Below are 72,089 nucleotides of genomic sequence, written 5' to 3' on the forward strand. Positions count from 1 at the left end.
TCTGCTACAATGCTGTATTGTTCTACTTTTGGTCTTCCTCAGAATTTAATTTTCCCCACTGTCATGTGTTTTTATGCTGGTAACATTCCCAAATTATGTATCCATGAGATGATACATAGAAATCATATCTGGGAACCGGTACGTAAACAAAACAAAATATATCACCTAATGAGGTGTGGCAGGTGAAACAGTTGTATTTACAAAGTGCAACCTAAAAAAAGTCTACATGAGTTACATTCAACAAGTTTGATATTAATTTAACCATTTATGAGCCTCTTATATACTTAGTGAGAAGTTTGAACAAAACAACTGATATATTGTAGAAATATGGTTCGTGCACATACGTCTTAAAATCAAGAGTAAAGTTACACACAAAAGTTACTTAACGAATTACGGGAAATGTGGACTGCTTTGGGACAATGCAGGTACAACAGATAGGGACAGAAATTATGCCTTTCAACAAGCCAGCTACGGGCCCATCGAAGAGTTGCAAGGGTTTTTAACGTATGATGAGCATGGTACTCTTTTTACACGAGGTTTTGTATTCTAATTGTACATTCCTCTGAACAAAACGGATGTCAAACGTTGGTGAACCTTTGACTTTCAGTTAAAGGAAGACCAAAGGTGACCATATTTCTATTCATGGGTAACATACAGAAATGTACAACATGGTCTTGCTACCAAGGGTCATGCATAAGAAACACACTAGACACACTGTTTCCCTGTGTTTGATTCCGTAAGCTATAACTATTAACAATCTCATATCTTTTTGACAATTACATTACGTGTTTTACGTTCGTGATGGACAGGATTTAAAAAAAAATGTTCTTGAAAGAATAGATGTGAACAAAATAAATGTGACAGTCGAATAGCAGGAAAACTATGTAGCAGTCTCACACAAAACAAACCATTCTGAAATTTTGACATTTTAAGCATTTAGTCAAATATTGAACTCGTAGTTTACTCGGTCAAAACGTGGTAGAAATTAAGAAAATTTTGTCAAGTTTCTCCAAAATCTATTTTTGACGTATTTTGAGTATATTTGTCAATATTTTGCTAAAAAATCACAAAATAGATGTAGTTTTCTTCCATGTCTATTCCTTGACTATGAATCAATCAAATGAAGGTCATCACTCAAGAAATATTACGGTCGCCATCATGAGCTGATTGGCCATTATGACAAAATTGTGTCAGAAAGCATCTCTGATATTCTTCCTCAGTCGTAATAACCTTCCATCATTAACGAACTGAACAACAAAATAACACGACGGGTGTCGTATACGGTGCAAGTAATGCTTATCCTTCCGGAGCACCTGATTTCACTTCCGGTTTTTATTGAACTTCGTATTGTTTCTTATTTATTATTTATAACTGATGATGTAAATTTCCTTTAGTTTTGTGAGTCTTTGTTTACTCCTTAGTTTTGATTATTATTGTCTTGACTCGTCGCACTTTTTTTTCTTAAAAGAACAGAATTTGTTTTTGGGGTCAAAAAGTCACTTACTGAAAGCAAGTTTTAAAATACAGTTCTTTATAAGAACCAGGCAGAGTGCCATATACATGTGATATATGGTGGGTTCCAGATTTATCTATAAATGGCCTAGTAACAGCAATAAATGAATACTGCTCAAAAAAAATAATGAGTGGTTGCCATGGTAACGGACACACTATTTTTTGTTTGTTAAGCGTGGAAAATTTTTTCAAAAATCAGCTAAATCATCACGATTCAGAGCCTGATTATGAAAACAATAATGCATTTTTCATTAATGTTCATATGTAACATTGATACAACTTGGGTTAAGCTTCATTTTAGTGAAGATTGCATGTCAACCAAATTTGTAATTTTTTTGAAATTATCAAATTTTCTCTGGTGTTTTTCAGAAAAATGCAAATGTGTACAGAATAGTTAACACTGTAGTTATGAAGTTTGGATACTACTTTACCAAATAAAATAGAAAAATACGTGGGATTTTCTTTAGTTTTATCACCATAGCAACCGATGTTTTCCTTGGAACGGAATTTTTATTTGCAGATTATTGCAGTTTCGGAGCTTAAAAATGTCCTTAATTGTTTTATAACCGATAAAAAATACATGAAAGCTAACGCAAACTTTAAATTACTATCTCCAAGTGTTGTTGACTTCAATTGTTACCACGGAAACACATATTATCCATAGAAACATCCACTCAAAAACTGCATAAATAGAAATTTATGTAAAAAATACATAAATAGAGGGTGTTTATTTTCAAATTGGAATATGAGTTCATTCTTTGCTTCACTCACAGTCTTGTCTGGGTTTTTTTCTTCAGATTGTTCAATAAATGTAATATATAATGTAACATTGGGGTTGTGGGGTTTGGAAAAAGGGGGAGGGGATATGTTGATTTTTTTAAATGTTACATACAAGTAGATACTTGAAAAGATAATTGCGTTGGTCGGACTTTGTTCCGAGTTCATCATCTGATAATCAATTTTTGAAAGATAACAGATGATGAACTTCATGGGATTGCATTAGTCGGGCCAACCTGGCTTATGGTAACACACGATAGATATGGCCCTAACAATTGTAAGAGAGTTCTTAAATTCTTATGGCACACACCCGTCTGAGATGTTATTCCACCAGCATAAATCACAAATTTTACCTGTAACATCATATTAAGCTGTACAAACCAATAATAGAATCATTTGGTCAGAGGATTTCTAAACTGAAACTGAAGTGTGATGGACGGACGGAAAGACGGACAGGCAAATAAACACATTTTAAGTTGGTGGTAACTTAAAAAGTAATAATAGTCAATTGGTGATCGCTAATATCAGAAGTCCAGTATAATGGAATCCTCTTAATATATACATGTAGCTATTAACATATCATTACTAACTCCTTTGTTGTACTACTATCCCGCAATTGGAATTCAGGATCTCCGAATTAGACAAATAGAATGCATCTGCTAAGTTGGAATTGTGATGGTTCCGGTAAAAGAATGATGCTATTACCGGCAAAATTATCAAATCAAAATTATCAAGCAAAATAATTGTATCAATTATGAATCATTCCTTACTCTGCGTCGTTCTAGATATATATCATAAGTTCAAGATTCCGATAACATTATATTTTCTTTTGTGTGTGTGTGTGTGTGTATGTGTGTATGTGTGTGGGTGTGTGTGTGTGTGTGTGTGTTGCGGGAGGGGGGTTCAGCTGAAGCACACTTCTTATCCTTCTGAAATTCCCCTCCCTTCCTTTAAGATAGTAAACGTGTAAAAAGGTATCATTGTTTTGCTATTCTCGACGTTTTTTTAACCTTTACATGAATTACGCCCCTATTTTCTGTCTCTGTCTCTGTAACCTTTATAAAAGACTGTGCATTAATCCCGAGGTTTGGAATTAAATCACTAAGCTGAGAATGTCTGCATTAATACAAGATTAATAACAGTAATGATTTGAAGACAAATTCCACACATGGTCTTATTCAATTAACTGCAACACTAGAAACAGCGCAGTACATACCAATCTTATTTGTCTTTGTAATTATCAATGCTTTCTAGTCTCAACAAGTTGTAATCATTCATGAATACAAGACTTTAATGTCCCATGTTAAATAAAAGAATAAATTTCCAATGTCCCATGCATTGTACACATTTGATCGATTCAAGGTACAAGGGAAAAACTGAAGTAAACACTTTTATGGCCGCGCAGCAATTTGTAGGGGGGTTTAACCCTTGTCCGTCAGTACATTAGTCGTCACAAAGTTGGTTTCCATTTTCTATTTTTGTTTGCCTCAATCAAATCTTATGAAACATGTATACACAATGCTTATTACCACAAAACAGAAATCAAGTTTGAATTTTGTTGGTGTCACTGTTAACTGTATAATTTGCCTTAAATGGCCTGGTTAACTAAAGAACATTTCTAAAAGTGACCATTTGATCTTAGGAGAACCTTTCTGGAGCCCTTTTTTTTTGTCATACATACAATATTATATTTTTCGACTTTCATGTAGATGTTTTGTTTTTTTTTTTTATCTTTTCTGTTAATTTAAAAAAGAAGATGTGATATAATTGTTAATGAGATAACTCTCTACAAGAGACCAACATGACACAGAAATTAACAACTATAGGTTAGCATACGTCCTTCAAAAATGAGCAAAGGCCATGTTGCATATTCATCCGTTAAAGGTCCCGAAATGACAATGTAAAACAATTCAAACAAGAAAAACTAACGGTCAAACTTTGGTGTTGGGTTTATATCTATTGACATAACCTTTAGTTTTAGTTTTTCATGAATTTTTGATATGACATTGAGAAGTTATTGAAATTTATTCTTTGAAAAGCGACGGGCGTAACATGCGCTCATGGTGCAGCTGTTTATTTTTATTTTATGGAATTACACCACTTTCAAATTCTAGGATCAACCCCTAAAGGTATGAGTACATTTAAACTGTGCAGTATATATGAGGTAGTTAATGTACACCTTAGCATTACATTATCCGGATTGTAGCACAGTAATAACAAAGAGATTTTACCTTTGTTATGTGTGAAGTGTTCTTAAAAGACCATGACTTTATATGTTTTCGTTTGGTCTGTCAATCCATCTGTCTGTCTTTGTCATTTCAGTTTCAGTTTGGAAATGCTTAAACCGAATGTTTTTATTATCGGTTTGTTAGCTTATATTTATATGTGAGATTTTAAGTTGGGTCTCTTGCTGTTTGAAATTTGTGAGAGTTATTGCGCTAGGACAATTAGAATTTTGCCAAAATTTCTTATTTTTTTCCCCTTTGTAAAGGACATTATATTGTCGGAGCAATACTTTCAAATATTCAACGGACCTTCACAAAAGCTAGAATGTGCTATTGCAATCCCGATGAAGTCCATCATCTGTTATTAACATTTCATAAATAATTATAGATTACCAGATTGAAACCAAATGTTGTAGGAAAAAGTAATATAACAAATATACGGAACACTGAGGATAATTCTAAACAGATAGTCTCTAAGCAAATGGCAAAATCAAAAGCTCAAACACATCAAACGAATGGATAAAAACTGTCATATATTACTGACTTGGTACGGGCATTTTCTTATGTAGAAAATGGTATATTAAACCTGGTTTTATAGCTAAACCTCCTAATTTTTCTTATAAGGATTTATGAAATATTCAAACAAAAACTACCCAACCTCCACTCCTCCCCCAAAATGCCACAGTGTATATATTCAAATTTGTTGAGTCTTCTCAAGGAGCAAAGGCAGGACTGAGAGTTAAACAGATTAAAGCATGCAGCTCTGAAGCTAAAACCAAGTTATATCGATGTTATATATGAAATTTCTGGAAAAAAAAATGATTCTATTTATAATCAGGCTATCCGACCAAACGTTATCTTTTCAAGAATCTACATGTATGATACCTTTAAAAAATAAACCTACCCCCATTTTTTCTAACCTTCCAACCCCAATATTAAATTATATATTACATTTGTTGAACCTAATGAAAACTTTTTTATGATATATATTTATTTATTTGTAGCAGTGGCAAAACTCTGCGTTTACAAAATATATAGGGATAAGAAAACTTAAAAAAAGCACATATAAAATCACAAAAATGCAATATTTAAAGAGTACAGCTTAGCCCTCCCAAAGATAGAAAAAAAACCTGCTCGGTGTCCAAGTGTGTTATATGACATTGGAAGATCGATCTTGTTTTCTATTTCCAGATCAATAAAAAATGTATTACTACCAAAACAGCAAGTAATTGCAATATATAGAATGCCCAGTCTACCTAAATAAAAGAAAAACGAAAAACCATACATCTATTCAACCGTCTCAATATCACCTGTATGTGTTGACAGAAATACTGTTTCCATCACAAATAATTCATGAATAGAATTAATACATTAAATCAAAGATTGCCCACATTGCTAAAATTTACTCTTTGGAATCAACATTAAGCCGCTAGTTTTCCCCGTTTTACATATTTTAAAAGTTTTAATAATGTCATCGCTGTACTTTATATAGCTGATTATGAGGCATGGGCTTTGTTCGTAGTTAAAGGTCATACGATGACTTATTGTGGTTAATTTATTTCTTTGTGTCATTTTGTCTCTTGTGGAGAGTTATGTCATTGAAAATATTACCACATCGTCTTTGTTTAATGTATGATTTATGTTTGGATAAATAAAACATGTTGATATGGATATAGACCCGTCGGATTAATCCGAGCATACGTAAACCTGTGTGGGCTGAACACAGTAAACATGGATGATGGAAATAGTTTTTAATTTTGCGCAGACATGTTTCATCTAACCAAATTAACGTTTGCCGTGTCCTTGTAATTTATAAGATGACTAATATTGCAAACAAAAATACATGTATATATGTTACAGTAAATTTGAGGAATTTTGCGTTATAAATTAACTGATTAGATTCAGTGAATTTGTAAAAACAAAACATTTGTTAAAAAAAACTTGTTTATATGCTGCATTTCGTTTAATGCAGACAAAAAAGTTTATAATATAACCTCGCTTTGCGGTTTAAGCTGCGCCACTGTGACTATGAAGTGTCGTAAAAGACGGTCAAATCATAGGGCTGTGCAGCATATTTTCAGAATTTATATGCTCCAAACTCAAGAGTTTAAACATCTACTAAAATTAGGTATTCCTCAGAATTCAATTATCAGAATTCAATTGTCCCCACTGTCATGTTTTTTTTACACTGGTAACATTCCCAAGTTATGTCTCTTTAGACGAAACATAGAATTCATATCTGCGAACGAGTACGTAAACAAAACAAAAGATTGGTGAATATTATTTATCTCCCTAAATGAGGTGTAGCAAGAGAAACAGCTGTATTTACATGGTGCAACCTAAAAAGTCTACAGAAGTTACATTCAACAAGTTTGATATTAATTAAACCTTTGATGAGCCTCTTATATAATAAGTGAACAGTTTGAACAAAACAACTAACGTTTTGTAAAAATATGGTTTGGACACATACGTCTTAAAATCAAGAGTGAAGTTACACACAATAGTAACATAACGAATTACTGGAAATGGGGACTGCTTTATGACAATGAGGGTACACTGAAAAGGAACAGAAGTTATGCCTTTAAACATGCCAGATACTGGCACCTCGGAGAGTTTCAAGGGTTTTTAACGTATGAAGAGCATAGTACTCTCTTTACGCGATGTTTTGTATTCTGGTTAGAGGTGGCTGCGAACATGTACATCCCGCTGAGCAAAACGGATGATAGACTTTAGTGAAGCCTTGACTATCAGTCGGAGTAAAACCAAAAGTGAAAATAATTATCCCTAAGTAACCCCGGTGTATATTTAAGAAATATACAACATGGTCTTGCTACCAAGGGTCATACATAAGAAACACAATAGAACCCACTGATTATCTGTGTTCGAGTCCGTAAGCTATAACTGTTAACTATCTCATATCTTTTCGACAATCAGATTACGTGTTTTCCGTTTCTGATGGACAGGATTTTATAAAATGTGGATGTTCTTGAAAGAATAAATGTGAACAAAATAAGTGTAACAGTCGAAAAACAGAACAATTGTGTAGCAGTTAATGTCACACACACACAAAAAAAAACATGATGACATTTTGACATTATGTACAAATCACTTATCTGATTTAAACATTCATTTAAATCTTTCACTTATAGTTTACTCGGACAAAACGTGAAAGAAATTTAAAAAAATTGTCAACTTTCTCCAAAATCTAGTTTGACGTATTTTGAGTATACTTGTCAACATTTTGCTAGTAAATCACAACACAAATGTAACTTTCTTACATGTCTATTCCTCGACTCGTTGCACTTTTAATCTCAAAAGAATGTATAAAAAAAGTCACTTTCTGAAGAGTAAAATCACAAAAATACTGAACTTTTGAATTGAAATCTAATCGGAATGTCCATAATCACATGGCAAAATCAAATAACAAAACACACAAAAAACGAATGGACAAGAACTATCATATTCTTGACCTGGTACAGACATTTTCAAATGTAGGAAAGCAATGCTTTAAAACAAGGGAAAACAAACGAATCAAATAATGCAAAAATCAATTAGCACAAAACAATAATGATAGACAACAACGTACTACAATCACTGGATTACATGCTCCTTCTTTTAACATATGTGAATAGCAGTTGGAAAATACATAACTGATCAGATTTTTCTATAGATTGTACTTAGCTAAGGACAGCACTTTTTAAAATTTTAAACTATATACTAAGGAGATGTAATTGTTTTTCAAATATGAATTGAATAATGTTTTAAATGTTCACAATACAGAGGAAGCTCCTGTAGCATTCACATTATTAGGCAGAAATATATTTCTAATTGTCTGTTCCTAATTTCGAAAATTATACTTCTTTTTTGGTAAATAATTGTATTCAAATAAAAATTAGTCATTCAGTCAGTGTTTTGTATCGGAAAATTATTTCATTTTGCAGTGAAATGCAAAATAGAAACTTTAAAGGTCGGACGAAACAAACAGAAGAATTGCATATATTTTACTAAGGATGAAACAAACAAATCATTTATTTTTTCAACTTTGTGTCTTTGTCATTGCATTACGTAATATTCGCTTTGCAACAAAATACTGAACTTCATGATTGCGACATTAAATAGAACATCCCGTGTTGAAATCAATGCAGCTACAGAATACCTTAATGAAAATAATAAGATTTAAAATATTCATGTGCTTGAAACGGATTGTTACTGGTGGTTCCATTTCAACATTATATTTTGTTTAATCAATCAGCATCTAGAATAAAAAGGACTATTTTTATATGCATTTTCAATATTTTCTTCTTCGGATCCCTTCATGCCTTTACTTCATTCGCATCCAATCAAAACAAAGAAGTTAATTATTGATTTTATAGCTTAAGTTAGATTTATTGTCCAACAGTGAGAAACACATTTTGTGATGATGTGCAAATATCTTTTAGGACTGTTTTTTTCATTCATCTGCTGTGGTAATGTTTTTAATTATTTCACTGATGTACCTTTATATTATAGGATAACAGTATTTAACATTTTTAGTTTTATTATCTACGTTATAATGTTATCAACCTTTGGAAATCAATGTCATAAGTGTAAATGCAAAACTCCCAAACATTCTCATTTCAAAACGTGCCCGACACCATTACACGTGTCTTATTTTTCCGAATGTCTGCATTAATCCCGAATCTCCTAAAACGGATCCGATAATTGTTACTCGCCGAAATATTCCACTTGAAAAACTAAGAACATCTTAAAAGTTTATGCTCTGAGTTGTCATCAGTGTCGCCAATAACGTTTTCAACAATTTAACACGATTTAAGGCAGCGAGATTTGCAAGAGTTAATATAAACAGTACAATTGATATTTTTTTTGGTATGCACACAAGTGGTTCTTATATGTATTTTGCATCAAATAAAGAGAATGAAAAGTATCTAATCTTAAATAGTGTGTATATTTGAAATCCATGAGTGGTACCGAAGCAAAAAAGGAATATTGCAAACTTAAATCATTGGTGCCTTCAATTATCATATAAACACAAACACTTACGACTTATTTGGTAATTTTGTACCATGCTGTTTTGAATCATAACTCAAAAATTCAGTTTCCGCACCCGAATAGGTTGGAAATACGAAAAGACGAGACGTCCGTTACAATTCCACATCGTAAATATGATAAACAATCGGTAATACATCTATTTTAAGTTATATTTATAAATGTTGATATTCGAATTTTAAATAAGTCCGTTGGTTTTCCTGTTTTAAAGGTTTTACACTAGACATTTTGGGGGCCATTTATAGCTTGATTTTCGATGTGACCCAAGGCTCCGTGATTAAGGCCGTACTTTGAACTTTAATAGTTTACTTTTACAAGTTGTAACTTTGAAGGAGAGTTTTCGACATCTTGTTATTTCGATAAAAGCAAAATTGACAACCAGTTAACTATGAATTTATTTCACAACAGAGCATTTTTTAAAGGGTTGCAGTAGCACAAGGAAGTGCTTTGTAGTTCAAACAACACAACGAATGATGATTATGTATTCTATAACTGTTAATCATAAATACCTAGAGCCTTCACTTATACTTTTAGGTAATAGTTTAGGTATTGCTTATAAAATAGAAAATGATAAATATATGTATATACGTTGATGAAATTTCAGTTTTGTCTCAAAATATTAAGAAGACAATCCTGTAAATTTACGCAAAATGTTCTTGATCCTACTATATAAAAAAATTGAAAACGACACGTTTAATAATTTCTTGCATCCGCAAGGCGCTTTTCTGGATTTGCATTCATCGGGAACGCTCAAAGCTAAACATTTGAAATCCGCAGATGTATACGTACCGAAACCGTTGAAGAGCTATATGTTAAAAAATACCTAATATTAATAGCCAAATTCATCTAATGCCAACTTTGCCTGGGGGAGTTGAAACCTTGGTTTCGTAACATAACTTATTCAATAAAGAATCTCCGAAACCTCTGGATATCGACATTTCTAGTAGTAGATATTGGAATTGTAAAGTATACTGGATTTAAGTTAGTATAGATAAAAATTATAATTCATACTCGTAGATATTGGGATTGTAATTGTAGTAGGAGGATTCTGGATCAAACTGAATTATAATTTTTACTGTGACATGAACGTGTATTTTCAATGTGTATAACTATACTATCAATGTATTTTGTTTTAGCCTTTGCTGATGTAAATATTGCTTTAAAGAAACCTACAAAACTTTCTTCCACTTATGATCCTAAAATTATCGAGGGAATGGATTTTCTGTGTTGTAACTCTTCATATGCAGTCGATGGAGACAAGACAAATTTGGCGCATATTCAAGGCGATTTTTTTTGCGCAGTTGCAGTCAGAGTAGCTAATCAGCAGTCATGGTGGGCAGTCGACTTACAAAATATTTACAAAATAGATATGATAGATATTTTTGGACGGACATCTAATAGTCGTAAGTTGTCCCTTTTCCGGTTTCATTTTATACATGTTGATATTACAGATGACTTTTTTTTACTTTTTAAACAAATTTAACAAGACGAAACTTTATCCGTTTAAAATTTGAACAAGAAAATTATTTGTTCAATTTATATTCAAAAGTGCTAATAACCTAATGTGCATTTTAAATATGATTTGAGTGCCCCACTCAGATGAGAATCCAGGATTTTGAAAATGGGGTGCAAACTGGTCAACCTTTGGAGTGAAACAGTAAAAAGTTTATATCAACTATAAAAGTAGCTCCATAAAGGGGCGATGAAAGATTCAAACTGGCTTTGCTCATTGTTGAAGGCCGTACAGTGACCTATAGTTGTTATATTCTGTGTCATGTTGGTCTCTTGTGGAGAGTTGTCTCATTGGTAATCATACCACATCGTCTTTTTTTATATGGGATATCGAAAATAAACAAACAACGCCATTGTCAAAAAAGAAAAAAAAAAGACAATTAAGAGATAATACACAGAACACAACATAGAAATGAGAATAAGTAACACGAACCTCTAAAACAACTGGGAATGATGTCAAGTGTTCCGGAAGGGTAAGCAGAAAGCAGATCATGCTCCATATGTAGCACCTATCGTGTTGTTCATGTGATAACAAACCCAGGAATAAGTCTAATTCGGTAGGTCACACTCTTGAAATAAAAATCAATCAATGGAAGGTATATCTTGTGAAAGTATACCTAAACATGCATGATATGCATGTAATATAATATTTGCCACTCAATGATACACTGCCATTTTCCAAATCTTTTCGTTCAATCTTCTTCTATCTGCAAAAAGATTTGTGATGCTCTTTTCCACTGTTCTGCATAATGTGATTTAATTATATCACTTAGAATTTAAGGGAAATACACTAACCATAATACGTTGCCATTGGTCTCAATTAATCAAGTTAAAACATTACTTTATAAATGAGTGTCTCAACTTACTCAAGGGACCAAATACCAGCCATTCATCTTGTATCAACACACTAAATACTCAAATAACTTTGTGATACGTGTCAAACCAGTATTCATCTACATTTTATACAATAACTATATAGTGAATTTGAACTTTCTCTAATACATCATATTTTTCAGTTCACCAACTGACCAATTTTGATGTCGAAGTTATCTTGCCATCATGTTCATGTAATAGGTGGTTCAATTTAGATGAAGGAGATGTATTTCCCTGTCACTATCAGGCCACAGTAAACCCGAGAGTCCATATAACGTGCCCCCCTAACACAAGAGGGAGGTTTGTCCGGATTAAACGTAGAGATACGGAATACCTTACAATATGTGAAGTAGAGGTGTATGGTGATACATTAAACAGTCTCAATAAATCAGGTATTTAGAAAAAGCCAATCTTCATTATATTGGAAATTAAGTGTACATTTTTATTGTACTTCAAGGAAAAAAATCAAAAAATGGTCTGCGAAATTTGGAATATTGAATCCGTTAAGATGACATGATCTTTAGAAGAAATTAATGTAATTAAACGTTAAAACCTACTGTGGACCATTTCTACATACATATATAAAATTTATCCTTTCTTTTGCAGTTGAATTAAGCATAAATCCTCCAGTAAATCAAACTGAAAGCTCTATTGATAAATAAACTCATCATAGATACCAGGATTAAAATTTCCTATTTGCGCAAGACACGCGTATCGTCTACATAAGACTCATCAGTATCACTCGAATCAGATGCATATTATGGCTTATTCGACAGATTCATATCAAACATTTACAGATTCATGTTATACATTTTCATGATCGTATTCCTCATTTACAGATTCATATTATACATTTACAGATTCATATTATACATTTACAGATTCATATTATACATTTACAGATTCATATTATACATTTACAAATATAAATTATACATTCACAGATTACCATACTGCATGAACAACGGATAATCCATTACATGCATTACAAGTTAGCTAAAAGCTCAAATACAATTCCTTCATAACCACTTACACTTTTATATGTTTAAAACGTCGATAAAACCGGTGTAAATATATAAAACCCTGCAAGTGTCTGATATTAGACGGGCGTATTGTCTCCTCTCTCGGGGGAAGAACAATCACTATGTAACTGAAGGCTATGAAATCTCTTGCAGGTCTCTGATATTAAGACATGCGTATTTTCTATTTTTTTAACAACAAATATATTTTTAAAGATATCTTGTTACAATTATACTTCACTGTCCAAGCGCCAGAGGAGTATTCCTGTGTGTATTTTCTATTTTAACAATGTTGGTTTTTATTTTCTATTAAAGATTCTTCAAGAATTGATACTGCCTATGCATGTTGATATATCGGGTTCGGATACGTAGGTACTGTAATAGGAACATCTGTAGCGGACAGTAACGTTCACTGTACACTAATATGCTTCACAAAAACAGCCTGTGCTGCTGCAGAGTATGACAAGAACACAAATGTCTGTACACTGAAAGGTGACTGTTTGATTGGAACTCTGTCATCTTTATTCCCAGACAACAACAAAGATGTATTTTTCATTCAATAGAACATTGGGGAGTGCCCGATATATATTCTCTATAAAGTGATAAAATTTAAGCAAAGACACTTTTAAAAATTTTTTTTAAGTATTTTATTACACCTATTTAAACAGTATAAATAATAAAACACAACAAACATTTTATAAACAAATATTTGAGAAAGGATTTTCACCTTTTAATAGATATCATGTGACACATGTGATAATGGATGCTTATTTTAGTCAAACAAAGGATTTTGTTAATTAAAATGTGTGATTGAAACCTTTGCTTCCTCATATCTTTAAAAAAAAATGGTATTGCTTTAATAAAAAGCTTTATATGATTTAGCCTGTGTTGAAAATGTATCTTCATGCTTATAGTTAGATTAAATTGGGTATCTTATACTGCTAGTTTTCATAGAATAATACTTTTTTGCTTCATTGTATTGCTTGCATTATTGGTTTTAACATTGTTTAATGTGAAAAAAAGAAAATCACAAAAATACTGAGCTCCGAGGAAAATTCAAATCGGAAAGTCCATAATCAAATGGCAAAATCAAAAGCTCAAACACATCAAACGAATGGATAACAACTGTCATATTACTGACATGGTACAGGCATTTTCTTATGTAGAAAATGATGGATTAAACCTGGTTTTATATCTAGAATGTCAACAGCAGATATTGGATATATACTGAAATATGAAGAACAAAGGAAATGGGGTTTAATGGCCTATGAGAAAACTCTCCAAAACAGATTTAAGAACTCAATCATTGTGAATTCGATCAGAACCCTAACAATGGTCGACTCGATTGTTTTTACGAAACAAAAGTTAAAGATCATACACAAATATCTGTACAGGAAAAGTTCTTAAGGTAAACACACTTGATAACAAACAGGAAGCACACAAGTACGAACAATAAACATATTTAGAATATTTAGACAAGAATTCCTGCAGTTACTGAAGCCAACATCGAAGTGAGATACTTTCCTTAAAAAATCATTTCCGTTCTCCATTACTGTATACCGATAGAATAGTTAAATATCTATCAGTTGTTTCACTAGAATGAACCTGTCCTAAGTCAGGAACCTCGAGCTCATGGTTAGTGGTTGTAGTTTGTTGATGTGGTTTATAAGTGTTTCTCGTTTTTATATAGATTACACAATTAGGTTGTCCTGTCAATTTTTATAATCATTTCCCTCGAATTAGAGTGTTGTTACAACCTTTTTAATACGACCATATTTTGGAATCAGTAACATCAAGTAAATTTAAAAGTTGTACTACTAGTAATGACTCAGACTGAAGCCATTTAGAAATAATAATACTTGTAAATCAAATAATTCTTTTGGGGTTTTTTTGCGCAAGAAATTCATTATTTGCAAATGTAATGTTAAACTATCTTGTCTGTACAATAATCAAATACCAGTTTACAGACATAAAATCCGTCAGGTCATATTAGTACAGAGAAAGGTAGAACAATATTATCTGAATGATTATAAATAAGTATCAATGTTCTGGGCCATATGCGAATGGTCATGACCGTATGCGTATACACTCATATGGTCCGGATATTAAAATACGATGAACATTGCATTATGGATGACCTTTCAACGTGTCATTAACTGATAGTTTCTAATTGATACTTATTTAATCAAATTGTAACCAATTTTCTAGTATAAATGAAATGAAATGAAGTTTATGTTTCTCATTTTCTGATAAATTAAAATTATAGCATTTTTATCATTAACAATTTTTCCTTATAACCAAAAACGGCAAAATGTCCTTAAAATTACCAATTCAGGGCAGCAACCCAACAAAGGGTTGTTCAATCAATCTGAAAATTTCAGAACATATAAATCTTGACCTGAATAACAATGTTATCCCATGTCAGATCTGCTTTAAATGATTTGGTTTCAGAGATATAAAGCCAAAACCTACATGTTAGCCCTATTTTGAATCTTTAGCCATAGCGGCCATCTTGATTGGTTTACCGTGTCACCGGACACATTTTGTAAACAACTAGATACCCCAATGATGATTGTGGCCAAGTTTGGTTAAATTTGACTTAGTAGTTTCAGAGGAGAAGATTTTTGTAAAAGTTTACGGACGACGGACGCCAAGTGATGAGAAAAGCTCACTTGACCTTTCAGGTCAGGTGAGTTAAAAATGAGACGGCAATGCAGTGCTTAGGCCAAAATTTATACATTGGTCTATATATGGGCAAAATACTTTTATTAAAGTGACCAAAATGTCAGACTAAACCTAAAGGCAGACATAAAGATTCTTTCTTCTTGAGCAAATTATTGTCAGCCAATCTTTCAAAGAGCAAAATACTACAACAGAAAATTCCAATCACAATCTAACTCTTTGAAAATTGATACAATGCATATGAAATTTGAAAAATTAGGTTAACAGGAGTATAATTCTTAAAAATTAAATGGCTTTCAGACTTGAATAACCTAATCATTTAGAAAAATAAGATTGCCCATTGTTGAATGTTAGAAAAAAACTTTACTAAAGAAGTCTACCCAATGGAAATTTCTTATAGTATTTCACTTTCCTTGCCACGATAATTATTTTCCTGAGGTAATGGGAATCATAAATTTTCAAGCCCTGGACATATGTTAGCCAATAAAAAATAAAAGATAGATTTTAACACAAAATCAAAAAGACATGATTGTATAAGGAAAGATTTTTATTGATGTTCTTCATTTCGGGATCTGGGAATTCTTTTTCGAATTTCGGGATGTCGAGATTTAGATTTCTTTACATTCAGGACCTCGGGATATCATGTTTATAAGGCCGGGATTTCGAGATCAAGACCTCTCCATCCCCCCCACACACACACTATTTTTAATTTCTTGAATATGTAATATGATATAATTACCCTCAATACACTAAACTAAAAAAAATCATAAGAAAGGACTATTTTATCATGAAAATATTCATATAAAATATTTATTTACAAATAGAACCTAAATAAAAGGGAATTTCAAGGTAAATTACAATGACTAGTATTCCTCCTTTGGCAACTTTCTATAACATTTACCCAAATATCTTTTTGCAACAATTTGTTAACAAAACATCAATAATTTTATATTTTATAGTCTTTTATGTGAGAATTTCTGCGTTTTCGATAAAACCAGATGTAACAAATGACAAAAATTATGCCGATTTTTGCCGATTTTTGTGTTAAATCGACCACCTTATGTACCACAAAATTATTTTTATTCGAAAAATATGTCAGTTAGCAGTTTAAATGATTAAAATCTTCTCTTATACCCATGAAAATAACAAAAAAAATGTTAAGCTTTATCTCATTTTTACCATAAAAGACAATATTAGCCATTTCACCTTGCTATACTAAGATACATATGATGTCACGTTGTTTTCATGGCAACCAGACTATACAATTTTTTTTTATTGATTTTCTTCTAAATTTCATTGTTAATTTGGACCATTTAAACTTAAAAAAAGCAATCGAAAAAAAATAATCTGGCCAAAATTTTTCATATTTGGTCTATTATTACAGAGAATTGATGTTAATACATGTAATAGTTTAAAAATGTTTTTTGTGATTAATGTATCTATTTGTGTCATTTTGTCTCTTGTGGAGAGTTGTTTCATTGACAATATTACCACATCTTCTTTTTTGTATGTATGGTATATTTTTGGATAAATATGACATATTAACACGGGTGTAGACACGTCGGATCAATCCAAACATACGTAAACCGGTGTGTTCCGTACAGTAGACATGCATAAGGTAAATAGTTTTTATTTTTGCGCAGACATGTTTGATCTAAACAAATATACCTTTATGTATTTATATAATTATATAAAGCAAATTTAGAAAATTTACAGATCTAACATTGTTGGGTTCATGTTTAGACGAGTTATATATATACTCATCTCTTCAGTATAATTGCAGGATGCTAATCTATTTTTAGAAGCATACAATCACTTTTAATAAATATATGCATATGTCTGCCTGTGTGTAGTGACAACTGCAAATTATATCTTGTCCATCGGATTTCTTATGATTAAGAAATACCAGGCCTTAGAATATGTATAAAGTGCCTAGAAAATCAACCTAACGATGTTAGAGTAGATTTGATTCGTAACTTCCTCCCCGGCGCCGGGGCTGGAACCTGTACTTTATTTTCTAACTTCTACGACAACACCGCCTAGCATTGCGCAGAGACCTTATCCCCTCCTCTAACTCTAGCTTATAAAAATAAGCTTTCGTTTCGGGAGGTGTTACCTTCTTGTAGGAATTAAATAAGGATCTCTGATACAATACACGAAGTATTTATTTTTAGTGTACAGAAATGGTCATCTACTCATCTCTTCAGTATAATTGCAGGATGCTAATCTATTTTTAGAAGCATACAATCACTTTTAATAAATATATGTATATGTCTGCCTGTGTGTAGTGACAACTGCAAATTATACCTTGTCCATCGGATTTCTTATGATTAAGAAATACCAGGCCTTAGAATATGTATAAAGTGCCTAGAAAATCAACCTAACGATGTTAGAGTAGATTTGATTCGTAACTTCCTCCCCTATATATATATATATATATATATATATATATATATATATATATATATATATATATATATATATATACGTCTAAATTTAAAACTACGTTCAAACCTAGGATTGCATTGGGTAAAAACCGCAATTTTTATACGTGTGCATGGAAAACAAATTTCGTTGTAGAAGGGTCTAATTACAGCACAAACAACATTTTCCAAAAGACCAAAAAAGTGAAAAAGTATATTTAAACAAAACGCATTTGACTAACAGGTCAAACAACTGATGTTCTTTAACCCTGCTGACTGCCATTGGCGATTGCTAAATACAATATATATATATATATATATATATATATATATAATTTAAAAGTAAAAAACACAAAAAATCACATCATAAATCGAACATTGTTTCTGTTAGCGCTTTCACCGCATCTCCAGCGGTTCATCAGACAGAATTGTTATCGTTAATAGTAACGACTTGTGACGTTACGTTATAGTAACGACTTGTGACGTTACGTTATAGTAACGTCATGCGGTAGTTGTATATATCTTACGGAATTTTATTAACGGACCGAATTTCACTTCCTATTTAGTGTGGGCTTATAAAGTTCAATAAAATATTGTTCCTTGGCTTCACGCGGAATTTTATCTTCGGTCCACATCTTAAAAAAGGGATATATTTTAAATTTTCCCTTTCCACATCGGTCAAAGTGTTCAGAACAGGGATAATTTCGAATTGACGGGTCTTTTATCTGCTGTTTATGAACTCTCACTCTATCAATTAGTCTATTTGTTTGACCTATGTAGTTTTTATTACAAGTGGGACAGGTTGCACAATAAATGACATTTTCCGATTTGCAGTTCATGCTTTTATTCGGTTTGATTACTGTGCCGGATTTCAGAGTTTTACTTTGTCCCACTTCTAGCATTTCGCACGTTCCACATCTGGGATCCCCGCATTTTTGTATTTCTGCTACCTTCTGTGTACTGAATTGTGCTCGTGTGAGAAGTTTCTTCAGATTTGGTGCTTGTCGACGGCTCCCAATAAGCTGTGATTTGTCGACAAGATCTTTCATTTTCTCTGATTTGTGAAGAATAGGTAAAAACCCTTTAGCAGAATTTAAGATCTGGTGATTACGTGGATTATGAGTTATAACAAATAATAACGGACTTATACTGTAAACCCACTGATACCCATCAGTATTTGGATTTTAGGTCATGTCACCCGTCACATACCAAACGAAATATTCCTTTTAATTTAGCCCGACGTATATGCACAATAGTAATAAATTTGGAGTTACGTGATAAGAGACTACAGGAATTGAAAAATTATCTAAAAAGACAAAACTACCCAGTCAGATTAATTGAAAATGGAATTAAAAATGCATTGAAAATTCCAATCGCTGAACTAAGAAAAACAGTATCAAGGGAAGACAAAAAAGATAAACAACAATCAATTCCTTTTGTTATAACTCATAATCCACGTAATCACCAGATCTTAAATTCTGCTAAAGGGTTTTTACCTATTCTTCACAAATCAGAGAAAATGAAAGATCTTGTCGACAAATCACAGCTTATTGGGAGCCGTCGACAAGCACCAAATCTGAAGAAACTTCTCACACGAGCACAATTCAGTACACAGAAGGTAGCAGAAATACAAAAATGCGGGGATCCCAGATGTGGAACGTGCGAAATGCTAGAAGTGGGACAAAGTAAAACTCTGAAATCCGGCACAGTAATCAAACCGAATAAAAGCATGAACTGCAAATCGGAAAATGTCATTTATTGTGCAACCTGTCCCACTTGTAATAAAAACTACATAGGTCAAACAAATAGACTAATTGATAGAGTGAGAGTTCATAAACAGCAGATAAAAGACCCGTCAATTCGAAATTCTCCCTGTTCTGAACACTTTGACCGATGTGGAAAGGGAAAATTTAAAATATATCCCTTTTTTAAGATGTGGACCGAAGATAAAATTCCGCGTGAAGCCAAGGAACAATATTTTATTGAACTTTATAAGCCCACACTAAATAGGAAGTGAAATTCGGTCCGTTAATAAAATTCCGTAAGATATATACAACTACCGCATGACGTTACTATAACGTAACGTCACAAGTCGTTACTATAACGTAACGTCACAAGTCGTTACTATTAACGATAACAATTCTGTCTGATGAACCGCTGGAGATGCGGTGAAAGCGCTAACAGAAACAATGTTCGATTTATGATGTGATTTTTTGTGTTTTTTACTTTTAAATTATATTTTCTGTACCAAGGACTTTTTATTTATCAAAATATATATATATATATATATATATATATATGTCGTGTTCTTGTAATTTATGAGATGAAACATACTGCAAACTACAATACATGTATACATGCCACAGAAAATTTGTAAGATCAAGGATTTTGAAAAATGCCTGAATTTGCAGGAATTTTGCGTCATCAATTAACTAATTAATTTCAGTGAATTTGTAAAAAAAAAATCTTTTTTATTTAAAAAAAAATCAGTTTATATGTTGCATTTCGGTGAATATAGACAATGCAATTTCCCATATATACTCCCTTTGCCGCTAAAGCTGTGATACTTTTACTATGAAGTTTCGTAAAAAAAGGTCAAAATATAAGGCTGTGACGCATATTTTCAGCATTTATATGCCCCGAACTTAAAACGTTTGGACATCTACTACAATTCTATTTAACCCCTACTTAAGGTCTTTCTCAGAATTTAATTTCCCTTACTGTCATGTGTTTTTATAAGGGATGCCAACTCGCTGAAGATTCACTAATCGGGTACCCGGTGGATTTACCGAGCGATACTCGAGTACTAGCTCGGTAAAACATAATAGATCAAAACAGAGTTCTACGCTTTTTTGAACATGTATTGTTGTTCGTTGCCCTATGAACGTCAAACTCTCAACATTATTACCTTGGACTAAATAATAGTTCAAGGAATTTGATATTATAAATAAAAGCCCATTTACTCAATTTAATAAGTTTGTTAGCTGTCGGTAATCTAATCAAGTCAGTAATTAATATATATGGACAAATGAATACTCAAACAACAGTATTTGAAAATCGTATCAATTACATTTGATAATTAACAAAGGGGTGATGATTAGTACTTACTGATGCCCTCCATCATTTTCTGAGGGCCGATATAGGGTGCAACGAATTTTTTTATCAAATTTGTCTTGGACAAGGCGATTTCTCAAATGTGTTAGGTAACTAATAGTAATGTTATTGGGAATATATGTTCTGGTAGTACAGAGCCAAAGGTTGGGGAATGAATAAGATTAGCTAAAAGTGTAAGCATTGGAAAAGTGCTCTTGGTCATATATATTATTCCTCTGTTTGGAGGAATTTTAAATAACCAATCATTCGAGTATTATTTTGATAATCTATACTCGGTTCTACCGGGCGATACTCGAGTACTCGTTGACATCCATAGTTTTTATCCTGGTAACTTTCCCAAGTTATGTTTCTATAAAATATGAGTATGAGAATATATGGGAACCGGTACGTAAACAAAACAAAACATTTATAAATATAATATATCTCCCTAAATGACGTGTGGAAGGTGAGCCAGCTGTATTTATAAAGTGCAATCTAGTTTACAGAAGTTATATTCAACAAGTATGATATCAATTTAATCTTTTATGAGCCTCTTATATACTAAGTGAGCAGTTTGAACAAAACAAACTAACATATTGTAGAAATATTGTTCGGGCACATACGTCTTAAAATCGATGGTTTTTAATGTATGAAGAGCATGGTACTTTTTTTACACTAAGTTTTGTATTCTAATTGGAGGTGGCTGAGAACATGAACATCCCGCTGAGCAAAACGGGTGCCAAACTTTGGTGAAAATTTGACTATCAGTCGGAGAAAGACCAAAAATAACCCCGGTGTATATTTAAGACAAGTACAACATGGCCTTACTACCAATGATCACACAGAAGAAACACACTAGAACCCAGTGATTCCCTGTGTTTGAGTCCGTAAGCTCTAACTATTAACAATCTCATATCTTTTCTTAAATCTGATTACGTGTTTTCCGTTTGTGATGGATAGGATTTTGTAAAATGTGGATTTTCTTGAAAGAATAGTAGCACTTAATGTCACACACAATAAAAAACATTATGTCATTTTGACATTATGTAAGTTTTTTAAAAAAAATCACCTATCTAATTAAAACATTTAATTAGTGAAATATTACACTCATTGTTTACTCGGCCAAAATGTAGTAGAAATTAAGAACATGTTGTCAACTTTCTCTAAAATCTAATTTGGCGTATTTTGAGTATACTGTCAACATTTTGCTAGAAAATCACAAGTCACAACATAGATATAACTTTCTAACATGTATATTCCTCGACACGTCGCACTTTGTATCTTAAAAGAATGGAATTAGTATTTTGGGTAAAAAAAGTCACTTACTGGAAGCAATCCTTTAAAACAAGAAAAAACAAACGAATTAAATAATGCAAAAATCAATTAACACGCTAGTTATGACAGACAACAACCACTCAATAACAGGCGTCTTCTTTTTACATAAAGAGTATTGCGGGTGTAGCGCAAACTTTCCTCTAACACCGTGTTAAAGCGAAAAATAACAGCGAAATGTAAATAGCAGTTGGAAAATACATAGCACATTATATTTGTTCTATAGATTGAACCAAGTTATGACAACACTTTTTTAAACTTTTAAACTATATAAGGTGATGTAATTGTTGTTTGAATGTGAGTTAAATGTTTTTTCAAATGTTCACAATACAGAGGAAGCTCCTGTAGCCTTTCGAATATTAGTAAGGGGTATGTTTCTAGTTGTCTGTTATTAAATTATTTCATTTTGGTGGTGTAATGTAAAATAGACACTTTAAAAGGTCAGACGAAAAATACAGAAAAAAGGCATATATATTACTAAGAATGAAACAAAAAAATCATTTATTTATCAAGTTTGAAAGCACGACGATGCGTGTCTTTGCATTGCTTTATATATGATTTGCAACAAAATACTAAACTTTATGATTACAACATCAAAAAGAATATCCCATGTTGAAATAACGTAGACAATAAATCTATTGAAATTCGAAGTATTTTCAAAGGAGCTTCAGAATACCTTTATGAAAACAATAAGATTTAAAATATTCAAGTACTTGAGACGGATTGTTACAGGTGGTTCCTTTTCTACATTATATATTTTGTTTTATCAATCAGCGTCTAATCATAACAGTCAAATAAAAGGGAATAATTTTAAACGCATTTCCAATAGTTTCTTCTTCGGAACTCCTCATGCCTTAACTCATCCGCATCCAATCAAAACAAAGAAGTTCTATATTGATTATGTATCTTAAGTTGGAAATATTGTCCAATAATATAGTGAAAAACGCATTTGTGATGATGTGCAAATATCTTGTAGGATTGCTGTTTCCATTCATCTGCTTTGGTAATGTTTTTTTAAATTATTTCATTGATGTACATTCATATTGTAGGATAACAGTATTTTACATTTTTAAGTTGTATTATCTACGTTATAATTCTATCAACCTTTCATCAGTGCGGCCGATAGTGTTTTCAACAATTCAACACGATTCAAGGCAACGAGTTTTGCCAGATTCAATATATACAGTACATTTGATATTTTTTGTTTTGGTATGCACAAAAGAAATTCTTATATGTATTTTGCATGAAATAAAGAGAATAAAAAGTGTCCAATCTTATATAATGTGTATTTAAAATCCATGAGTGTTACCGAAATAAAACAAGGAATATTACAAACTTAAATCATTAGTGCTTTTGCTTATCATATGAATACAAACACTTACGACTTATTTGGGTTGTTCTGTGCCATGCCGTTTTTGAATCATAACGCGAACAATCAGTTTCTGTACCCGATAAGTTTTTACAATAGTCATTTTCGGGGCCCTTTTTATCTTTCTTTTCGATGTGACCAAAGGCTCAGTGATTAAAGCCGTTCTTTGACCTTTAATGGTTTACTTTTACAAATTGTGACTTTAAAGGAGAGTTTTCGTATTGGCATTAGTACGACATCTTCTTTTTTTCGAAAAATGAAAAATTGACGACCAATTAACTATGAATTTATTTCACAACAGAGCATTTTTTCCAAAGGTCACAGTAGCATAAGGAAGTACTTTGTAGTTCAAACAACACAACAAATGATGATTATGTATTTTATAACTGTTAATCAAATTATAAATACCTAACGCCTACACTCATACGTTTAGATAATAATTTAGATATTGCTTATTAAATAGAAAATGATAAATATATGTATGACGTCTTTAAATGCAAATTTTAACAAAAACTTGATGAAATTACAATTTTGTCCCAAAATATTCAGACGACAATCCTGTTTTACGCAAAATGTGTTTGGTCCTACTAGATAACTCATTCAATCCAGAATCTCCCAAACCTCTGGATACCGTCATTTCTATTAGTAGATAATGGAATTGTTATGTGTACTGGATTTAAGTACATATAGATCAGAGTTTAAATTCCTACTAGCAAATATTGAAATTGTAATTGTAAGAAGAGGATTCTGTATCCAATTGAATCATATTTTCAATGTGTATAACTTTTTTTATCAATGTGAATATACGTCTATATGCATGTTTATTTTATTTTAGTGTTTGCTGATGTAAATATTGCTTTAAAGAAACCTACAAAGCTTTCTTCTACTTACGATCCTACAATTACCGGGGGAACATATTATCTCTGTTGTAACTCTACCTATGCAGTTGATGGAGACAAGTCAAATTTGGCGTATGATCAAGGCGATTTTTTGTGTGCGAATTCAGCCACAGTAGATAATCAGCAGTCATGGTGGGCAGTCGACTTACAAAATGTTTATACTATAGAGGGGATATATATTTTTGGACGGACAACTTATGGTCGTAAGTGTGACTTCTTTCAGGTTTTTTAATAATTTTACAGAATGACTTTCAACTTTTTATCAAGTTAAGCGATATCAACCAGACGTAATTTAATTGGTTTAAAATTTGAACAAGAAAATTATGTGTACAGTTTATAGCATGTATATTCAAAAGTGATAGCCTAATGTGCATTTTAAATATGAACAAACCCAAATACTTACCTTACTATGTAGATACTTGTATTAGGGAACCTTGAAACTAACTTTCCGTAGAGGATAAATATATCAACTTACCAAATACTTACTTTGCTTATAAAAAAATACTAACCATACTAAGTGAATACTTGAAACAAAGAATGAAATATTAACTTTACTTAGTTGATACTTGTCTCAACAAAACAAATACTTACCTAACATAGTAAGTAATTGTCTCAACGAAGCAAATACTAATCTTTATCTGAACTTACAGCAAAGAACTTAACACCTGCCTCGGGTGTGTCTATTCTGTGTTGGTCATTCACTATGTATTCGTGTTTGTTTTATGTAATGAGTTAATACTTCAGTTTCATTATGTATATCTGTTATATTCATTTGATAAAATTTACTGTTTGCAATAGCATTATTTGTTCTAAATAATAAGGATGTTCTTATCCCAAGCATAAAAACTTAACCGTATTTGACACAACCTTTTTCAACTTTTGATCTTCAGTGCTGTACAACTTTGTACTTTTTTTCGCTTTCGATCTTTTATATCTGGGCGTCACTGGTGAGTCTTGTGTGGACGAGGCGCGTTTTGGGCGTATTAAATTTTTAACCTGATGCTTTTTGTTATTCATTTAATCATGTGTTTCTTTGTCTAATACGTTTTCCTATTTATTTGTATTGTAGTCCTGTAATATTATGTTGTCATTGCTATGTTATATTTAACATTGCCATTAAAGTGTGAGGTTTGGCATGCCACAAAACCAGGTTCAACCCACCATTTTTTCCTTTAAAAATGTCCTGTACAAAGTCAGGAATATCGCCATTGTTATATTATAGTTCGTTTCTGTGTGTGTTACAATTTAACGTTGCGTCGTTTGTTTTCTCTTATCTTTTAGTGTAAATTGACATTGCGATAAGACGTGTCACGGTACTTGTCTATCCCAAATTCATGTATTTGGTTTTGATGTTATATTTGTTATTCTCGTGGGATTTTGTCTGATGCTTGGTCTGTTTCTGTTTGTGTTAGTTACATTTTAGTGTTGTGTCGTTGTTCTCCTCTTATATTTATGCGTTTCCCTCAGTTTTAGTTTGTTACCCTGATTTTGTTTTTTGTCCATGGATTTATGAGTTTGAACAGCGGTATACTATTGTTGCCTTTATTTATGTAATGATTTTTTGTCTCTACGAACCAAACGCTTGCCTTATTTAGTGCATTATTGTCTCTACGAACCATACGCTTGCCTTATTTAGTGCATTATTGTCTCTACGAACCATACGCTTGCCTTATTTAGTGGATTATTGTCTCTACGAACCAAACACTTGCCTTTTTTAGTAGATGCTTATCTTTACGAACCAAACACTTGCCTTATTAAGTGGATTCTTGTGTCTACGAACCAAACACTTGTCTTCTTTATTAGATTCCTATCTCTACGAACCAAAAACACTTGCCTCAGTTAGTAGATTATTATATCTACGAACCAAACACTTATCCTATTTCGTGGATTCTTGTCTCTACAAACCAAATACTTTCCTTATTTAGTAGATTCTTATCTCTACGAAACAAAACACTTGCCTAATTTAGTAGATTATCATCTCTGCGAACCAAACACTTGCCTTATTCAGTGGATTCGTGTCTCTACAAACCAAACACTTGCCTTATTCACTGGATTCGTGTCTCTACGAACCAAACACATGCCTTATTTAGTAGATTCCTTTCTCTACAAACCAAAACACTTGCCTTATTTAGTAGATTATTATCTCTACGAACCAAACACTTGCCTTATTCAGTGAATTCCTGTATGTACGAACCAAACACTTGTCTAATTTAGTAGATTCTTATCTCTACGAACCAAACACTTGCCTTATTTAGTAGATTCTTATATCTACGAACCAAACACTTGCCTTATTCAGTGGATTCATGTCTCTACGAACCAAACACTTGCCTTATACAGTGGATTCATGTATCTCTACAAACCAAACAAATGCCTTATTTAGTAGAGTCTTATCTCTACGAACCAAACACTTTCCTTATTCATTGGATTCATGTATCTCTACGAACCAGAAACATGCCTTATTTAGTAGATTCCTATCTCTACAAACCAAAACACTTGCCTTATTTAGTAGATTCTTATCTCTACGAACCAAACACTTGACTTATTTAGTAGATTCTTATCTTTACGAACCAAACTTGCCTTATTCAGTAGATTCTTATCTCTACGAACCAAACACTTGCCTTATTCAGTAGATTCTTATCTCTACAAACCAAACACTTGCCTTATTCAGTGGATTCATGTCTCTACGAACCAAACACTTGCCTAATTTAGTAGATTATTATCTCTGCGAACCAAACACTTGCCTTATTCAGTGGATTCGTGTCTCTACAAACCAAACACTTGCCTTATTCACTGGATTCGTGTCTCTACGAACCAAACACATGCCTTATTTAGTAGATTCCTTTCTCTACAAACCAAAACACTTGCCTTATTTAGTAGATTATTATCTCTACGAACCAAACACTTGCCTTATTCAGTGAATTCCTGTATCTACGAACCAAACACTTGTCTAATTTAGTAGATTCTTATCTCTACGAACCAAACACTTGCCTTATTTAGTAGATTCTTATATCTACGAACCAAACAATTGCCTTATTCAGTGGATTCGTGTATCTACGAACCAAACACTTGCCTAATTAAGTAGATTATTATCTCTGCGAACAAAACACTTGCCTTATTCAGTGGATTCATGTATCTCTACGAACCAAAAACATGCCTTATTTAGTAGATTCCTATCTTTACAAACCAAAACACTTGCCTTATTTAGTAGATTCTTATCTCTACGAACCAAACACTTGCCTTATCCAGTGGATTCATGTCTCTACGAACCAAACACATGCCTTATTTAGTAGATTCCTATCTCTACAAAACAAAACACTTGCCTTATTTAGTAGATTCTTATCTTTACGAACCAAACTTGCCTTATTCAGTAGATTCTTATCTCTACGAACCAAATACTTGCCTTATTCAGTGGATTTGTGTCTCTACGAACCAAAAACTTGCCTTATTCATTGGATTCATGTATCTCTACGAACCAAAAACATGCCTTATTAAGTAGATTATTATCCCTACGAACCAAAACTTGCCTTATTCACTGGATTCATGTCTCTACAAACCATACACTTGCCTGATTCAGTGGATTCGTGTCTCTACAAACAAAACACTTGCCTTATTTAGTAGATTCCTATCTCTACAAACCAAACACATGCCTTATTTAGTAGATTCTCATCTCTACGAACCAAACACTTGCCTTATTCAGTGGATTCATTTCTCTACGAACCAAACTCATGCCTTATTTAGTAGATTCTTATCTCTACAAACCAAAACACTTGCCTTATTTAGCAGATTCTTATCTATACGAACCAAACACTTGCCTTATTCATTGGATTCATGTATCTCTACGAACCAAAAACATGCCTTATTCAGTCGATTCATTTCTCTACGAACCAAACTCATGCCTTATTTAGTAGATTCTTATCTCTACGAACCAAACACTTGCCTTTTTCATTGGATTCATGTACCTCTACGAACCAAAAACATGCCTTATTTAGTAGATTCCTATCTCTACGAACAAAACACTTGCCTTATTTAGTAGATTCCTATCTCTACAAACCAAACACATGCCTTATTTAGTTGATTCCTATCTCTACGAACCAAACACTTGCCTTATTCAGTGGATTCATTTCTCTACGAACCAAACTCATGCCTTATTTAGTAGATTGTTATCTCTACAAACCAAAACATTTGCCTTATTTAGTAGATTCTTATCTCTACGAACTAAACACTTGTCTTATTCAGTGGATTCATGTATCTCTACGAACCAAACTCATGCCTTATTTAGTAGATTGTTATCTCTACAAACCAAAACACTTGCCTTATTTAGTAGATTCTTATCTCTACGAACTAAACACTTGTCTTATTCAGTGGATTCATGTATCTCTACGAACCAAACTCATGCCTTATTTAGTAGATTGTTATCTCTACAAACCAAAACACTTGCCTTATTTAGTAGATTCTTATCTCTACGAACCAAACACTTGCCTTACTGAGTGGATTCATTTCTCTACGAACCAAACTCATGCCTTATTTAGTAGATTCTTATCTCTACGAACCAAACACTTGCCTGATTCAGTGGATTCATGTCTCTACGAACCAAACACTTGCCTTATTTAGTAGATTCCTATCTCTACAAACCAAACACATGCCTTATTTAGTAGATTCTTATCTCTACGAACCAAACACTTGCCTTATTCATTGGATTCATGTACCTCTACGAACCAAAAACATGCCTTATTTAGTAGATTCCTATCTCTACAAACCAAAACACTTGCCTTATTTAGTAGATTCTTATCTATACGAACTAACCACTTGCCTTATTTAGTAGATTCTTATCTTTACGAACCAAACTTACCTTATTCAGTAGATTCTTATCTCTACGAACCAAACACTTGCCTTATTCAGTAGATTCTTATCTCTACAAACCAAACACTTGCTTTATTCAGTGGATTCATGTCTCTACGAACCAAACACTTGCCTTATTTAGTAGATTCTTATCTCTACGAACCAAACACTTGCCTTATTCAGTGGATTTATGTCTCAACAAACAAAACACTAGCCTTATTCAGTGAATTTGTGTCTCTACGGACCAAACACTTGCCTTATTCAGTGGATTTGTGTCTCTACGAACCAAACACTTGCTTGATTTAGTGGATTATTATCTCTACGAACCAAACAGTTGCCTTATTTAGTAGATTCGTGTCTCTACGAACCAAACACTTGCCTAATTTTGTGGATTTATATCTCTACGAACTGAAACACTTGCTTTTTTAGTAGATTCCTATCTCTACAAATCAAAACACTTGCCTAATTTAGTAGATTATTATCTCTGCAAACCAAACACTTGCCTTATTCAGTGGATTCGTCTCTCTCCGAACCAAACACTTGCCTTATTCAGTGGATTCATGTATCTCTACGAACCAAAAACATGCCTTATTTAGTAGATTCCTATCTCTACAAACCAAAACACTTGCCTTATTTAGTAGATTCTTATCTCTACGAACCAAACACTTGTCTTATTCAGTGGATTCGTGTCTCTACGAACCAAACACTTGCCTGATTCAGTGGATTCATGTCTCTACAAACCAAACACATGCCTTATTTAGTAGATTCCTATCTCTACAAACCAAAACACTTGCCTTATTTAGTAGATTCTTATCTCTACGAACCAAACACTTGCCTTATTCATTGGATTCATGTACCTCTACGAACCAAAAACATGCCTTACTCAGTGGATTCATTTCTCTACGAACCAAACTCATGCCTTATTTAGTAGATTCCTATCTCTACAAACCAAAACACTTGCCTTATTTAGTAGATTCTTATCTCTACGAACCAAACACTTGCCTTATTCATTGGATTCATGTACCTCTACGAACCAAAAACATGCCTTACTCAGTGGATTCATTTCTCTACGAACCAAACACATGCCTTATTTAGTAGATTCCTATCTCTACAAACCAAAACACTTGCCTTATTTAGTAGATTCTTATCTCTACGAACCAAACACTTGTCTTATTCATTGGATTCATGTACCTCTACGAACAAAACACTTGCCTTATTTAGTAGATTCCTATCTCTACAAACCAAACACATGCCTTATTTAGTAGATTCCTATCTCTACGAACCAAACACTTGCCTTATTCAGTGGATTCATTTCTCTACGAACCAAACTCATGCCTTATTTAGTAGATTCTTATCTCTACAAACCAAAACACTTGCCTTATTTAGCAGATTCTTATCTCTACGAACCAAACACTTGCCTTATTCATTGGATTCATGTATCTCTACGAACCAAAAACATGCCTTACTCAGTGGATTCATTTCTCTACGAACCAAACTCATGCCTTATTTAGTAGATTCTTATCTCTACGAACCAAACACTTGCCTGATTCAGTGGATTCATGTCTCTACGAACCAAACACTTGCCTTATTTAGTAGATTCCTATCTCTACAAACCAAACACATGCCTTATTTAGTAGATTCTTATCTCTACGAACCAAACACTTGCCTTATTCATTGGATTCATGTACCTCTACGAACCAAAAACATGCCTTATTTAGCAGATTTCTATCTCTACAAACCAAAACACTTGCCTTATTTAGTAGATTCTTATCTCTACGAACTAACCACTTGCCTTATTTAGTAGATACTTATCTTTACGAACCAAACTTGCCTTATTCAGTAGATTCTTATCTCTACGAACCAAACACTTGCCTTATTCAGTAGATTCTTATCTCTACAAACCAAACACTTGCCTTATTCAGTGGATTCATGTCTCTACGAACCAAACACTTGCCTTATACAGTGGATTCATGTATCTCTACAAACCAAACAAATGCCTTATTTAGTAGAATCTTTTCTCTACGAACCAAACACTTGCCTTATTCATTGGATTCATGTATCTCTACGAACCAGAAACATGCCTTATTTAGTAGATTCCTATCTCTACAAACCAAAACACTTGCCTTATTTAGTAGATTCTTATCTCTACGAACCAAACACTTGACTTATTTAGTAGATTCTTATCTTTACGAACCAAACTTGCCTTATTCAGTAGATTCTTATCTCTACGAACCAAACACTTGCCTTATTCAGTAGATTCTTATCTCTACAAACCAAACACTTGCCTTATTCAGTGGATTCATGTCTCTACGAACCAAACACTTGCCTTATTTAGTAGATTCTTATCTCTACGAACCAAACACTTGCCTTATTCAGTGGATTTATGTCTCAACAAACAAAACACTAGCCTTATTCAGTGAATTTGTGTCTCTACGAACCAAACACTTGCCTTATTCAGTGGATTTGTGTCTCTACGAACCAAACACTTGCTTAATTTAGTGGATTATTATCTCTACGAACCAAACAGTTGCCTTATTTAGTAGATTCGTGTCTCTAGGAACCAAACGCTTGCCTAATTTTGTGGATTTATATCTCTACGAACTGAAACACTTGCCTTATTTAGTAGATTTCTATCTCTACAAACCAAAACACTTGCCTAATTTAGTAGATTATTATCTCTGCAAACCAAACACTTGCCTTATTCAGTGGATTTGTGTCTCTCCGAACCAAACACTTGCCTTATTCAGTGGATTCATTTATCTCTACGAACCAAAAACATGCCTTATTTAGTAGATTCCTATCTCTACAAACCAAAACACTTGTCTTATTTAGTAGATTCTTATCTCTACGAACTAAACACTTGTCTTATTCAGTGGATTCGTGTCTCTACGAACCAAACACTTGCCTTATTTAGTGGATTCATGTCTCTACGAACCAAACACATGCCTTATTTAGTAGATTCCTATCTCTACAAACCAAAACACTTGCCTTATTTAGTAGATTCTTATCTTTACGAACCAAACTTGCCTTATTAAGTAGATTCTTATCTCTACGAACCAAATACTTGCCTTATTCAGTGGATTTGTGTCTCTACGAACCAAAAACTTGCCTTATTCATTGGATTCATGTATCTCTACGAACCAAAAACATGCCTTATTTAGTAGATTCCTATCTCTATAAACCAAAACACTTGCCTTATTTAGTAGATTCTTATCTCTACGAACCAAGCACTTGCCTTATTCAGTGGATTCATGTCTCTACGAACCAAACACTTGCCTTGTTTAGTAGATTCCTATCTCTACAAACAAAAACACTTGCTTTATTTAGTAGATTCTTATCTTTACGAACCAAACTTGCCTTATTCAGTAGATTCTTATCTCTACAAACCAAACATTTGCCTTATTCAGTAGATTCTTATCGCTACAAACCAAACACTTGCCTTATTCAGTGGATTCGTGTCTCTACAAACCAAACACATGTCTTATTAAGTAGATTCTTATCTCTACGAACCAAAACTTGCCTTATTCACTGGATTCATGTCTCTACAAACCAAACACTTGCCTGATTCAGTGGATTCATGTCTCTACGAACCAAACACTTGCCTTATTTAGTAGATTCCTATCTCTACAAACCAAACACATGCCTTATTTAGTAGATTCATATCTCTACGAACCAAACACTTGCCTTATTCAGTGGATTCATTTCTCTACGAACCAAACTCATGCCTTATTTAGTTGATTCTTATCTCTACAAACCAAAACACTTGCCTTATTTAGTAGATTCATGTCTCTGTGAACCAAACAATTGCCTTATTTAGTAGATTCTTATCTCTACGAACCAAACACTTGCCTTATTCAGTGGACTTCTGTATCTTCGAACCAAACACTTGTCTAATTAAGTAGATTCTTATCTCAACGAACCAAAACACTTGCCTTATTCAGTGGATTCTTGTATCTCTACGAACCAAAAACATGCCTTATTTAGTAGATTCCTATCTCTACAAACCAAAACACTTGCCTTATTTAGTAGATTCTTATCTCTACGAACCAAACACTTGTCTTATTCAGTGGATTCGTGTCTCTACGAACCAAACACTTGCCTGATTCAGTGGATTCATGTCTCTACAAACCAAACACATGCCTTATTTAGTAGATTCCTATCTCTACAAACCAAAACACTTGCCTTATTTAGTAGATTCTTATCTCTACGAACCAAACACTTGCCTTATTCATTGGATTCATGTACCTCTACGAACCAAAAACATGCCTTACTCAGTGGATTCATTTCTCTACGAACCAAACTCATGCCTTATTTAGTAGATTCCTATCTCTACAAACCAAAACACTTGCCTTATTTAGTAGATTCTTATCTCTACGAACCAAACACTTGCCTTATTCATTGGATTCATGTACCTCTACGAACCAAAAACATGCCTTACTCAGTGGATTCATTTCTCTACGAACCAAACACATGCCTTATTTAGTAGATTCCTATCTCTACAAACCAAAACACTTGCCTTATTTAGTAGATTCTTATCTCTACGAACCAAACACTTGTCTTATTCATTGGATTCATGTACCTCTACGAACAAAACACTTGCCTTATTTAGTAGATTCCTATCTCTACAAACCAAACACATGCCTTATTTAGTAGATTCCTATCTCTACGAACCAAACACTTGCCTTATTCAGTGGATTCATTTCTCTACGAACCAAACTCATGCCTTATTTAGTAGATTCTTATCTCTACAAACCAAAACACTTGCCTTATTTAGCAGATTCTTATCTCTACGAACCAAACACTTGCCTTATTCATTGGATTCATGTATCTCTACGAACCAAAAACATGCCTTACTCAGTGGATTCATTTCTCTACGAACCAAACTCATGCCTTATTTAGTAGATTCTTATCTCTACGAACCAAACACTTGCCTGATTCAGTGGATTCATGTCTCTACGAACCAAACACTTGCCTTATTTAGTAGATTCCTATCTCTACAAACCAAACACATGCCTTATTTAGTAGATTCTGATCTCTACGAACCAAACACTTGCCTTATTCATTGGATTCATGTACCTCTACGAACCAAAAACATGCCTTATTTAGCAGATTTCTATCTCTACAAACCAAAACACTTGCCTTATTTAGTAGATTCTTATCTCTACGAACTAACCACTTGCCTTATTTAGTAGATACTTATCTTTACGAACCAAACTTGCCTTATTCAGTAGATTCTTATCTCTACGAACCAAACACTTGCCTTATTCAGTAGATTCTTATCTCTACAAACCAAACACTTGCCTTATTCAGTGGATTCATGTCTCTACGAACCAAACACTTGCCTTATACAGTGGATTCATGTATCTCTACAAACCAAACAAATGCCTTATTTAGTAGAATCTTATCTCTACGAACCAAACACTTGCCTTATTCATTGGATTCATGTATCTCTACGAACCAGAAACATGCCTTATTTAGTAGATTCCTATCTCTACAAACCAAAACACTTGCCTTATTTAGTAGATTCTTATCTCTACGAACCAAACACTTGACTTATTTAGTAGATTCTTATCTTTACGAACCAAACTTGCCTTATTCAGTAGATTCTTATCTCTACGAACCAAACACTTGCCTTATTCAGTAGATTCTTATCTCTACAAACCAAACACTTGCCTTATTCAGTGGATTCATGTCTCTACGAACCAAACACTTGCCTTATTTAGTAGATTCTTATCTCTACGAACCAAACACTTGCCTTATTCAGTGGATTTATGTCTCAACAAACAAAACACTAGCCTTATTCAGTGAATTTGTGTCTCTACGAACCAAACACTTGCCTTATTCAGTGGATTTGTGTCTCTACGAACCAAACACTTGCTTAATTTAGTGGATTATTATCTCTACGAACCAAACAGTTGCCTTATTTAGTAGATTCGTGTCTCTAGGAACCAAACGCTTGCCTAATTTTGTGGATTTATATCTCTACGAACTGAAACACTTGCCTTATTTAGTAGATTTCTATCTCTACAAACCAAAACACTTGCCTAATTTAGTAGATTATTATCTCTGCAAACCAAACACTTGCCTTATTCAGTGGATTTGTGTCTCTCCGAACCAAACACTTGCCTTATTCAGTGGATTCATTTATCTCTACGAACCAAAAACATGCCTTATTTAGTAGATTCCTATCTCTACAAACCAAAACACTTGTCTTATTTAGTAGATTCTTATCTCTACGAACTAAACACTTGTCTTATTCAGTGGATTCGTGTCTCTACGAACCAAACACTTGCCTTATTTAGTGGATTCATGTCTCTACGAACCAAACACATGCCTTATTTAGTAGATTCCTATCTCTACAAACCAAAACACTTGCCTTATTTAGTAGATTCTTATCTTTACGAACCAAACTTGCCTTATTAAGTAGATTCTTATCTCTACGAACCAAATACTTGCCTTATTCAGTGGATTTGTGTCTCTACGAACCAAAAACTTGCCTTATTCATTGGATTCATGTATCTCTACGAACCAAAAACATGCCTTATTTAGTAGATTCCTATCTCTATAAACCAAAACACTTGCCTTATTTAGTAGATTCTTATCTCTACGAACCAAGCACTTGCCTTATTCAGTGGATTCATGTCTCTACGAACCAAACACTTGCCTTGTTTAGTAGATTCCTATCTCTACAAACAAAAACACTTGCTTTATTTAGTAGATTCTTATCTTTACGAACCAAACTTGCCTTATTCAGTAGATTCTTATCTCTACAAACCAAACATTTGCCTTATTCAGTAGATTCTTATCGCTACAAACCAAACACTTGCCTTATTCAGTAGATTCTTATCGCTACAAACCAAACACTTGCCTTATTCAGTGGATTCGTGTCTCTACAAACCAAACACATGTCTTATTAAGTAGATTCTTATCTCTACGAACCAAAACTTGCCTTATTCACTGGATTCATGTCTCTACAAACCAAACACTTGCCTGATTCAGTGGATTCATGTCTCTACGAACCAAACACTTGCCTTATTTAGTAGATTCCTATCTCTACAAACCAAACACATGCCTTATTTAGTAGATTCATATCTCTACGAACCAAACACTTGCCTTATTCAGTGGATTCATTTCTCTACGAACCAAACTCATGCCTTATTTAGTTGATTCTTATCTCTACAAACCAAAACACTTGCCTTATTTAGTAGATTCATGTCTCTGTGAACCAAACAATTGCCTTATTTAGTAGATTCTTATCTCTACGAACCAAACACTTGCCTTATTCAGTGGACTTCTGTATCTTCGAACCAAACACTTGTCTAATTAAGTAGATTCTTATCTCAACGAACCAAAACACTTGCCTTATTCAGTGGATTCTTGTCTCTACGAACCAAACACTTACCTAATTTAGTAGATTTATGTTTCTACAAACAAAACACTTGCCTTATTCAGTGTATTCGTGTCTCTACGAACCAAACAATTGCCTTTTTTAGTAGATTATTATCTCTGTGAACCGCACAATTGCCTTATTTAGTAGATTCTTATCTTTACGAACCAAACACTTGTCTTATTTAGTAGATTCTTATCTCTACGAACCAAACACTTGCCTGATTCAGTGGATTCATGTCTCTACGAACCAAACACTTGCCTTATTTAGTAGATTCCTATCTCTACAAACCAAACACATGCCTTATTTAGTAGATTCTTATCTCTACGAACCAAACACTTGCCTTATTCATTGGATTCATGTACCTCTACGAACCAAAAACATGCCTTATTTAGCAGATTTCTATCTCTACAAACCAAAACACTTGCCTTATTTAGTAGATTCTTATCTCTACGAACTAACCACTTGCCTTATTTAGTAGATTCTTATCTTTACGAACCAAACTTGCCTTATTCAGTAGATTCTTATCTCTACGAACCAAACACTTGCCTTATTCAGTAGATTCTTATCTCTACAAACCAAACACTTGCCTTATTCAGTGGATTCATGTCTCTGCGAACCAAACACTTGCCTTATACAGTGGATTCATGTATCTCTACAAACCAAACAAATGCCTTATTTAGTAGAATCTTATCTCTACGAACCAAACACTTGCCTTATTCATTGGATTCATGTATCTCTACGAACCAGAAACATGCCTTATTTAGTAGATTCCTATCTCTACAAACCAAAACACTTGCCTTATTTAGTAGATTCTTATCTCTACGAACCAAACACTTGCCTTATTCAGTAGATTCTTATCTCTACAAACCAAACATTTGCCTTATTCAGTAGATTCTTATCGCTACAAACCAAACACTTGCCTTATTCAGTGGATTCGTGTCTCTACGAACCAAACACATGTCTTATTAAGTAGATTCTTATCTCTACGAACCAAAACTTGCCTTATTCACTGGATTCATGTCTCTACAAACCAAACACTTGCCTGATTCAGTGGATTCATGTCTCTACGAACCAAACACTTGCCTTATTTAGTAGATTCCTATCTCTACAAACCAAACACATGCCTTATTTAGTAGATTCTTATCTCTACGAACCAAACACTTGCCTTATTCAGTGGATTCATTTCTCTACGAACCAAACTCATGCCTTATTTAGTTGATTCTTATCTCTACAAACCAAAACACTTGCCTTATTTAGTAGATTCATGTCTCTGTGAACCAAACAATTGCCTTATTTAGTAGATTCTTATCTCTACGAACCAAACACTTGCCTTATTCAGTGGACTTCTGTATCTTCGAACCAAACACTTGTCTAATTAAGTAGATTCTTATCTCAACGAACCAAAACACTTGCCTTATTCAGTGGATTCTTGTCTCTACGAACCAAACACTTACCTAATTTAGTAGATTTATGTTTCTACAAACAAAACACTTGCCTTATTCAGTGTATTCGTGTCTCTACGAACCAAAACAATTGCCTTTTTTAGTAGATTATTATCTCTGTGAACCGCACAATTGCCTTATTTAGTAGATTCTTATCTTTACGAACCAAACACTTGCCTTATTTAGTAGATTCTTATCTCTACGAACTAAACACTTGCCTTATTCAGTGGATTCGTGAATCTACGAACCAAACACTTGCCTAATTTAGTGGATTATTATCTCTATGAACCAAACAGTTCCTTATTTAGTAGATTCGTGTCTCTACGAACCAAACACTTGCCTAATTTAGTAGATTATTATCTCTGCGAACCAAACACTTGCCTTATTCAGTGGATTCGTGTCTCTACGAACCAAACACTTGCCTTATTCATTGGATTCATGTATCTCTACGAACCAAAAACATGCCTTATTTAGTAGATGACTATCTCTACAAACCAAAACACTTGCCTTATTTAGTAGATTCTTATCTCTACGAACCAAACACTTGCCTTATTTAGTAGATTCTTATCTTTACGAACCAAACTTGCCTTATTCAGTAGATTCTTATCTCTACGAACCAAACACTTGCTTTATTCAGTAGATTCTTATCTCTACAAACCAAACAGTTGCCTTATTCAGTGGATTTATGTCTCTACAAACCAAACACTTGAATTAGTCAGTGGATTTGTGTCTCTACGAATCAAATACTTGCCTAATTTAGTGGATTATTATCTCTACGAACCAAACAGTTACCTTATTTAGTAGATTCGTGTCTCTACGAACCAAACACTTGCCTTATTTAGTAGATTCCTATCTCTACAAACCAAAACACTTGCCTAATTTAGTAGATTATTATCTCTGCGAACCAAACACTTGCCTTATTCAGTGGATTCGTGTCTCTACGAACCAAACACTTGCCTTATTCAGTGGATTCATGTGTCTCTACGAACCAAAAACATGCCTTATTTAGTAGGTTCCTATCTCTACAAACCAAACACTTGCCTTATTTAGTAGATTCTTATCTCTACGAACCAAACACTTGCCTTATTCGGTGCATTCGTGTATCTACGAACCAAACACCTGCCTAATTAACTAGATTTATGTCTCAACAAACAAAACACTTGCCTTATTCAGTGAATTTGTGTCTCTACGAACCAAACACTTGCCTTATTCAGTGGATTTGTGTCTCTACGAACCAAACACTTGCCTGATTTAGTGGATTATTATCTCTATGAACCAAACAGTTGCCTTATTTAGTAGATTCGTGTCTCTACGAACCAAACACTTTCCTAATTTAGTAGATTATTATCTCTGCGAACCAAACACTTGCCTTATTCAGTGGATTCGTGTCTCTACGAACCAAACACTTGCCTTATTCATTGGATTCATGTATCTCTACGAACCAAAAACATGCCTTATTTAGTAGATTCCTATCTCTACAAACCAAAACACTTGCCTTATTTAGTAGATTCTTATCTCTACGAACCAAACACTTGACTTATTTAGTAGATTCTTATCTTTACGAACCAAACTTGCCTTATTCAGAGGCGGATTTAGAGGGGGGCAGGGAGCCCGGGCCCCCCCTTTTTGGGAAAACATTTGGTTGCTTATATAGGGAATCATTGAAGCGTGACTGGAGCGGGCCCCCTCTTAGGTCAGTCAGTGGGTCCCCAATTATGAAAATTTCTGGATCCGCCACTGTTATTCAGTAGATTCTTATCTCTACGAACCAAACACTTGCCTTATTCAGTAGATTCTTATCTCTACAAACCAAACACTTGCCTTATTCAGTGGATTCATGTCTCTACGAACCAAACACTTGCCTTATTTAGTAGATTCTTATCTCTACAAACCAAACACTTGCCTTATTCAGTGGATTTGTGTCTCTACGAACCAAACACTTGCCTAATTAAGTAGATTTATGTCTCAACAAACAAAACACTAGCCTTATTCAGTGAATTTGTGTCTCTACGAACCAAAATCTTGTCTAATTTAGTGGATTTATGTCTCTAGAAACCAAACACTTGCCTTATTCAGTGGATTTGTGTCTCTACGAACCAAACACTTGACTAATTTAGTGGATTATCATCTCTACGAACCAAACCGTTGCCTTATTTAGTAGATTTGTGTCTCTGCAAACCAAACACTTGCCTAATTTAGTGGATTTATATCTCTACGAACTAAAACACTTGCCTTATTTAGTAGATTCCTATCTCTTCAAACCAAAACACTTGCCTAATTTAGTAGATTATCATCTCTGCGAACCAAACACTTGCCTTATTCAGTGGATTCGTGTCTCTACGAACCAAACACTTGCCTTATTCAGTGGATTCGTGTCTCTACGAACCAAACACTTGCCTTATTTAGTAGATTCTTATCTTTACGAACCAAACTTGCCTTATTCAGTAGATTCTTATCTCTACGAATCAAATACTTGCCTTATTCAGTGGATTTGTGTCTATACGAACCAAACACTTGCCTTATTCATTGGATTCATGTATCTCTACGAACCAAAAACACTTGCCTTATTTAGTAGATTCCTATCTCTACAAACCAAAACACTTGCCTTATTTAGTAGATTCTTATCTCGACGAACCAAACACTTGCCTTATTCAGTGGATTCATGTCTCTACGGACCAAACACATGCCTTATTTGGTAGATTCCTATCTCTACAAACCAAAACATTTGCTTTATTTAGTAGATTCTTATCTTTACGAACCAAACTTGCCTTATTCAGTAGATTCTTATCTCTACGAACCAAACACTTGCCTTATTCAGTAGATTCTTATCTCTACGAATCAAATACTTGCCTTATTCAGTGGATTTGTGTCTATACGAACCAAACACTTGCCTTATTCATTGGATTCATGTATCTCTACGAACCAAAAACATGCCTTATTCAGTGGATTTGTGTCTATACGAACCAAACACTTGCCTTATTCATTGGATTCATGTATCTCTACGAACCAAAAACATGCCTTATTTAGTAGATTCCTATCTCTACAAACCAAAACACTTGCCTTATTTAGTAGATTCTTATCTCGACGAACCAAACACTTGCCTTATTCAGTGGATTCATGTCTCTACGAACCAAACACATGCCTTATTTGGTAGATTCCTATCTTTACAAACCAAAACACTTGCCTTATTTAGTAGATTCTTATCTCGACGAACCAAACACTTGCCTTATTTAGTAGATTCTTATCTCTACGAACCAAACACTTGCCTTATTCAGTGGATTTGTGTATCTTATAACCAAACACTTGCCTAATTTAGTAGATTTATGTTTCTACAAACAAAACACTTGCCTTATTCAGTGTATTCGTGTCTCTACGAACCAAACAATTGCCTTTTTTAGTAGATTATTATCTCTGTGAACCAAACAATTGCCTTATTTAGTAGATTCTTATCTCTACGAACCAAACACTTGCCTTATTCAGTGGATTCATGTCTCTACGAACCAAACATTTGCCTCATTTAGTAGATTTATGTTTCTACAAACACAACACTTGCCTTATTTAGTGTATTCGTGTCTCTACAAACCAAACAATTGCCTTTTTTAGTAGATTATTATCTCTGTGAACCAAACAATTGCCTTATCTAGTAGATTCTTATCTCTACGAACCAAACACTTGCCTTATTTAGAAGATTCTTATCTCTACGAACCAAACACTTGCCTTATTCTGTGGATTCGTGTATCTACGAACCAAACACTTGCCTAATTAAGTAGATTTATATCTCAACAAACAAACCACTTACCTTATTCAGTGAATTTATGTCTCTACGAACCAAACACTTCCCTTATTCAGTGTATTCGTGTCTCTACGAACCAAACACTTGCCTAATTTAGTGGATTATTATCTCTATGAACCAAACAGTTGCCTTATTTAGTAGATTCGTGTCTCTACGAACCAAACAATTGCCTTTTTTAGTAGATTATTATCTCTGTGAACCAAACAATTGCCTTATTTAGTAGATTCTTATCTCTACGAACCAAACACTTGCCTTATTCAGTGGATTCATGTCTCTACGAACCAAACACTTGCCTTATTTAGTAGATTCCTATCTCTACAAACCAAAACACTTGCTTTATTTAGTAGATTCTTATCTTTACGAACCAAACTTGCCTTATTCAGTAGATTCTTATCTCTACGAACCAAACATTTGCCTTATTCAGTAGATTCTTATCTCTACAAACCAAACACTTGCCTTATTCAGTGGATTCGTGTCTCTACGAACCAAACACATGCCTTATTAAGTAGATTCTTATCTCTACGAACCAAAACTTGCCTTATTCACTTGATTCATGTCTCTACAAACCAAACACTTGCCTTATTTAGTAGATTCCTATCTCTACAAACCAAACACATGCCTTATTTAGTAGATTCTTATTTCTACGAACCAAACACTTGCCTTATTCAGTGGATTCATTTCTCTACGAACCAAACTCATGCCTTATTTAGTACATTCTTATCTCTACAAACCAAAACACTTGCCTTATTTAGTAGATTCATGTCTCTGTGAACCAAACAATTGCCTTTTTTAGTAGATTCTTATCTCTAGGAACCAAACACTTGCCTTATTCAGGGGATTTCTGTATCTTCGAACCAAACACTTGTCTAATTAAGTAGATTCTTATCTCTACGAACCAAACACTTGCCTTATTCAGTGGATTCATGTCTCTACGAACCAAACACTTGCCTAATTTAGTAGATTTATGTTTCTACAAACAAAACACTTGCCTTATTCATTGTATTCGTGTCTCTACGAACCAAACAATTGCCTTTTTTAGTAGATTATTATATCTGTGAACCAAACAATTGCCTTATCTAGTAAATTCTTATCTCTACGAACCAAACACTTGCCTTATTTAGTAGATTCTTATCTCTACGAACCAAACACTTGCCTTATTCAGTGGATTCGTGTATCTACGAACCAAACACTTGCCTAATTAAGTAGATTTATGTCTCAACAAACAAACCATTTACGTTATTGAGTGAATTTATGTCTCTACGAACCAAACACTTGCCTTATTCAGTGTATTCGTGTCTCTACGAACCAAACACTTGCCTAATTTAGTGGATTATTATCTCTATGAACCAAACAGTTGCCTTATTTAGTAGATTCGTGTCTCTACGAACCAAACACTTGCCTAATTTAGTAGATTATTATCTCTGCGAACCAAACACTTGCCTTATTCAGTGGATTCGTGTCTCTACGAACCAAACACTTGCCTTATTCATTGGATTCATGTATCTCTACGAACCAAAAACATGCCTTATTTAGTAGATTCCTATCTCTACAAACCAAAACACTTGCCTTATTCAGTGGATTTATGTCTCTACAAACCAAACACTTGCCTTATTCAGTGGATTTGTGTCTCTACGAACCAAACACTTGCCTAATTTAGTGGATTATTATCTCTACGAACCAAACAGTTGCCTTATTAAGTAGATTCGTGTCTCTACGAACCAAACACTTGCCTAATTTAGTGGATTTATATCTCTACAAACTAAAACACTTGCCTTATTTAGTAGATTCCTATCTCTACAAACCAAAACACTTGCCTAATTTAGTAGATTATTATCTCTGCGAACCAAACACTTGCCTTATTCAGTGGATTCGTCTTTCTACGAACCAAACACTTGCCTTATTCAGTGGATTCATGTATCTCTACGAACCAAAAACATGCCTTATTTAGTAGATTCCTATCTCTACAAACCAAACCACTTGCCTTATTTAGTAGATTCTTATCTCTACGAACCAAACACTTGCCTTATTCAGTGGATTCGTGTATCTACGAACCAAACACTTGCCTTATTAGGTAGATTTATGTCTCAACAAACAAAACACTTGCCTTATTCAGTAAATTTGTGTCTCTACGAACCAAACACTTGCCTTATTCAGTGGATTTGTGTCTCTACGAACCAAACACTTGCCTAATTTAGTGGATTATTATCTCTTTGAACCAAACAGTTGCTTTATTTAGTAGATTCGTGTCTCTACGAACCAAACACTTGCCTAATTTAGTAGATTATTATCTCTGCAAACCAAACACTTGCCTTATTCAGTGGATTCGTGTCTCTACGAACCAAACACTTGCCTTATTCATTGGATTCATGTATCTCTACAAACCAAAAACATGCCTTATTTAGTAGATTCCTATCTCTACAAACCAAAACACTTGCCTTATTTAGTAGATTCTTATCTCTACGAACCAAACACTTGACTTATTTAGTAGATTCTTATCTTTACGAACCAAACTTGCCTTATTCAGTAGATTCTTATCTCTACGAACCAAACACTTGCCATATTCAGTAGATTCTTATCTCTACAAACCAAACACTTGCCTTATTCAGTGGATTCATGTCTCTACGAACCAAACACTTGCCTTATTTAGTAGATTCTTATCTCTACGAACCAAACACTTGCCTTATTCAGTGGATTTGTGTCTCTACGAACCAAACACTTGCCTAATTAAGTAGATTTATGTCTCAACAAACAAAACGCTAGCCTTATTTCGTGAATTTGTGTCTCTACGAACCAAAAACTTGTCTAATTTAGTGGATTGATGTCTCTACAAACCAAACACTTGCCTTATTCAGTGGATTTGTGTCTCTACGAACCAAACACTTGCCTAATTTAGTGGATTATTATCTCTACGAACCAAACAGTTGCCTTATTTAGTAGATTCGTGTCTCTACGAACCAAACACTTGCTTAATTTAGTGCATTTATATCTCTACGAACAAAAACACTTGCCTTATTTAGTAGATTCCTATCTCTTCAAACCAAAACACTTGCCTAATTTAGTAGATTATAATCTCTGCGAACCAAACACTTGCCTTATTCAGTGGATTCGTGTCTCTACGAACCAAACACTTGCCTTATTCAGTGGATTCGTGTTTCTACGAACCAAACACTTGCCTTATTCAGTGGATTTGTGTATCTTATAACCAAACACTTGCCTAATTTAGTAGATTTATGTTTCTACAAACAAAACACTTGCCTTATTCAGTGTATTCGTGTCTCTACGAACCAAACAATTGCCTTTTTTAGTAGATTATTATCTCTGTGAACCAAACAATTGCCTTATTTAGTAGATTCTTATCTCTACGAACCAAACACTTGCCTTATTCAGTGGATTCATGTCTCTACGAACAAAACTCATGCCTTATTTAGTAGATTCCTATCTCTACAAACCAAAACACTTGCCTTATTTAGTAGATTCTTATCTCTACAAACCAAAACACTTGTCCAATTAAGTAGATTCTTATCTCTACGAACCAAACACTTGCCTTATTCAATGGGTTCATGTCTCTACGAACCAAACTCATGCCTTATTTAGTAGAATCCTATCTCTACAAACCAAAACACTTGCCTTATTTAGTAGATTCTTATCTCTACGAACCAAACACTTGCCTTATTTAGTAGATTCCTATCTCTACAAACCAAAACACTTGCCTTATTTGGTAGATTCTTATCTCTACAAACCAAAAAACTTGTCTAATTAAGTAAATTCTTATCTCTACGAACCAAACACTTGCCTTATTCAGTGGATTCATGTCTCTATGTCTCTACGAACCAAACACTTGCCTAATTTAGTAGATTTATGTTTCTAAAAACAAAACACTTGCCTTATTCAGTGGATTTTTGTCTCTACAAACCAATTAATTACCTCAATTAGTCATTACTACCTCGATACTCTTCATCGATCAAATATTTACATAACTTGCAGATACTTGTCTCAGCGAACCATAATCCTTTCTAGATTAGTGGGTTATCATCTTAACGAATCAAATGCTTACCTTACTTAGACGGTACTCGTCTTTACACACTATACACTTACCATTATTATTTGGTATTGGTGTCAATTAATCTAGTTATAACATTACTTTATATATGAGTGTCTCAACGAGACAAATATTTGCCTTATTTTGTAGATATTTCTTCTTTAGGAACCATTAATCTTGTATCAACAAACTAAACACTAACAAATATTTGTAGATACATGTCAAATCAGAAAACATCTACATGTAATATAATAACTCCATATTAAATATGAGCTTACTCTAATACTATCATATTTTTCAGTTGAACAACTGGCCAATTTTGATGTTTACGTTATCATGCCATCATGTTCGTGTAATAGGTGGGTCAATTTAGATGAAGGAGATGTATTTCACTGTCACTATCAGGCCACAGCAAACCCGAGAGTCAATATAACGTGCCCCCCTAACACAAGAGGGAGGTTTGTCCGGATTAAACGTAGAGATACAGAACACCTTGCAATATGTGAAGTAGAGGTCTATAGTGATACCATTAACAGCCTCAATAAATCAGGTAATCAGAAAAAGCCAATCTTCATTATCTCGGAAATTTATTATACATTTTTAACGAACATCAAGGAAAAAATCAAAGAATGGTCTGCAGAATTTGGATTATTGAATCCGTTAAGATGACATGCTCTTATAAGAAATTGGTGTAATTAAACGTTAAAATCTACTATGGACATCATTTTTCCAAACAGATATATAAAATTTATCCTTTCTATTGCAGTTGAATTAAGCATAAATCCTCCAGTGAATCAAACTGAAAGCTCTATTGATAAATAACCTCATCATAGATACCAGGATTAAAATTTCATTTTTGCGCCAGACACAGAATTCGTCTACAAAAGACTCATCAGTGTCACTCGAATCAGATGCATATTATGGATTATTCGACAGATGCATGTCAAACATTTAAAGATTCATATCATACATTTACAAATATACATTATACATTCCCAGATCATCGTACTGCAATGTACAATCATGGCTAATCCAAAATATGCATCACAAGTTGGTTAAAAGCTTTAAATACAATTCTTGCATAATCACTAACTTATATGTTTCAAAATCATAAACAAAAACTTGGTAAATATAAAACCGAAATAGGACATACCCTGGAAGTGTCTGATATTCAGACGGGCGTATTGTTTCCTCTGTTAGGGGGGGGGGGGCACTCACTATGTAACTGAAGGCTATGAAATCCCTTGCAAGTCTCTGATACTGAACATGCGTATTTTTCAATTTTACGATAGATTTTTTTTTCTATTTAAGATTATTCAAGGATCGAAACTGCCTATGCATGTGGATATATCGGGTTTGGATACGAGGGTCCTGTCATAGGAACATCCATTGCGAACAGTAACGTTCACTGTACAATAATGTGCTTCACAAAACTAGCCTGTACTGCTGCAGAATATGACAAGAACACAAATGTCTGTACACTGAAAGGCGAATGTTTGATTGGAACTCAGTCATCCTTATTCCCAGACAACAACAAAGATGTATTTTTCATTCAATAGAACATTGGGACGTGACCAATTCTGTATCCTCTATAAAGTGATAAAATTTAAGCACAGACACTTTTTAATTATTTGTTTTTTAGTATTTTATTACACCTGTTTAAACATTTTAAATAATAAAACACAACAAACATTTTCTAAACAAATATTTGAGAAAGGATTTTTACCTTTTAATAGATATCATGTGACACATGTGATAATGGATGCTTATTTTAGTCAAACAAAGGATTTTGTTAGAGAAAAATAGGTGATTGAAACCTTTGCTTCCTCATATCTTTGAAAAAAAATGGTTTTGCTTTAATATAACGCTTTATATGATTTAGCCTGTGTTGAAAATGTATCTTCATACTTAAAGTTATATCAAATGTGTATCGTATAATGCTAGTTTTCATAGAATAAAACTTTTTGCTTCATTTCATTGCTTGAATTATTGGATTTAATGTGAAAAAAAGTAAAATCACAAAAATACTGAGCTTCGAGGAAAATTCAAAACAAAAGTCGGTAATCAAATGGGAAAACCAAAAGTTCATATTCCTGACTTGAAACAGACATTTTTGCGTGTAGACATTGGTGGATTGAACCTAATTTTATAGCTAGATTTTCCCCAGCAGATATTGCATATTTACTCACATATGAAGAACAAAGGACATGGGGATAGGATGGCCAATTAGAAAACTCTCCAGAACAGATTTGAGAACTCAATCATTATTATTTCGATCAGAACCCTAACAATGGTCGACTCGATTGTTTTACGACACAAAAGTAAAAGATCATACACAAAAATCTGTACAGGAAAATTTCTTAAGGTAAACACACTTGATAACAAATAGGAAGGACACAAGTACGAACAAAATATTTATCATATTAAGATGAGATTTGATGCTGTTACTGAAGCCAACATCAAAGAGAGATACTTTCATTAAAAAATTATTTCCGTTCTTCATTACTCTATACTCTATACAACAAAATTGTTATGTTCATTTACCTATGTACATTATTCCATTTGGCGATATTTTGTTCAAAGTTATTGTTGTTTTCTGAAACATCTGACCCCTTATTTTATTGATTTCGTATTAAAGTTGTGTCATACATCAAATTAATGCGTTCAATATGTATTTATCTGTTTGTTTTAATATGTCTTTTGATTAATTAAGCCATTTCAATTTTGCTATAATGGGAGATATCATGTTTACAAATGAAAAAGTTGAAAAGACTATTCACCTATTTAGTTGATATGGTTATTCATCACTGGATGTAAATTTAGCCTTCTAATTAAAATTAAATCCTGCAACTGCTCCCGCTCGGATATGATGCATGACATATCATAATGGAACATTTCAAGGATTTAATTTGAATTAGATTGTAGATTTGTAGGGATATTTGTCCTTTCTTGCATTTGAATGAAAATTAACTGAATTATTCAATGTCTAATGATTACTATCAACCCAATAGAATTGTGAAACATCTATCAGTTGTTTCATTAGAATAAACCTGTCCTAAGTCAGGAACCACCTGGTCAGTGGTTGTACTTTGTTGATGTGGTTTATAAGTGTTTCTCATTTTTTTTATATAGATTAGACAATTCGTTGTCCTGTTTGAATGGTTTTACACAAGTCATTCTTTGGCCCCTTATAGCTTCTTGTACGGTGTGAGCAAAGGCCGTACTTTGACCTATAATGGTTTACTTTTACAAATTGTGATTTGGTAGGAGAGTTGTGTCATTGGCACTCCTACCATATCTTCTATTATCTAATAGTATATTTCTCTTTCAATTTCATTGAGACGTATTTAGTCAACATAGTCACCGAACTTCAATTCAGTGACAAGACAGCATTTACTGGTATTCAGTGAATAGTAAAGTTGAAGGATAATACTGGCTCTTTTTCAGCAAATCCTTGTTTATGGAGCCTGCTTGATAAGAATAATAAAACCAGTCATATAAATGTAACTTATATCAAATGTGTTGTCAATAGAAATAATCTAGCATTTTAGCCTTGTCAATTTCGGTAATCATTTCCCTCGAATCAGAGTGTTGTTACAGCCTTCTTAATATGACCATATTTTGGAATCAGTAACATCAAATAAATTTTAAAGTTGTACTACTAGTAATGACTTAGATTGAAGCCACTCATAAATAATAATACTTGTAAATCAAATAAATCTTTGTTGTTTTATTTTGCGCAGGAAATTAATGATTTGTAATTGTAATGTTGTAATATCTTGTCTGTACAATAATCAAATACCAGTTTACAGACATACAATCAATCAGGTCGTATTAGTACAGAGAAAGGCAGAACAATATTATCTGAATGATTATTATAGTATTAATGAATGGGTGTTTTTATAATGGCCCTGTTATATGTCCAAGGTCTGTAATAATGGTCGAGGAAGTCTGTAATGGCCCGAGGCAACGCCGAGGGCTATTACAGACATCCGAGGCCATTATTACTGACCGAGGACATATAACAGGGCCATTATAAAAACACCCATTTCTTAATACATTTATTAACCAACTGAACAAAAGTGTATGTGTTGCTGCTAACTTGATGTACTGTCTTACTCTTTTAATGACAGTTTAGTTTGAACATAATAATTCGTACTTTACCATTATAAAGCTTTGAATATACCAAATATCCAAGATATTAAGTTCAAAGAGATATGTGTTAAAAACAGGATGAACAGTGATCCCTTTATATGGTTCTTTAATGTTGGTTGCTGGTTACTAAATTAAATAAAATACAAAAAGGTATTATACTCTTTACAACTTAGTTTTATTAACTTTATTAAAAACCCTAACAGGGCTTAATACAAGCAAACTGGGCATTAATACAGGGCCATTACAGAAAAACAGGGCCATTACAGAAAAAACAGGGCCATTACAGAAAAACAGGGCCATTACAGAAAAAACAGGGCCATTACAGAAAAACAGGGCTATTACAGAAAAAAACAGGGCCATTACAGAAAATATGTAATTTTTAATAAACAGTCACTTTTGGCAATAATGCACTTAGTTGGTTAATAAAAATAAGTATCAATGTTCTGGGCCATATGAGTATTTGAACCATATGCGTATGGTCAAGACCGTATGCGTATATACTTATATTGTCCGGATATTTAATACGATGAACATTGCATTATGGGTAGCCTTTCAACGTGTCATAAACTGATAGTTTCTAATTGTTTCTTATTTAATCAAATTGTAACCAACTTTCCACTATAACTGAAATGAAGTGAATGTTTCTCATTTTCTGGTAAATTTAAATTAAAGCATTTTTTCATTAACGATTTTTCGTTACGGAACAAAAAATATCGACACCATCTTTTGAATCTAGCTTTTAGAAATATTAAAATAAACTGACACACAAGAACTCAACTGTTTAACTGACATGAACTTGGTGCATTGCACCTTAGCATCTTCTTTAATCTCCCTTTTTTAATTTTCTCTTTAGGAAATTACAATTTGAATATTTCAAAGATTAACAAGGATTATGCAAAGGTTTCATCTCCTTAATGGATATTTCATATTCATTTACTGTTCAGTATACAATATATAGCTATGACACGAAGATCTTCTACAAAACGTCTAAATAAAATCATCAACACTATTTGTAATACAGTATAGTAAGACGTTAAGATAAATTGTTATGATCTATGTACAACCAGTCTCTGATGTAATTCTAAAATATTCTAAAGATAATTAATCACTATACAGTAATGTCAAGATTTTTCTACGCTTTCAGTTTGTAATTCCACTGTTCAAATGAAATATCGACTACACAATATAAAGCAGAACTCGTTAACAAATTTATAATGAAAAAATGGAGACAAAACCATCCAGCAAGTTTTTTTTCATTTCACTGTCGGACTGTATTGGTATTTTCTGCAACCTTACAAATCCATCTTTTAGTGAGTGTTCGGTCTTGTTTAAGAAATAATTCATGGAAGCCATAGACTGTTGGAAATTTACACATGGCCTGGGCCGTGATATTCGAATTTTATCCTGAGCGTTAGCGAGGGATAAAATTTACGAATATCACGGCCCAGGCCATGTATGATTTTCCAAAAATCGATGGCTTCCATGAATTGTTTCGATTCTAATAGGACAAATACGGTCGTTAAAAAACTGAAGCGAGGGTAGGTATGCTGTGTGTGTGTGGCTGTTCTTTTTTACTCCCTGTTAGAAAAATCTCAAATATCTTTATAAATATGTAGCTTGCGTAGGTTATTTCGTGCATAACTGCTAGAAAAAAACTTTTCATAAGCTTCCGTCAAATCCAAAGTAGACATTTTGAAACTAAGGAGCCGCCATGTTGACTTGCTGAAATGAGTAAATATGCGAATAATGCAATAGAATAGAAAATAAAACAAACCCTACCTCAAAAATCAGTTTTAATACAATATCATACCAATTCCGATGGTTCACGTAACAGAAAACTTTCAACTTTAGCGGTTTCATTTGTATGACGTCATGTTTTGAAATGACATAAATGCGCCAAAAAGATTAATAGACTTTTGTGGAATTTTATTTAATTTTTATTTTGTTGATTTCTCCGAGCTCTTATGCATTACTTCTTTTTATTATGTATACGAATAAGAATAAAAGTTATTTTGTCTTTATTAATTGCACTTTTTAAAACAATAAAATCGGCAACGGGTCTGCAAATAGGTTCCAATATATGTAGATTTACGTGGGAAGTATATTGTAACAGCCATTATTATGTATATCTCTGAGTCTGCGCTAAGTATATTTTATCGAGAATTTTATCACAGTGTTGTTTACAAAGCTAAAGAAGCACGTCATATTAGAATTGGTGTTATTCTGCTTTATATCGATCTGATGAGTTAAGCCCTTATTAACTTATTTTCTTATTGTGATGTAACACCACTGTCCCAGGTTCGTTAAAGGGTCAAGCGCTCACAAACATGTTTAACCCAGCAAATTCCGTATATTTGGCCGTGAGCCTATAGTTTAATGGCTGTTGTAGTATTGACTCAGTTTGACGACTTCATACTAGAATTTCTTTCAAACACTTCGATTTTAACTTTTCAATTGTCAATTTTCCTTTTCTCAGCGATACAATACCCTCTTTTCCATGGTTTTTAGTTTTATAGATCTCTCTAGAAATAAAAAGCTTTAATATGAGAACTCAATTGTTTAAGTTGCAGACAGCTTTCAATTATATTATTCATTTTTTTGGTTTGGTTCCTTGGTACATTAAAGATAAACTTAAGCTTAGACAGCTGTTGTTTTGTTATTGTCGAAGTGACCATTTTTCAAGTAACTTCAAAATGTAATGTCAGACATTAGATCTGATGAAAATGTTGCAGGAAAGTATAATCACTTTTTCATTTACACTTTGAAGATAAACTCATCAGAAAATCCAGGTTACACTTGTGTACGTCAGATGCACGTTTCGTCTGCACAAGACTCATTCGTGATGGTCGAATCAAAAAGTTAAAGAGTTAAAATTAAGCATCGAGGGCTCAAATTGAAAAGTTTTTTCCACACAAATCTCTTCGTGAGGGAACAAATCCTAAGATTTTCGATCGAAAACTTCAGTGAAGTAGACAGTTTATTTATACCTATTACCATATCAATGATAATTGTACAAAATTTCCCTCTTTAATCTTAGAATTATTAACTTAATTATTGGCATTATTTTTTTTTTATCTTTCGGTTTCCATATTTAATCTTTAAATTATCAGCTTTAATCTTTTTCAATCTTTTTGTTTCTCGCCCATAGTATATTTAATTTTCTTCTAATTAATTTCACGACTAATTTGATTGGTGTTTAAGTAAAAAAGACGTGTTTTGGCTTCCAAACTTAACGTCACTGGTTAGTCTTGGATGGACGTATCGCACGTCTGACTTATTAATTTTTTAACCTGGCACCTTCTTTTGGCTATTATTCATGTGTTTCTCTGTCCTATATTTTCTCCAATTTATTTGTATTGTAGTCATGTCATGTCATGTTGTCATTTTAATGTTATAATTAACATCGCTGGTAAAGCGGGAGGTTTGGAATGCCACAAAACCAGGTTCAACCCACCATTTTTATTTTAAAATGCCCTGTACCAAGTCAGGGAAATGGCCATTGCTATATTAAAGTTCGTTTCTGTGTGTGTTACATTTTAATGATGTGTTTCTGTTGTGTCGTAATTCTCTTATATTTGATGCAGTTTCAGTTTGTAACCCAGATTTGTTTTTTCTTTATAGATTTATGAATTTCGAACAGCGGTATACTACTGTTGCCTTTATTTAATGTTTGCATTTTTCTTTCATAAATTTATATAGATTTAGATTATGTTCTAGATTTCATATATAAGTAATTCATTTCTAATCTTATTTGAATGGCCAATTGTGAATCCATCAGGGAATTCATATTTACATAGATTTAAAGTCCTGAATCTATACATTTCAGTAAAGTAAAATAGTGTTTATAAGTAAAGGCCATTCTTTCAACAGTATAACGGTCGCATTATTTCATGTATGAATTGTATATAAAAAATATCAGGTGAGCGACACAGACTCGTTGAATCCTTTAGTAACAAACCAGGTAAATAGTCTTATTCGGTTGTCACACTCTTGAAAAGGGAAGGAAATTGTAGTTACGACATAAGGAAGATATCCGATATCATCTGTGAAACGGTTTTTGATAACGGTCAACCAACTCGTGATGGCGTTCGTAAAATTAACGAACGGATGATACTAACATCACCATTTGAAAATCTTGGTTTAATAGCTTCCATGTGGGCAGCAACCCTCTATCAAGGAAATCATCATAGGAGATAATTTGAATAATTAAAAAATGTATGACACTATAATCGAACGACATATTTTTCCATGTAGTTCGGATCAGAAGTACGCGTTTTATTACTTACAAACAGCCATAAATGCTTTTGAAATGAAATTTCCGAATTTAACATAGAAACCATTGGATTATTAATTATGTTGTTTGTTCAATTAAGGTAATAGTAAGTCTGTTCGTTTTTTTTTTTTTTTATTATTATTACATTTGACTTGTCATTTGCAATTAGTAATCTATAAAGTTATAACTTATATGAGGGATATCTCATGAAGAGTAAAGAAGTATCTAAGAAGACAGTATGTTAACCTTTCCTTATAAATATGAAGTTTTCTATTAAAGGTCAAACCTCAGTTACAACTTTTTTTATCTTTTTACCGCCGTTTTAAAAAATTCAATTATCTCAAAAAGGAGCTCCATAACAAATCAAGATTTTTAGCTTATTTTGTTCCTTACGAGATGCTCTTTCAACCTATCAATTTTAATTTCTTGATTTTTAAAATTTCACCTTTAAGTAAGTACATCCTTAAGTTGTATAAGTAGCATCTGTAACAGTTGGTCACTAAGGACCTGGCCTAGACTTTATACTTTATGCATTATGTATACGCCAAATTTTACGCTATGTTGTGATCTATCTACACTCAGTTAAATTTTCATAACTTAATTATTATATAATGTATATCAAGCTAATGTGTTGACAGATAAAACAAACTTACCACAAAAAAACTATATTTGGACTTTAAAAGAGCAACTGCATTAAGGGTAAACCCATATGCTGATAATTTATCTAGCATAATATTGTGAGGCAAGCAGTAAAAAGCCTTAGAAAGATCCATTAATACTGCTGCAATGCGCTGGTTTTTATCAAGAGCTTCACGCCAGTCTTCTAACACTATGAGAAGTGTGGTCTGACATCCATGTCCACGTCTAAATGTACTCAAAAATAGATTAAATATTTTATTAAAATAATCAGTTAATTGAATTTAATATATTTTTTTAAAGATTTTAGAAAATATGGGTAAGACACTAACTGGTCTATTATTTGTTTTCAATAATGGATCAGTCTTTTTATGAAGGGGGTCACTTGGGCTTCTTTGAGTTTATCAGGGAAAGAGTTATTTTCAATTGACAAATTTACAAGAGTTGTCAGCTGTGGTGAAATATAAGATTTACAATTTTTTTACAATTTTTGCTGGAATACCATCCGCTCCTGTAGCCTTCTGTTTATTTTATTAAATTTTTTTTCGACATTATCATCCGATACTTCCAATAATTCAAAATCAGAATTAACATTATGCTTTCTGTTATTCAAAATTTCTTTTATACTTGGGTGATTTGAGGGGTCATATATCTCACCTGCTCCACTTTTGTCTGCTACTTTGGAGAAAAAATTATAAAAAACATTTGAAACTTCATTTGAACAATTTACAATTTTGTTATTTTCACATAATAAAATTTTTTGCTCTCCACAGTTCCCCTTTTTTGAAAAAATGGTTGCTTTCCAAAAATCGCAAGATTTTGCCCCACCAGAGCAACGTTCTAAAAAGTATACTTTTATTGATTTTCTTTTTATCTTTGTTACCAAATTTCTTTGTTTTCTAAATTTCTCCCAATTTTTGTCACTCCGGTTTTTAGTATATCGTGAATAAAGCTTTGTGTTTTCTATATATTGCCCCTCTCAGTTCTTTATTCATACATGGAAGTGTTCATTTCTTTGACCACTAGATTTTACAGGTGCATGTTTATTTAATATAATAATCATCATATATACTATCTAAATCTTTCTCAGTACAATTTTCTGAAATCTATATTTTCTGTAAATCATTTGAAAATTCATCAATATCAAAAGTTTTGTAACTTCTATATGTTACATCCCTGCGTTTTTGTGCATGTAAATTCCCTTTCACAACTGTTGAAATGATATTGTGACAGTCACTAACACTATTTGGACTATTTATTGTTTTAAAACACAAATTCTTTTTATTTGTAATAATAATATCGACAAGGGATGGGTTACAACCCTTTTTAAAACATGTTGGGCCTTTAACCATTTGAGACAAGTTGAAAATATCACATATATCATGTAGAGTCTGAGATTTTTCAGCAGACAACATATCAAAATTTAGGTCACCAAAAATAATACTATTGTCATATGACACAAAACATTTATCTAGTGATTTTGTAAAATTTTCAATAATGTCATTATTTTTCATGGATGGAGGCTTGTATGCTCCAATAATAAGCCATTTGGCATCATTTATATAAATTTCATAGCAAATAAGATTCGAAGCATTGTTTTCTACTTGATGGAAGGTCTGATTTAATCAGGCTAAGTCAGCCACCGCCGTACTGATATCTGTCACGCCTTTGTAATTTATAACCTTCAACTTGAAATAGGTTGTCTTGAAAGGTACTGTCCAATTTTGATTCGGAAATCATCAGTAAGTCAACTATATTACCTGTGAGTATTTTTTTTTACCTCATCAAATTTGTATCTGAGACTGTTAATATTAACATATGCCGCAATAAAGTTCTGTGGATGCAGACGCCTGGTCTTTCTCAAGTCTTGAAATAAAAGTTTGTTTACACCGGAAGTATAGTTAGACGATAGACTGTCATTTTGTGCGTTTGATTCCTCGTTAAAATCAATAAAATAATATTCGCTAAAATCTGGTAGATAACATATTTAACAGAACCAGCTGTCAGTTGTACTTCCAAGTAGTTCATATTCTTTTAGGGGTAGGTCTATACATTTTAGATGGAACCACACGTTACAATCATCGCACTGGATTGCCAGTTGGTTCTTTCTGACTCCCTTCTCGCATGTCCCACATGGAAATTTTACTGGCCCAGGATTTAAAGACACATCTCCTGATAGTAAGAGTAATCTTATACAAATAGACTTGTATATTTACAGTTCGCAGTTAGTTCTTTATTTTTGTAACACGTATGACGAGCCTGTTTGATTTGTACTCTGGGGTGCAGTAGATCTATTAAAAGTTCTCTATGAAGGTATGTTTGAATCGACCTTGCTGCATAAAAACCCAGATCTTCTATATTATATGCAATGTGGGTGTTTACTGGCTCAGTTGGTGATGCCAGTAGACGGTTAAACATGGTAAAAATTGTGAGAGCTGTTAAAACACCACGTACACCTGTCGCCATCTTTCTATTCTTTAAATATCTATCAGTTGTTTCACTAGAATGAACATGTCCTAAGTCAGGAACTTCATGGTCAGTGGTTGTAGTTTGTTGTTGTGGTTTATAAGTGTTTCTCGTTTTTATATAGATTACACAATTAGGTTGTCCTGTTTGAATGGTTTTACACTAGTCATTCTTGGACCCTTTATAATTTCTTGAACGGTGTGAGCAAAGGCCGTACTTTGACCTATACGGGTTTACTTTTACAGATTGTGATTTGGAAGGAGAGTTGTGCCATTGGCACTCCTACCACACCTTCTGTTATCTAATAGTAAACCGATTTTTAAAGTTCATTTGGACGTATTCAGTCAATAAAGTCACCGAACTTATACTCAGTGAAAAGACAGCATCTTCTGGTATTCAGCGGATAGTAATGTTGAAGGATAATACTGACTCTTTTTCATCACAACCTTGTGTATGGGGTCTGCTTCATTAGAATAATAAAACAAGTCATATAAATGTCAATTATATCTAATGTGATGTCAATAGATATAATCCATCATTTTAGACTTGTCAGTTTTTATAATCATTTCCCTCGAATTAGAGTGTTGTTACAACCTTTTTAATATGACCGTATTTTGAAATCAGTAACCTCAAGTAAATTTTAAAGTTGTACTTCTAGTAATGACTTAGACTGAAGCCATTCAGAAATAATAATACTTGTAAATCAAATCATTCTTTTTGTTTTTTTTGCCCAAGAAATTATTTATTGCAAATGTAATGTTAAAATATATTGTCTGTACAATAATCAAATACCAGTTTACAGACATAAAATTAGTCAGGTCTTATTAGTACAAAGAAAGGCAGAAAACATTATTTGAATGATAATAAATAAGTATCAATGTTCAGGACCATATGCGTATATTTAATACGCTGAACATTGCATTATGAACGACCTTTCAACGTGTCATAAAAGCCCTTATCAACTTATTTTCATATTGTTCGGTAACACTGTCCCAGGTTAGTAAAAGGCTCAAGCGCTCACAAACATGTTTAACCAAGCAACATTCGCTAAATGTGCCTGTTCACAGCCTGGAGCATTTAGTTCAATGGCTATTGTAGTACAGACTTAGTTGGACGACGTCATACTAGAATTTATTCCAAACATTGCGATTTTAACTTCTTAGTTGTCAATTTTCCTTTTCACAGCGGTACAATACTCTCTTTTCCATAGTTTGTAGTTTTATAGATCACTCTAGAAATAAAAAAAAGCTTTGATTAGTGAACTCAAATTGTTTAACTTGTAGACAGCTTTCAATTAATAACATTAACGGTACCAATTTTTCTGCACCAGATGCGCATTTCGACAAAACATGTCTCTTCAGTGATGCTCGTGGCCAAAATATGTAAAATCCAAAGCTTATATAAAAGATGTAGAGTTATAATCTAAGTTCCAAAAAGTATAGCCAAATCCGTGAAAGGAATCAGAGCTTTACATGAGGGAGATACATTCCTTAATTTATAATAATTTTTAACATTTTGTAATAGCAAATTTAAAGGTGAAATGCAAAGGTAGAAAAAAAAAATTGAGGAAAAGGTGTAAATCGCAAGAATTTTGGTTTAAAATGTTGAAATTTATATTTATACAATAATTCCAAACCTCGTTGGTACTAAAAATAACAAGTAAATATTGGTGTCGAAAAATACGGATAATACCAACCTTGTTGATCTCCCTTTATTTCCTTCTCGCTGTGACGTCATATGAGTCCTTTGTTACATTGGTATCGAATACATGTGTTAGAAAGTAAACTTGTAAACAACGTTAACCGGCTATGGTGTTTTGTGTTGCATACAACTGTAATACTGAATCAGGTCAGGGATTATGTTTGTTTACATTTCCGAAACATTTACTGGTGCTTCTGAAATAGCTGCTGGTATAAAAATCTATGAAAACTGAACATGAATTGCTCTGTATGCATCAGTCTCTGTGCCAGTCACAAATAAATGCAAGTGATACTCATTGTTTGTAATTGTATGTTAAAAACCTAATCACAGAAAACTAACTTCTTGTCTTTAAATATTAACAATACAACAGTTTGTCATTAGGAGACCAACAAATGGGAACTTTCCAGAAAACTAGATTCCATACAGGGTAATTGACAGGTTTGTGTTGGCAAAATAAAAGAATATAGTCATTTAAGTAGTACAAGTTAGTGTATAATGTGGGGTTACTTGCTACTGGCATAATTAAGCAATGTGACAATATACTTACTCATGAATCATATGATTTGGATTAAATGGATTAGTTCTTGAAGGTATTCACCCATTTACAATGTATTCATAATACAACATGCACAAGAAGGTATTGTTAGGGTTGGACAAAACCAATCAATCAAAAGGGATATACGTATATCAACTCTACAAGAGCTTAACCCAATTAACTTGGGCTTTATCATGTTTATCATGTACAATGTACATGTGTCATGTGTATTACAAATGTAATACTGTTACAAAGTGCAATTGATTACAAACAAAGCCATGACTTTCCTTAACAAGTTTTCTAAACATGCTAAATACTTTGATATTTATGAGATGGAGTTTATAGAGAGAATCGCTCTGTTCAAGCAAATTAATAAGCATAAATGCAACAGTCTCTCACTGTAGCAAGTTTGCCATATATGTTGATCCGTCATCATGTATTGAATTTAAAATAAGAGAGAAATATATTTTCTTAATTTATTCCATTCACAACTTAAACAGTAAAAATTAATTTAAACGAATCAACATGATCAAACATGCACCCACCCTCCCCATGTGTTGATATATATATATATACAAGTACATCACACCAGAGACATACACAAATGTACATGTATGAAGATATTTCACCAACTCATGTATTAAAGTACTGTAAATGTGCAAATTTGTTTAAAATTAGGACTGACTAGTGACTATAAATATAATTTATTCAGAGGTGTTCAATAATTCATGACAAAAATTGTCTAAATATATATAATATATAGTGCACAAATGTAGATTCACTGTACAAATTACCACACACAATTGCTTTTGTTTATATTACCCATTATATTGTAATAAATACATTGTACATGTAATGATGTATATCATACAAATCAAACAAAATCTTCCCCCCCTTTTTTTCTTTTTTATCTCAACTTTAATTAAAGAGGGGTGAGCAGGAGTCTTTTGATAATTTTCTTCTTCCCTAACCCATCCAATTCCATCTCCCTACTCCCCTCAATTTCGCATGTTCCCTGCCAACCCCTCCCTCAACAGCTAAAGGTCGCAATGTACATTAACTGTGTTTACCAACCTACTTATATCAATATTATGTGATTACAAAAATTTGTCCGAGATCACTATGACGTCCAACGGCTGTTTTGCCAGACAAACTGGGGTCGTGCCGAGGGCCCAAGCTTGTCTCTCGATGTCTGACAGAACAGCCGTTGGATGTCAGAGTAATCTCGGACTCACAAAAAGTATGCCGAAATACATTATTTTACTATCTAATTTACGCACCATGAGAGTTTGAAGCCGACAGTCTGTTAAAGATCTATTTCGTTTCCATCTTCACCATCGGATGTAGAAAATGTTGGCTTCTTTATCCGGTTACCGATTCAGCACCGGCAATCCTCTGGCTCTGACTTACAGGTTCATACATGTATGATTGTACTGACATAGTTAGTTTAACCTTGGGAATGTCTATCTGTTCACGTTCATCGTCTGTGAATCGATAGTCCATAGTTGTATCGTTGTATTGTCGTTCACATATTCGCGGCCATGCTTGTTTGTTTACATAATGAGAGGTCACATATGACGTCACCAGCATTCCGGAACAAAGAGAGATAATCATGTTGCACTTTCCCCGATAAACCATGAAGTTACCTGTTTTATAGGTATAACGAGGACACACAAACGACTACCAATATTTTTTTTAATATTTATTTTAACCAATTTATTAAAATATGAAGAAAAAAAAGTTTTTAAAAACCTTTGCATTTCACCTTTAATGACTCAAAAAATCCGTATTTTCATGCCAGTACCGGAGTACTGGCTACTTGGCTGGTGATACCCTCGGGGACTAACAGTCCACCAGCAGAGGCATCGACCAAGTGGTAGTAATAACATTAATTTTTCAGCTATTTTTCATACAGCAGGTAGATGGGAAGCATTACCAAAGAATTCTTTCTACAGTCACCTTTCACAGTTGTCAACTAAGTTGCCACAGTTTTGCCTTTCTTCTAGATCAGAGAATACAACAAAAATATACAAATATGCTTTTGAAGCTTGGACTAAATGGTGTGTATTTAATGGAATTTGCTATTTACCGGATTCTGACACTCATGTCTCATTGTATTTAATAGATTTAACCGAATCTGCTAAGTCACATAGCAAGATTAATGAAATGTTATAAGCTATTAGTTGGGCTCACCGGCTCGCCGGGTTATCTGATCCATGTAAATCAGATTTAGTTTTATCTGTCAAAGAAGATGCTTTAAGATTAATAGGTCACACTGTAAACAAAAAAGAGCCAATTACTCCGGAAATTTTGAAACATATTGTATTGTTATATGGCAATGAGAAGTCCTCTTTAAAAGATTTGATAATAGCAGGTATGTGCTTATTGTGTTTTTCTGGTTTTTTACGTTTTTCAGAATTGTCAAATTTGAAAAGAAACAAAATAACTTTTTATGATTCATATGTGAAACTTTTTCTTGAAAAGAGTAAAACAGATGTATACAGATAGGGTAACGATGTTCTCATTTCTAAGACTTATGACATCACTTGTACAGTCAATATGCTACACAGGTATTTAAGTTTGGCAAATATTTCTTCTAGTAATACGGAATATATATTCCGAGGTTTAAGCTATTGTAAAAGTAACAACAGTTATGTACTTCGTAAGTCAGGAAAAATATCGTATTCCTCCGCTAGAGACATTTTATTGTCCGCTCTTCATAAGTTAGGTTTAGACAAGACAAAATTTGGTCTTCATAGTTTGAGATGTGGCGGAGCTACGGCAGCTGCCGCATCAAAAATTGAAGATAGAATTTTCAGAAAACACGGTAGAAGGAAAAGTGATCGTGCTAAAGATGACTATGTTAAAGAAAATTTAGAAGAGAGGTTGTCAGTTACAAAAAAATCTTGGTGTTTGATATATAATCAATGAGTCCGTTTTTGGCCCATCCTTTGTTTTGTTCGAAACATTGCTGCACTCGTCTAGGCGAGCTGTTTCCCATAGATATGTGTTTGAGTTTTTGTTCATAAATACTTTATTTACGTTTGAGGGCACGAATAAGAAAATAAATGTATTTATTAACTATCGATAGCACATGGGTTTGTTGTTATATTGGGAACATGTGTTTATGTTTACAATAATATTTAAATTATTTTAGCATAACAATAAGTCACCTTAACCTTAAGTTAAGAGTTTAAAGTTCTTTGTATGATAGTACGGACTGATCATTCGCGGTAAAAGTTAACATTGAAAATACATTTTCATAGCTTGACCATTCGAAGCTCCGTCTTAGTGCAGTGAAGTTTCCCCCACCCCCTATGTACATGTTTTGTATAAGCTTGTAATATTGTAAATGCATTATGCATTTTCTGCAGATGTTAAAAAAGAACATTATGAAATTATGGTTTTATGATATGAAAGATTCTATTTCATTATTTCTCATTGTAGATATGTTTGTAAGACATGTATGCTGCAGCGGTCTCGGTGTGCTGGCAAAGTGATTTGAGGACAGTTGAATTATTTGATAATAAAACTTTGCTGCACTCGTCTAGGCGAGCTGTTTCCCATAGATATGTGTTTGACTTTTTGTTCATAAATATTTTATTTGCGTTTGAGGGCACGAATAAGAAAATAATGAAAATTAGTCATTCAGTCAGTGTTTTGTATCGGAAAATTATTTCATTATGCGGTGAAATGCAAAATAGAAACTTCAAAGGTCAGACGAAACAAACAGAAGAATTGCATATATTTTACTAAGGATGAAACAAACAAATCATTTATTTTTTCAATTTTGTGTCTTTGTCTTTGCATTACGTAATATTCGCTTTGCAACAAAATACTGAACTTCATGAATACGACAACAAATAGAACATCCCGTGTTGAAATCAAAGCAGCTACAGAATACCTTTATGAAAATAATAGGATTTAAAATATTCATGTACTTGAAACGGATTGTTACTGGTGGTTCCATTTCAACATTATATTTTGTTTTATCAATCAGCATCTAGAATAAAAGAGATCATTTTAATATGCATTTCCAATATTTTCTTTTTCGGATCCCTTCATGCCTTTACTTCATTCGCATCCAATCAAAACAAAGAAGTTAATTATTGATTTTGTAGCTTAAGTGAGATTTATTGTGAGAAACACATTTTGTAATGATGTGCAAATATCTTTTAGGATTGTTTTTTTCATTCATCTGCTGTGGTAATGTTTTTAATTATTTTACTCATGTACCTTTATATTATAGGATAACAGTATTACATTTTTATTTGTATTATCTACGTTATAATGTTATCAACCTTTGGAAATCAATGTCATAAGTGTAAATGCAAAACTCCCAAACATTCTCATTTCAAAAACGTGCCCGACACCATTACACGTGTCTTTTTTTTTGCCGAATGTCTAACACGGCTCCGATAATTGTTACTCGCCGAAATATTCCACTTGAAAAACCAAGAACATCTTAAAATTTTATGCTCTGAGTTGTCATCAGTGTCGCCAATAACGTTTTCAACAATTCAACACGATTTAAGGCAACGAGATTTGCAAGAGTTAATATAAACAGTACAATTGATATTTTTTTTGGTATGCACACAAGTGGTTCTTATATGTATTTTGCATCAAATAAAGAGAATGAAAAGTATCTAATCTTAAATAGTGTGTATATTTGAAATCCATGATAGGTACCGAAGCAAAAAAGGAATATTGCAAACTTAAATCATTGGTGCCTTCAATTATCATATAAACACAAACACTTACGACTTATTTGGTAATTTTGTACCATGCTGTTTTGAATCATAACTCAAAAATTCAGTTTCCGCACCCGAATAGGGTGGAAATACGAAAAAACGAGACGTCCGTTACAATTCCACAACGTAAATATGATAAACAATCGGTAATACATCTATTTTAAGTTATATTTAAAAATGTTGATATTCGAATTTTAAATAAGTCAGTTGGTTTTCCTGTTTGAAAGGTTTTACTCTAGACATTTTGGGGGCCATTTATAGCTTGATTTTCGATGTGACCCAAGTCTCCGTGATTAAGGCCGTACTTTGAACTTTAATAGTTTACTTTTACAAGTTGTGACTTTGAAGGAGAGTTTTTGACATCTTGTTATTTCGATAAAAGCAAAATTGACGACCAGTTAACTATGAATTTATTTCACAACAGAGCATTTTTCAAAGGGTTGCAGTAGCATAAGGAAGTGCTTTGTAGTTCAAAAAACACAACGAATGATGATTATGTATTCTATAACTGTTAATCATAGATACCCAGAGCCTTCACTTATACTTTTAGGTAATAGTTTAGGTATAGCTTATAAAATAGAAAATGATAAATATATGTATATACGTTGATGAAATTTCAGTTTTGTCTCAAAATATTAAGAAGACAATCCTGTAAATTTACGCAAAATGTTCTTGATCCTACTATATAAAAAAATTGAAAACAACACGTTTAATTATTTCTTGCGTCCGCAAGGCGCTTTTTCTGGATTTGCATTTATCGGGAACGCTCAAAGCTAAACATTTGAAATCCGCAGATGTATACGTACCGAAACCGTTGAAGAGCTATATGTAAAAAATACCTGATATTAATAGCCAAATTCATCTAATGCCAACTTTGCCTGGGGGAGATGAAACCTTGGTTTCTTAACATAACTTATTCAATAAAGAATCTCCGAAACCTCTGGATATCGACATTTCTAGTAGTAGATATTGGAATTGTAAGGTATACTGGATTTAAGTTGGTCATGTTAGTATAGATAAAAATTATAATTCATACTCGTAGATATTGGGATTGTAATTGTAGTAGGAGGATTCTGGATCAAACTGAATTATAATTTTTACTGTGACATGAACGTCTATTTTCAATGTGTATAACTATATTATCAATGTATTTTGTTTTAGCCTTTGCTGCTGTAAATATTGCTTTAAAGAAACCTACAAAACTTTCTTCCACTTATGATCCTAAAATTATCGAGGGAATGGATTTTCTGTGTTGTAACTCTACATATGCAGTCGATGGAGACAAGACAAATTTGGCGCATACTCAAGGCGATTTTTTTTGCGCAGTTGCAGTCAGAGCAGCTAATCAGCAGTCATGGTGGGCAGTCGACTTACAAAATGTTTACAAAATAGATGTGATAGATATTTTTGGACGGACATCTAATGATCGTAAGTTGTCCCTTTTCCGGTTTCATTGTATACATGTTAATATTACAGATGATTTTTTTTTTTACTTTTTAAACAATTTTAACAAGACGAAACTTTATCCGTTTAAAATTTGATCAATAATGGAATACTTGAAACAACGAATGAAATAAAAACCTTACTTAGTCGATATGTGTCTCAATGAAACAAATAGTAACCTAACATAGTAAGTAATTGTCTCTACGAACCAAATACCAATCTTACTTTGTAGATACCTACTTCAAAGAACCAGATACCAATCTTACTTTGTAGATACCTACTTCAAAGAACCAAACACTTGCCTTATTTAAATCGATACTGTTCATCTATCAGAAAATGTCCTTTACTTACAGATACTTGTCTCAACGAACCATAAACCTATCTTGATTCGTGGGTTCTCTCTCATGCTTACCTAACTTAGACGGTACTCATCTCTACAAACTATACACTAACCATAATAAGTTGCAATTGGTCTCAATTAATCTAGTTAAAACATTACTTTATAAATGAGTGTCTTACCAAATACCAACCATTCATCTTGTATCAACACACTAAATACTCAAATAACTTTGTGATACGTGTCAAACCAGTATTCATCTACATGTTATACAATAACTATATAGTGAATTTGAACTTTCTCTAATACATCATATTTTTCAGTTGACCAACTGACCAATTTTGATGTCGAAGTTATCTTGCCATCATGTTCATGTAATAGGTGGTTCAATTTAGATGAAGGAGATGTATTTCCCTGTCACTATCAGGCCACAGTAAACCCGAGAGTCCATATAACGTGCCCCCCTAACACAAGAGGGAGGTTTGTCCGGATTAAACGTAGAGATACGGAATACCTTACAATATGTGAAGTAGAGGTGTATGGTGATACATTAAACAGTCTCAATAAATCAGGTATTTAGAAAAAGCTAATCTTCATTATACATGTTATATTGGAAATTAAGTGTACATTTTTATTGTACTTCAAGGAGAAAAATCAAAAAATGGTCTGCGAAATATGGAATATTGAATGCGTTAAGATGATCTTTCGAAGAAATTAATGTAAATAAACGTTAAAACCTACTGTGGACCATTTCTACATACATATATAAAATTTATCCTTTCTTTTGCAGTTGAATTAATCATAAATCCTCCAGTAAATCAAACTGAAAGCTCTATTGATAAATAAACTCAACATAGATACCAGAATTAAAATTTCCTATTTGCGCAAGACACGCGTATCGTCTACATAAGACTCATCAGTATCACTCGAATCAGATGCATATTATGGCTTATTCGACAGATTCATATCAAACATTTACAGATTCATGTTATACATTTTCATGATCGTATTCCTCATTTACAGATTCATATTATACATTTACAAATTCATATACATTTACAGATTCATATCAAACATTTACAGATTCATGTTATACATTTTCATGATCGTATTCCTCATTTACAGATTCATATTATACATTTACAGATTCATATTATATATTTACAGATTCATATTATACATTTACAAATATAAATTATACATTCACAGATTACCGTACTGCATGAACAACGGATAATCCATTATATGCATTACAATTTAGCTAAAAGCTCAAATACAATTCCTTCATAACCACTTACACTTTTATATGTTTAAAACGTCGATAAAACCGGTGTAAATATATAAAACCCTGCAAGTGTTTGATATTAGACGGGCGTATTGTCTCCTCTCTCGGGGGAAGAACACTCACTATGTAACTAAAGGCTATGAAATCTCTTGCAGGTCTCTGATATTATGACATGCGAATTTTCTATTTTTTTTTTTAACAACAAATATATTTTTAAAGATATCTTGTGACAATTATACTTCACTGTACAAGCACCAGAGGAGTATTCCTGTGTGTATTTTCTATTTTAACAATGATGGTTTTTTTTCTATTAAAGATTCTTCAAGAATTGATACTGCCTATGCATGTGGATATATCGGGTTCGGATACGTAGGTCTTGTAATAGGAACATCTGTAGCGGGCAGTAACGTTCACTGTACACTAATATGCTTCACAAAAACAGCCTGTGCTGCTGCAGAGTATGACAAGAACACAAATGTCTGTACACTGAAAGGTGAATGTTCGATTGGAACTCAGTCATCTTTATTCCCAGATAGCAACAAAAATGTATTTTTCATTCAATAGAACATTGGGGAGTGCCCGATATATATTCTCTTTAAAGTGATAACATTTAAGCAAAGACACTTTTTTAATAATTTGTTTTAGTATTTTATTACACCTATTTCAACAGTATAAATAATAAAACACAACAAACATTTTATAAACAAATATTTGAGAAAGGATTTTTACCTTTTAATAAATATCATGTGACACATGTGGTAATGAATGCTTATTTTAGTCAAACAAAGGATTTTGTTAATTAAAATGTGTGATTGAAACCTTTGCTTCCTCATATCTAAAACAAATGGTATTGCTTTAATGTAACGCTTTATATGATTTAGCCTGTGTTGAAAATGAATCTTCATAGTTATATTAAATGGGGTATCTTATACTGCTAGTTTTCAAAGAATAATACTTTTCTGCTTCATTGTATTGCTTGCATTATTGGTTTTAACATTGTTTAATGTGAAAAAAAGGAAAATCACAAAAATACTGGGCTCCGAGGAAAATTCAAATCGGAAAGTCCATAATCAAATGGCAAAATAAAAAGCTCAAACACATCAAACGAATGGATAACAGCTGTCACATTACTGACATGGTACAGGCATTTTCTTATGTAGAAAATGATGGATTAAACCTGTTTTTATATCTAGAATGTCAACAGCAGATATTGGATATTTACTGAAATGTGAAGAACAAAGGAAATGGGGTTTAATTGCCTATGAAAAAACTCTCCAAAACAGATTTAAGAACTCAATCATTGTGAATTCGATCAGAACCCTAACAATGGTCGACTCAATTGTTTCTACGAAACAAAAGTTAAAGATCATACACAAATATCTGTACAGGAAAGTTCAAAAGGTAAAAACACTTGATAACAAACAGGAAGCACACAAGTACGAACAATAAACATATTAAGAATATTTAGACAAGAATTCCTGCAGTTACTGAAGCCAACATCCAAGTGAGATACTTTCCTTAAAAAATCATTTCCGTTCTCCATTACTGTATACCAATATAATTGTTAAATATCTATCAGTTGTTTCACTAGAATGAACCTGTTCTAACTTCGAGCTCATGGTTAGTGGTTGTAGTTTGTTGATGTGGTTTATAAGTGTTTCTCGTTTTTATATAGATTACACAATTAGGTTGTCCTGTTTGACTGGTTTTACACTAGTCATTCTTGGTCCCCTTATAGCTTCTTGTACGATGTGAGCAAAGGCCGTACTTTGACCTATAAGGGTTTATTTTTACAGATTGAAATTTGGAATTTTACCTTCTGTTATCTAATAGTAAACTATTTTTCAAATTCATTTGGACGTTTTCAGTCAATATAGTCACCGAACTTATACTCAGTGAAAAGACAGCATCTTCTGGTATTCAGCGGATAGTAATGTTAAAGGATAATACTGGCTCTTTTTCATCACAACCTTGTGTATTGGGTCTGCTTCATTAGAATAATAAAACCAGTCATATAAATGTCAATTATATATAATGTGATGTCAATAGATATAATCCATCATTATAGACTTGTCAATTTTTATAATCATTTCCCTCGAATCAGAGTGTTGTTACAACCTTTTTGAATATGACCATATTTTAGAATCAGTAACATCAAGTAAATGTTAAAGTTGTACTACTAGTAATGACTCAGACTGAAGCCATTTAGAAATAATAATACTTGTAAATCAAATAATTCCTTTTGTTTTTTTTTTTGCGCAAGAAACTATTAATTGCAAATGTAATGTTAAAATATATTGTCCGTACAATAATCGAATACCAGTTTACAGACATAAAATAAGTCAGGTCGTATTAGTACAAAAAAAGGCAGAAAAATATTATCTGAATGATTATAAATAAGTATCAATGTTCTAGACCATATGCGTATATTTAATACGCTGAACATTACATTATGAATGACCTTTCAACGTTTCATAAAAGCCCTTATCAACTTATTTTCATATTGTGCGGTAACACTGTCCCAGGTTAGTAAAAGGGTCAAGCACACACAAACATGTTTAACCAAGCAACATTCGTTAAATGCGCCTGTTCACAGCTGGGAGTCTTTAGTCCAATGGCTATTGTAGTATAGACTTAGTTGGACGTCGTCATACTAGAATTTCTTCCAAACATTGCGATTTTATCTTCTTAGTTGTCAATTTTCCTTTTCACAGCGGTACAATACTCTCTTTTCTATAGTTTGTAGTTTTATAGATCACTCTAGAAATAAAAAAAGCTTTGATTAGTGAACTCAAATTGTTTAACTTGTTGACAACTTTCAATTAATAACATTAACGGTACCAATTTTTCTGCACCAGACGCGCATTTCGACAAAACATGTCTCTTCAGTGATGCTCGTGGCCAAAATATGTAAAATCCAAAGCTTATATAAAAGATGTAGAGCTATAATCCAAAAGTTCCAAAAAGTATAGCCAAATCCGTGAAAGGAATCAGAGCTTTGCATGAGGGAGATACATTCCTTAATTTATAATAATTTTTAACAATTTGTAACAGCAAATTTAATGACACAAAAAATCCGTATTTTCATGCCAGTACCGGAGTACTGGCTACTGGGCTGGTGATACCCTCGGGGACTAACAGTCCACCAGCAGAGGCATCGACCAATTGGTAGTAATAACATTAACGGTACCAATTATTCTGCACCATTTCGACAAAACATGTCTCTTCAGTGATGCTCGTGGCCAAAATATGTAAAATCCAAAGCTTATATAAAAGATGTAGAGCTATAATCCAAAAGTTCCAAAAAGTATAGCCAAATCCGTGAAAGGAATCAGAGCTTTGCATGAGGGAGATTCATTCCTTAATTTATAATATTTTTTAACATTTTGTAACAGCAAATTTAATGACACAAAAAAATCCGTATTTTCATGCCAGTACCGGAGTACTGGCTACTGGGCTGGTGATACCCTCGGGGACTAACAGTCCACCACCAGCAGAGGCATCGACCAATTGGTAGTAATAACATTAACGGTACCAATTGTTCTACACCATTTCGACAAAACATGTCTCTTCAGTGATGCTCGTGGCCAAAATATGTAAAATCCAAAGCTTATATAAAAGATGATTAAAGTATTCATGTTGTTGTTTTCGGTCCTTAGTACCTTACAGATAACTTAAGCTTAGACGTCTGTCGGTTTGTTTTTGTCGAAGTGACCATTTTCAAGTAACTTAAGAAAAAACTTTAAAATGAAATGTTAGACATGTTAAAAAATAGATGTGTATTTAATGTCTGCATTGCTCTTTCATCAATTTATATAGAGGAATTGAATTATGTTCTACATCTTGTATATAAATAATAATTTCAAATCTTATATTAATGGCCAATTGTGGTATTTGAATTCATCAGGGACTTTATATTTCCATAGATATAAAGTCACTGAATGTATGCATTTCAAAAGTAAAATAGTGTACATAAGTAAACGCCATTCTTTCATATTACATGTATTATACATAAATAAAAGTACAAAATATTAGTGAATATAATTTAAAAATGAGTATATTATTTAACATTTAATAATTTTTTTTTTGGGGGGGGGGGGGTGGGGGGCAAAAAACAGCACACCCCTGCAAAAATGTTTCCAATCGCCCGTGGCAAATGTGAAAAAATCGTTTTAATTGCTTAATCGCTTTAAATTGCTTAATTGTTCGTAGTTATGTAGGCAGCTAATACATTTAATGTCT

At 33.1% G+C, this 72,089-nt stretch overlaps 1 protein-coding gene across 1 annotated transcript; it reads left to right on the top strand.

The window, feature by feature from the left end:
* Positions 1–23,430: 23,430 nt before the first annotated feature.
* On the top strand, positions 23,431–48,245 carry LOC139527092 (uncharacterized). Its single transcript, XM_071322364.1, has 4 exons — positions 23,431–23,497; positions 24,699–24,965; positions 46,567–46,815; positions 47,577–48,245. The coding sequence occupies exons 1-4, from the start codon at positions 23,449–23,451 to the stop codon at positions 47,822–47,824; spliced, it is 813 nt and encodes a 270-aa protein (XP_071178465.1). The 5' UTR covers positions 23,431–23,448; the 3' UTR covers positions 47,825–48,245.
* The last annotated feature ends 23,844 nt before the right edge of the window (positions 48,246–72,089 follow it).

Source organism: Mytilus edulis, chromosome 6 (assembly GCF_963676685.1).
Source record: "Mytilus edulis chromosome 6, xbMytEdul2.2, whole genome shotgun sequence".
NCBI classification, from domain to species: domain Eukaryota; kingdom Metazoa; phylum Mollusca; class Bivalvia; order Mytilida; family Mytilidae; genus Mytilus; species Mytilus edulis.

Coding starts and splice junctions, on each gene's coding strand:
- LOC139527092 (XM_071322364.1), top strand. CDS start 23,449: ATGATGTGCAAATATCTTGTAGGATTGCTGTTTCCATTCATCTGCTTT. Junction 23,498..24,698: donor GTTTCCATTCATCTGCTTTG/GTAATGTTTTTT, acceptor ATTTTATTTTAG/TGTTTGCTGATGTAAATATT. Junction 46,816..47,576: donor TAACAGCCTCAATAAATCAG/GTAATCAGAAAA, acceptor TTTCTATTTAAG/ATTATTCAAGGATCGAAACT.